Source organism: Cricetulus griseus (genome assembly GCF_003668045.3).
Source record: "Cricetulus griseus strain 17A/GY chromosome 1 unlocalized genomic scaffold, alternate assembly CriGri-PICRH-1.0 chr1_1, whole genome shotgun sequence".
Taxonomy (NCBI): domain Eukaryota; kingdom Metazoa; phylum Chordata; class Mammalia; order Rodentia; family Cricetidae; genus Cricetulus; species Cricetulus griseus.
In genome coordinates, this window is record NW_023276807.1 from 235,327,477 (window position 1) to 235,399,565 (window position 72,089).

Genomic DNA, 72,089 nt, shown 5'->3' on the forward strand with positions numbered 1-72,089 from the left:
CCCAATCAGGCTTGAGTTTCCTCTTTTGAAAATTTTCTGTTTAGATCTATCTGTACTCCATTTTTGAATAGGATTAGTTGTTTTCATTTCCTCTAGAGTTTTTGTTTTTTGCATTCTTTGTATTTTGGAATTTTCCCTCCATGATACATGTAGTTCATAAAAATCTCTTCCCATTCTGTAGGCTACCATTTTGATTGAATTACCATGTCCTTTGCCATACGGAAGCTTTTCAGTTTTGTGAGATACATTTATTAATTGTTGATATTAATGTCTGTGCTAACATTGTTCTGTTCTGGAGGTCATTTGTTGTGCTGGTGTCTTCAAGAATATTCCCCACTGTCTCTTCTATCAGGTTCCACATACCTAGTTTTGTGTTGAAGTCTTTGATGAATTTCAAGTTTTATTTTGTGCAGGGTTAGAAATGTAAATCTATTCAAATTCTTCTACATGCAGTCACCAGTTCAACCAGCACTACTGTTAAAGATGCTCTTTCTTTCAGTCTATATTTCATGTTTTTTTTTACAAAAATAAAAATCAAAAAAAAACAGGAGTTCCATAGGTATATGGATTTATTTCTGAGTTTTCAACTTGACTCCATTGGTCAGCATATTTGTTTTTGCTCAATACCATGCTGTGTTTACTACTATAGCTTACTAGCACAACTTGAAATTGTAATGAGGTCTCCAAAAAATCTTTTGTTATCTAAAACTGTGTTGGAATTTTGATAGGGATTTCAGTGAATCTGTATGTAGTTTTTTTGGTAGGATGACCATTTTTTAAAAGCATTAATCCTACAGACGCATGAGCATGGGAGATCTTTCCATCTTCTGATATCTTCTTCATGTTCTTCCTCCCATGCCTTCAAGTTTTATTCATTTTTCTTTTCAATCATACAAGTCTTTTTCTTGCTTGGTTAGACTCACCTCAACATGTTTTAAACTAAGGCTTTTTGTGAAAGGTACTGTTTCCCAGATTTCTTTCTTGGTTCTTTTGTCATTTGTATATAGGAGGGCTACTGGCTTTTGTAAGTTAATGTTGTATCACACTACTTTAATGAAAGTGTTTATCAACTGTAGAAGTTCCCTGGTTGAATCTTTGGGGTCACTTATGTATACTATCATATCATCTACAAACAAAGATACTTTGACTTCTTCCTTTCCAACTTGTATGACCTTGAACTCCTTCAGTTGTCTTATTGCTCCAGCTAAGAGTGCAATTGGATAGGTGTATAGAGAGGAGAATCTTATCTCCTTCTGATTTGGAAATACTGTGAGATTTTCTTCATTTAATTTGATGCTGGCTATAGCTTTACTTTAGACTACATTTTTTATATTTTTGGCATTGCATATTTCCTTATGTTTTTGATAAAAATAGATTTTTTAAAAGAATATATTCTCATTATTATTTCTTCTCCCTGAACTCCCCCAAGATCCTCTCTACCTCCTCAAATTACCCAAATTTATATTTTTTCTCTCATTAGCAAATATAGGCATTTAAAATAATAATAAATAAAATAAGTTAAAATAAAAATAAGCCATTATTTTATTTTATGAATTTTTCCACTTCTTTTTTCTAAATTAGGTCCTTAATTATTATAGAGACTAAAGCAAATTATTTTCTGTTGCTTGCATAAGTAACATATTTATTCAAAATTAGGAAATAACAAGTTGAACTTTGTTATAGTTATGTTGGTATTGTTGAAAGACACCCAATCCAGGTCTCAGCATAGATACGGCTGTATTGCGTGAGGTAGGGGATCTCTGTACTTGCTGAAGTTGTTTAACTGAAAGTAAATGCATAAAACCCCTTGAAATTTCTACATTATAGGTATTGTATCACTCTTTGCATGCATATACATTGAAATATATATATATATATATATGTATGTATGTATGTGTGGGTGTGGGTGTGGGTGTGTGGGTGTGGGTGTGATGTAGATATAAATATAGATAACAGAAAGGAGGGAGAATTTGACAACAATATAATTTTGGATACTATAAGTGAAGATAATTTATGGATAAGTTGGATGGGGACTAGAAATGGGGCTTTGGGAAGCAAGCTTGTTTACAGTGTAGAATGCAGGATAGGAGAAATATCTGAAGCATAAGTGTTATATAAAATATGGAGTACCTCTAGAGCATTGATAGGAGAATTATTTAGAAACCAATCATGAAAGCATATGGTGCAATTAATGTATATATTGAAACAAACATAAACATATTTATTGGAATCTGTGCTATAGAAAAAACATTCTGTGTAATAATGAAAAAATTCATATGCCAAGAAAAGCAAGACATTTTAAGAACAGAGCAACCACACATATTGAAACTGAAGTTCCAAACACAAACATAACTCCATTAATGGATAAGGTAAAGGGATCTGTATTTGAGGAAGAAGAGTTAGAAAAAAGGTCGTAACCCACGATTTAGAGAGTACAAAGCCAAAAAATACTACTTAAAAAAAAACCAAGAAACACCCCAACAATTGTGTTATGTTAGAAACATAAAGTCCTTATCTGAAGAATCTTCCTCTCAAGGAAATGAATACTATTCTTCAGTTGACAGACATCTATGTTGTTTCCTGTTTTCTGCTATGAACATAGTTGAGCAAGTATCCTGGTGAAAAGATGGCATGTCCTTTGGGTATATTCCTAGGAGTGGTTTAGCTGGGTCTTGAAGTAGATATATTCCCACTTATCTGAGAAACCATCATATTGGTTTTCAAAGTGGCTGTACTAGTTTGCACTCTGACCAGCAGTGGAGGAGTGTTATACGTGTTCTTCATCCTATCCAGTAAGAGCTGTCATTTGTGTGTTTGATCTTAGCCATTCTGACAGATCTATGATAGAATCTCAAAGTAGTTTTGATTTTCATTTTGCTTAAGGCTAATGTTGCTTAACATTTCTTTAAGTATTTCTTGGCCATTTGAATTTCCTCTGTTTAGAATTCTCTGTTTATAGCTGTGTATCTCATTTTAATTGGATTATTTACTTGTTTATGTCTAGTTTCTTGAGTTCTTTATGTATTTTGAATATTAGTGCTCTGTCAGATTTGGAGTTGGTGAAAACATTTTCCTATTCTGTGGGCTGCTTTTTTGTATTATTGACAGTGTCCTTAGCCTTCCAGAAGCTTTTCAGTTTTCATAAGGTCCATTTATTAATTGTTGATCTCAGGGTCTGCACTATTGTTTGTCTGTTCAGAAAGCTTTCTTCTGTGTCAATGCATACAAGACTATTCCCCACCTTTTCTTCTGTCAGGTTCAGTGTATCTGGTTTTATGTTGAGGTCTCTGATCCACTAGGACTTGAGTTATACGAAGGGTGAAAGATGTGAATCTATTTGCATTCTCCTACATACTGATAACCATTAGTTGAAGATGAATATTTCTTTGTTCTTTATCAAATTCAAGTGTCCATAGGTGTGTGGATTTATGTTTGGGTCTTGTATTTAATATCAATGATATTTTTGTATACATTTTATTGTCTCTCTTTGCTTGGGATTTGAAAAACTTATGGTCATATTGGTCTTTTTCTTGTATATTTTTGGTTTCTGTTGTTCTGTTGTGATTTTTTGTGTGTGTGTTTCTTGATTTTTGTTTGATTGTTTGTTTGTTTTCTTTTTTGTTCTTCGAGACAAGGTTTCTGTATGTAGCTTTGGAGCCTATTATCCTTTCACTCTCTCTGAAGACCGGGCTGGCCTCAAACTCACAGAGATCTGCCTGCCTCTGCCTCCTGAGTGCTGGGAATAAAGGCATGTGCCGCCACCAACGCCTGGCTGTTTTCATTTTTTGAGAGGAGGTTTCTCTGTGTAACAGCCCTGGCTGTCCTGGAACCCAGTTTTTCGACCATCCTGTCATCAGACTCACAGAGATCTGCCTGCCTCTGTCTCCCCATTGCTGGGATTAAAGGTGTATGCCACCATGCCCAACTTGTTTTTTGTTTTATTTTTTGTTGAGGGAAAACAAAGTTGAGTAGGTAGGTAGGTGGGGAGTGTTTGGGAGGAATTTAAGGAGGGGAAATACATAATTAAAAGTTATTGCATGAATTTTATTTTTCAAAGAGTAATAATGTTCCTAGAAGGATCTAAAATCTAGAAAAGACCCAATGTTCTTAAAGTTTTATCAATGAGAACATGAGTATAAATTCAAAAGTTTAATATTTTCTTATTCAAATTCTAAACATTTGTATCTTCATGTTTTATTGCTTTTTTAATTAAACATCATGGAAATTATTTTTGCTGAAAATGAGGTACCTGGTATCAAAAATTTCATATACTAGTATTCAACTAGCTCTGTATAAAACATTTAGACTTTGAAAGCAAAGAGAATGAAAGGAATTGGTTAAAATATTTGTTTTCTTTCTTTTTTTTTTTTTGAGACAAGGTTTCTCTGTGGCTTTGGAGGCTGTCCTGGAACTTGCTCTTGTAGACCAGCCTGGTCTTGAACTCACAGAGATCACCCTGCCTCTGCCTCCCGAGTGGTGGGATTAAAGGTGTGCAAAACCACCGCCTGGCAATTAAAACTGTTTTTAAACAATAAAACACTGTCTTTTCAGTTAGATAGAATCTTACGTTTCCACTTGATACATTTGTAAATGATGTCCACTTAATGTGTTTCCAAAGAAGTGCTGGGAAAGAAATAGAAAAACAGAGTGTGTGTGAGTACTATTAGTGAGTGATTAGCCTAACTTTATAGCAGATTAAGTTAAACCCTAACTTCTGTTCATTACACAGCTTTTGGGATGTCATTACATACTTTGCACTGAGAATTTTTACATATATGATAAGTTTCAACTGCCAAAATAGTTTTGCAGTCACACATTATTATACCTGTTTAACAGATGCAGCACATCTAAAGGAAGTTCTTCAGATCTGTTATGTTTCCCTCATTGGCCCATGTCTTTTCCACAATCCTCTTAATAACTCCTGATTCCATTCCATGGGCCCAGAGTCAGGCAGTTTGTTCTGTAGTTAACAAGGATTTGCAAAACTCATGACATTGCCAACAGTTTCTTTCTACCACATTTTGTCAAAACAATGACAAACATCCCAGTGAAGAAGAAATTTAATTAGGCTGCTTTCCTGCAAGGGGCCAAACATCAGGACATTTTTAACTAACTGGATGACTAAATGCTTTTTTTATGTTTTCTTAAAATATGAAAAGGGAGTTTACAGTGACAAATATATATGTATGTATTTTATATACATAGAATTATAACAAGAAAAATACTGCCAAAATGAACTGAGTTGCAAGCATAATATTCTAGATGACAGCAATGTAAAAGATCATATATTGAAGACCCAATAAATAACATCAGCCAGAATATTTACTATGTAAAAGCCCACATGTACTTATTAAGCAAAATTATAATTAGTAACAAATTGCTAATTCTAACTCCGAAGTCCTTTGTCTATAATATAATTTGTATCAGCAAAAATGAAGACCCCTGTTTAAGGACTGGGGCACAAGGATAGAGAGGAATAAACAAGGGAAATAACCAGCCATCAGAAAGTAATCCTGCCTTGTTCTCTCAAGGATTGTTTTCTCATTTTACTTTAATGACTACTTAATCAAGATGTATTAATTTCTCCCTGAAATGGTACAAAAAGTCAAGATTGAAATTAAAGCAATTTTAGAGCAACTGGAGAATATTTTAAGGGTAGGAAATCTTAATAAATATGATTGATGGAATGACAGACTCCGCAGTAGTTGAGGTAGAGCTGGGTATGAGAACAATTTAAACAAAATATGCACTTAGGGCTTTCAAAGCGCAAACCACACACACATGCTGAACTGTATAATAGTCACCACTGTGTTTATGAGGCCGCTCACCATGACTCCAGGGAGCACTAAGTTTTCCCAAGGAATGCAATGAAACTCTCCAAGCATTCTTAAGATAGAGCTAATGTTAATAAATACATATGTCAAAATAATATGAAATCATAAAACAAAGAAAGCGTTAGTGGTAGAGTACACATTTTATTACTTGGCACAGAACTGGGTATGTCACAGCTGTCAGCCTAAATAATTATTGATGAAGATGATGTTGAAATGTATAAAACCTCTTGGGTGCATCTACCAAATCAAAAATGTTATGTTCTATTTCATTTAATATTTATAGAAAAAGTGTATTGTATATGTAAAAAATTTCTTACTACATTTGGCTCTTTTCTTAATTCAGGAGACACAGGCCCTGAGAGTTCTAAAATACCAGGACATAAAAGGTCCAATGGACATCAAAGTTGGACAGAGTGAACCAGCAGGAAATACCTGATAGAAGCCTTGAGCACTGATACTGCAATTATAGCCTGAAATTTTCATATATACTTACAGATAATAATTATGTAAAATACATAAATATGTCTAAAACATATATGTGTGTCTATACATAAATAATTGCATACATTTTTTTATCTCAAAACATATTTGGTGACAAAATCTCGTCTAATCTTAATGTGTTTATAGCTATCTGTAATCTATTTCATGCCAATACTCCTTTACTGGTGTGTTTAATTGCAGGCATAACCAGAATATATTGGAGGTATTTTATATCATAAAACTATAAACTCTATTGGCTTTCTTAAAGTTGAGCCATTGCCATCTGTGAAACACAATGATAGATAAGGTCTGTGATGAAATCCTTTGAGGCTGTCTTTTCTCTGTGTGCTTTTATTGGGGACACAATTATCTTGGATATTCAGTCCTTATGTTACCAGTGTCACCATCATGGTATAATGATGCTATTCAGATGTCATGGGAGTTCTTAAGTTCAAGTCAAACAGTGCCGGAAACACCATGTATCTCCATCATGTGAGAACCCTGAAACACCATGTATCTCCATCATGTGAGAACCCTGAAACACCATGTATCTCCATCATGTGATAACCCTGAAACACCATGTATCCCTGTCATGTGATAAGCTTGAAACACTCTGTATCCCCATTGTATGATAACACTGAAACACTGTGCATCTCCATCATGTGGATGAGTCCATTTTCTGGATGTTAGAAACTATGGAACCAGGACTACTACTTTTCCACCACATATGAACATTTCCTTTATTCTGCCAAATTGCATTTCTTGAAATCCTGAGATGTTTGGGGGTAAAATGGCCATGCAATCTGACAGAAAACTGAAGCATACTCCCATGTCTTCAGAGTGCATGGAGAAGATGTATTTTACTAAGTGATTTGGGAGCTGAGAAACAAGGTCTTAGAGGCTTGATATAAGCTGAGTTGTGAAAAAGCATGGGAGGGAAAGGCCAACGACAGTCAAGAAAATCACCTCCTTTCTCAAGAATTGACCAGATATCATCAGTACTACTGAGACTGAAGAAAAAGCATGCCATTTCTGGTTTTCTGAGGTTGACTATAGGAAACCCCTCATTCCTGGACAAATGGAATGGCTACACTTCTTACAAGGTGAAACAGTCAGGATGAGAGTCACAGCAAGCATCATCCAGATAAATATCTATGCTTTACTTCCATGATGAAATATGAGAGCACTGTCAATATCTTTCTGAAAGCATCACAGTTGGGAATCTGAAAGAATGCTGTAAAAACAAAAAGAGGGCCAGGTGTATAATAGGAAAAAGTTCGGCTGACTATAGACCAAACCTGAGGGGATTGAAGTTATGCATTCCCTCAAGCAAAGAAGAGAACATCTGAAATATAAGTGAAGAAAAACATTACCAGTCACAACTCAGTCACATCCCTGCACTCCTTGTCTATAATGAAAGGTTTTAAGATGACAGATTTTTTTTGTTCAGTAGCTACTGTGAATTGAATACATGGCTTGACATAGTCTAATTTTTTTCTAAGAAGAAAATTAGATTTCTGACACTATGTAGAAATCAGAACAGTATTTAGAAATATGAGATGATATTGTCAGGATACGGAAATAAGCCACATATTCCATGACCTGATAACTAAGACATATATATATATATATATATATATATATATATATATTTGATATATAACAAATGCTGATATATAACAAATGAGGTAGAGGTAGATATATAACAAATGCTGCTGTATAGGAGAAGATTCCATATCTAATGACAAAGCCAATGATGAACCTCCACAGATTTCTGGAAATGTTTGTGTAAAATATCATTTGTTTTGTTGTTGGCATTAACTCAGGAATTTCATATAGCCAATGCCATTAGGTAGACTACATAGTAGAAAATATTATTGTTGAACACTATGCTCATTTGGGGAGGGCCTTAGATGAAAGAGGAGAGAAGAAAGATTTCAGAAATACTTTGGTTTGCTTCTCTTCCTTTACTAGAGGAAAATTCTGCTTTTCCATAATATTCAGTTGAAATAATTCTTTAATTATATGCTTCAAAATGATTTTCAGGAATGTATTTGGTACTAACTTCATGCACAAACTATTCAAAAAATAAGCAAGCAAACAAAACAAATGTTAAAACACAAGGAAATAAAGGAAGCAAGTTGAGTTGACATGATTATTGGAACTAATAAGAAACACTGTGGCCAAATTACTAAGGACAATTTAGCAAACTAAGGTATATGGATTTTCTCATCTAAAATCGGAAATCAACTAAGGATTTAAAGCAAGCAAGACCATAATGATCATCTGAGTTAGGGGCAGTGGTAGGGCAAAGCTAAAAGGAAATGATTAATTTGAAAGACATTAGAAAAAATAGTGGAATCAATAGACAGGAGGACAGTCTCCATGTGTAAATAAAACTATGGGGACTTCATTCATGAACACATTTTTTTTACATATCCACGAAGGATAATGATTTTTCAAAGGGACTATTGATGAATCATAGATGTGCAGAAATAGTGTGAAAAATGGAGGACCCTGTGTCTTTGTATCAGATATAATTTAGACATAATTGTGAAGGTATAGAAATTTGCATTAAAACAAAACAAAATAGCAAAATCTCCCAATGATTCTGATATTCAGCCAGGTATGCAAAATACAATGAAAAAGCCTCTGCCTTTGGCAACACATCACAAAATGTTAGAGGAACTCTTTTTGGGAAACCATGCTGAATGATGAAAATTACCACAAAGCTGTGGGAATATGTAAAGCCTCAAGATAAGAACACAATTATGAGTGAAAATAAATAGATTTTTCTTAACACAGAGTTCTAATTTAATTTAACTTAAATTATTTTTTAATGTTTTATTTTGGAAGAGAATCTATTATTCCCTCCATTTCTTTTTGTAGTCTTAACTACTTGCTCAGTAAACAGGCTCAGATATTTTATTCAAGGTTCTGCAGCATTGCTGGAGGTGATCTTTCTTCCTTTTTTTTCCTTTCTGCCCTGTAAAGGTGCCAGTTTATTAAACTGTCACTTTGTTATGAACTATTGCTTGATATTTATTAAGCACAAACAATGAATTAGGTGTTAACATACTATGTTAATTTCTCTGCAGGCATTGTATTCTCCTTTCCTTTCCTGGGTGCGCCAATCTCCAGGTCCTCCTTGCTTAGGTGAAAGTCTCCCTAGTCTTTCTGTTTCCATTTGTGACTTCAGGCTTTATATTCAAATTTGTCACAAAGAAAATGGTTCCAGTTAAAATATATAAAGGTAGAATAGGAGAATTTCCTCTGTTCTGGGTGCATGAGAGAAACAATTGGAAGAACAATTGGAAGAGGACTGGGGACTAAACTCTATTCATTAATCACCTTGGAGTTATTCCAAATGGTTACATCTGTTAGGATAAATCAATATGATAGTTATCCAAGAATGAGGGAAAGCAAGATGAGTTCAATGGAAAAGGTAACTTCTGAAGCATGACTACATGAATAAAAAGGCTTAGATGGACATTTATTTGTATAACCCAGTGGCGTGTCCACTGAGATACCCACCTTCACCAACATCATTTGCTCTGTAAAGGAACCAGTCTCCTAGGCACCACCAGCAGGGCCAGCACCTAATGCACAGGAGTTGATGGAGAGAACTGAAAGGCTCCCAGTGTTCGGCAGAAACTCTGACAGCATTGTGATATGACAACTTAAATGCATGAAAGTGGAAAATGACCCATACTCACCTCAGAGCTATTTCAAGCTCTCTGAGTATACATCCCCAAACACATCTGTTGATTCCTGTTTCAATGACAGAAGAAACTGGTCTTTATGAACTCTTTTAAATGTCTGGAGTAACTGTAAACAACATCTTCTCAACAAAAATTCTTTTAGAATAGAATTCCTAAGATGTATAGTAGGTTGCTTCCCCTCTGATAATATGGACAAGCAGATAGCTTCTGCATTACATAGTTGCCACTGCCATTAATTTTCCCAGTCAGGATGACCAAGTGGCTGGCCCATACTGAAGTCCAGGTCACCATCAAGTCTAAATTTAGCATTCCTTATGACTTCCCTATTAACTTCAGGTCTGTAAGTTAACCCACACTAGAGTGCTCCAGCTGAGTGGACAAAATAAAAACCACAGCAACTCCCAGACATGCTAAAGGCTATTGTGTGTATGTGTGTGTAAAGGTCGAGTACCCAGAATTGAAATAAGAGAAGAGAATAGTAGGAGGTCACTTGTTATACTAGAGGGAAAGGTATCACATCCTATGGAGAAGAAAGGACAGAAGTTCAAGTTGATAGAACAATTTTATGGTAGTATGACAACATCAGGAGATGAGAGGAGAAAGCAAGAGGTGGGAGGGAGGAAGAGGGGGAAGTGGACAAGGAGAGCATTTTTTCAGTTCTGCAAAGCCTGTGTCTGTGCTTTCAGCAGCACTGGTACATGTGAGCACTCTGATGTCATGCTTGCCCATATTATCTGTCAGTATAATAGCAATAAAATGAGTTTTAAATGGGCATTTTATTTCTTAGTAATTCTATATAGACAGAACTGCTCAGTGGCAGTACAGAGTTCCTGTACACCTTGACCCTAACATGCATTTGGAATGGAAAAATCGTACATCTATGGTTGTTAAAATAATGACACTAACATAGATACATAAATACCAAGCACAATTCAGACCACTCAGATATAATCAGTTTTCCTTGAATCCCTTTTGTCATTCTATATTCAATCTTTACATTACAGAATCATGTATTAATTTCATATCCTGAACTTAAAAAATGAGGAAGACATATTCTCTAACTCCAAAGATATTGTGAGAAAATAGACAATAGTTTGCAGGGTTGGAGCAATATTTGGCTATTAGGAGTGGGTACTGCTCTTACAGAAGATCTAAGTTTGGTTCCCATCAACCATGTGAAGCAATTTATAACTCTAGTTCCAGGAAACCCACATTCCCATATATGTACACCCCCACAAACAGTTAAAAAGAAATAGTTTTAAAATTAAATAAGCAGTAAAAGGTAATCATTATAGTAACATGTAATAAATGTTATTGTGGGAGCAGACAGACTGGATTGTGAGAGAAAATTCATGTAGCCTACCTAAGGAGGTAATTATTGCTTGAAATCTTTAAAGTGGACAGTTAGAGCTAAGAAATGACTGACTAAAGTAAAGAAACTGTTCCAGTCAATGAAAAAGTATTTTAGATGAAGAAGATTAAAAGGAAACTCATTAAATTCCATTCACAACATTTAAATCTCTGACCTGGTTCAGTTTCTCAGGAATAAATACTTTGTCTTCTATATATAAGAAGTCTTCTCTCATTAAAAATGGTAGAACTGGTGGTTGGTTACTCACTCATGGACATTCTCTTCTCTAATATCTCCAAGACATTCATGTGATTTCAGAATCCTCTGGTGTTTGATGTGTTTATATATCCTTCAAATGTTAATTCCATCCCAAAAATTTTAAAGAGTAATTGTAGAAAATGTGTGGGTATTTATCTATTGTATTCCTGCAAGTGACTGATTACATTCCATATATTAGTGATCCTTCATGAGCACGTTTTACATGGCTAGTCCTCCCTGAGCCCCATGCATATTTGTATGTAGTTGAGAAGAGAGAAAAAGTGGGGTAAGGAAGATAAAATGCAAAGAAGTAGCAGAAAGCTTTGTATTCTATTTTCCTTTGTTCTTTATTTTTTAAATAAAAAACCTACAATACAGAATGAATCAAAAGACAGAATGTGAGTTCCTGGAAATATAATTGAATTTGTTAAATAGAACCATGGAATCTTTACTTTAATAAGGCAACAGACTAACAAGATCTTAATTTCTTTCAACTTTCCATTAAAGTCAATGAAGCTACCTGTGTAAAGCTTATGAAGCCATAAGCCAATTGCTACTAGAATGATGCTATAGTTAAAACACACACACACACACACACACACACACACACACACACTGGACATAGGTGCTTCTATATTCTAAAATAACACTTTTCACACACATTGATAGGTCTATTCAGTCAATAGACATTAACATTTCTCATTCCTCTTTCCCTTTGTCTTCATATACATAACTGTTATACCTTCTTAAAGAAATAAAGTATCAATAAGTCTAAAACATGTAATAGTTTACTTTAGTTATTAGCTGAGAACTTAGTCACAGGAGTCAAAGATGCTTGTGGAAGATGTGAGTATCAGCATCAGAGATAAAGAAGATTGTTAGAGAAGCAAAAATAGCTAGAGTGTCAACGTCACCAAGCATATTTCCCAACATGAAAAACACAAAGAATGGAAGTCAAGACACAAATCTGTTGATGGGATCACTAGGAAAGTAAAAACATTAACCTAGAGAACAAAATTTTTTAATGTGTACATGTTCTTTTCTATGGCTAGAGACGTTCTTTTTATTGCACTTGACATGAAGAACTACCCCAACTCCTGATTCTGAAGAATACTTCACACCTATCAAGGCTAATTTTTGTCTACATAGTTATTCAGAGATGGTTTCAGAGCAAAAGTATGCATAACTCACAAGAAATTCAAAGGCATAAGGCCCAAGGGGAATTGCCATCCTATAAGAATCTTTGCCTGATGCCTCTCTTTATTCTCAAAGGCAGAAACTCAGCATTCTCTCTGGAAAGGCCATAACCCCACAATCAATAAAAGAAATGGGAAGGGATCAAAATATGTGTCCGATTGGTAGTGTATGTATGAGAGATATAGGGGGTGGGGAGATATTCTCTAAGTACTCATAAATCACAGTTTTCACATAGAAGACAAAGTCAAACTTTCAGCAGTGTTGAATTGTTTCTATTCAAAATTTGGTAATAAATTTTATTTGTGATAGTTTTCAAAACTATCTCTTAAAATTTTATTTTAGGAAACCACACCTTTATATGCTAGAAGACAAAAATAAAATGTAGTAGCATTAAAACTATCAGTTCCACTCCACTGTTCACCTCTGACTCTGAAGCCTAGAAAATATATCAGGAGTTATACGAAAGAAATGGCCCAGCTGTCACCACCCTAGTACTGTGATCTGAGAGGTAAGGCTTTATCAGACTCACAAACTAAATGCTAAAATCTGGTACTTATATATAATTGAGCTGTGTTGTCTGTCAGTGCCATTGCATATAAATACATTGAAAACATCACACAGTCATCACTGCAACCTCAAAGATAGAAGGAAACAGTATGTTTAGAACCACATATGTCCAGATGAATAAGCTGACAATTACTAAGCTTTTTAATTTTATTATTAGTTTTTATCTAAAAACTCAAAAACATGGTGACTTTTGCTCCTAGAAAGTAAATATAAAATATCTTTGTAAAAGGTAATATAGTATTTGTGATACATGCTATTCTTTAAGAGAACAACCACATGTCAGTAAAAGAGAAACAAGGTATTTCAATTTAAATATAAGTGCTGGTTTCTCAGTAATTTGGAAATCATATTTCTTAATTTACCTCAAACTGTTTAAGGTTACTTTTAATCATACAGAACATTATACTCAATAAAAATACTTTCACCCTGCTTGAACAAATAACCCCAGACTCAAAGTTGCTTCAGCTATTTGCCAAGCTACTTGCATACACTATAAATTAAATTAAAAATAGAACTGCCATCTGATACAGCTAAACTACTTGTGGATATATAACTACGGAATGTATGATGTAATCACACCACAGAGATACCATTCAAAATACTTTTCTTGCCTCATTCCATTCTAGTTTTCTAGTTTTTGTTTTATCTTATTTTGTTGCTCTAATGAAACGAGGAATAGAGGGTGTGTATTTGGGTGAGTGAGGAGTCTAAGAATATCTGGGAAGGGAAACAGTAATTAGAACATGTTATCTGAAAAAAATGCATTTTTAAAAATCAAAAGAAAGCCCAATTGTGGAATCCACCTAGGTGATTGCAGCATTAAAGACACAGTCAAATTGAATATGCCATGTTTTGTTAATACTCATCGGAAACGTGCCCTCTCCTATATAGAAATGGAGGAGGAGTGGGTTTAGGTGAGTGGAACAGAGGGCAGGCAGAGGAAACTGTAGCCAGGATGAAAAAAAAAAACAGATTTATAAAAGGAAAGAAAAGAAATAGCCAACTTAATGTTATCTAAAATAACTGGGAAGACAGGTGACAGCTGGAATGCTTACAGAAGATTATGTTGATTACATTAGTTGAGATGGAAAAACCCATTTAAAAAAAAAAGTAGGCAGCCTAACTAATTCCATAGGGTCCCATAGTGCACTGAATAAAAAAGAAAATGTAAATGAAAGACAAAGAGTTTTTTTCATTTTCCTCGTTTGTGGCTATAGAGGCAATGTGTTCACTACCCCACACTCCTGCTCTTGGGTCTTACCTCCTACCACAATGGACTGTAGCCTCAAGTTGTACACCAAAATAAATCTTTTCTCCCTCTGATTGCTTTTCTCAGTGTTTTTAATCATAGCAATGATAAAAACCAACCACAACAGCGTTAATCATCAAACCAAATATTATATACACAATGGACCTTTATACAGCTGTAGGAACTGCAAAGAATGTCCACAAAAAAACTAGAAAGACATTTTATTGTTGTTTTCTTTATTTGTAATTTCTCTATTATATTTTGCTTACTAATACCATTGGTCTTTCATTCTGACAAATATATTTCAGAAAAACGGCAAAACACAATGACAAGGTGTAATGATTGCGTGATATTTCTGTAGGGTACATACAATGTAATGAACTGAATTATCTATTCATGTTATGCGTGTTAAAAATATTTTTTCTCCATTGATCATACATTGTTGCAAAACTAAGGCCAAACAGAATCTACATAACAACTTGCATAGCATAAATGTCATAATGAGCGCTAAGAGTGTAAGTAATGGTCAGCTCACAGTAGAGAATAATAAGGCTTTTTTTGCCTTTGAGAATAACTTGAGGAAAATGCTACTTATGAAATGAAAGAAATACAAAGAACACTATGTACACTGAGTTCTGGGAGTTACAATCTTTCATGTTTTGTACTATGAACACAAAAGGGATAGAGTCTGCCTAAGCTACAATTGCTCACTGCAGGAAAAACAGGATTAAGTAAATGTATGGGAAGTCCATGCATTTACCTACCTAAAAGGAGGTAGCTACTAAGCAAATATATCAATTCTTAGGAAAGATAATCTTTAAGACTACAGAGAAAGAGAGAGGGAAGAAGAGAGAGACAAAGAGATGTTACGTGTCTGGAGATGTGGCTCATTGGAGAAGCACATGCCAAGCATATATGTAAATCTTGGGTTCAATCTTATCAGTAAGAAAGAATTTTATAATATATATATAGATATATAGATATATAGATATAGACAAAAACAGGTAGGTAGATAGATTCATACACACACATAGATAAATTGATATAGATAAATTATAGTTGATAGATAACTATAGATAGATAGATGGATAGATGATAGATCTGTAAATATAAGTGCTGAATGGAATGTAAAATTTATACAGAATTTTAGAAATATTTTATGTATGGTCTGGCAAAATGGCTGAGTGAGCAAAGGCCTTACCTCTGAACCTGAGCACCTGCAAGATCTGTAAAATTCATGTGGTGGTAAAGAGCCCAATGCTGCAAAATGTTCTCTACTCTCCATTCGTATGTAATTACATGTATGCATCAATGGATATACATAAAGAAGGAACAAAAGTAATTTCTTCTGTGCTTGTGTGTGTGCCTCTGTGTGTGTGTGTGTGTGTGTGTGTGTGTGTGTGTGTGTGTGTGTGTGTGGGTGTGTGAAAAAGAGCAAGTACTCTGAAGTAGAGACATTTCTTTTTACAGTTAATAGAATTACTTAGGACATCATTGTAGGAATGTAGTGGGGGTGTTATATAGAATGAATAGTCATTAAAAAATTTAAACACAGGACTGAAGAGATGGCTTCGCCAGCCATTTAGTGTTTTGAATGCTCTTTCTGAGGGACCTGAACTCAATTCCATTCACAATTGTTTGAACTAGATCCAAGGGATCTGATGTCCTCACACAGACTTATGTGCAAGCAAAATACCAATTCACATAAAATAAAATAACCGAATCATTAAAAAAAGAAGCAAAAACTTAAAAAAAGTCTAAATAAAAACAAATAGTATAGAAAGTGAAAGAATAAGAGCTAAAACCCACAATGAAACAATCTTCACAGGAGATCAGATGTTGCAGGGAGATTGAGCACACACAGCTAGAGCAGAGCAGAAACAATGCAAACAATCACCAATGACACAGCACAAAGGGTGCCTTTGAGAAACTGAAAAAGAGCTTTGATTTTGTATTATAAAACTTTTTAATCTGATTGAGTCAAGGAATCACATGGTCAGAACATTGCCTTATAAAATTTAAAAATTAAAAATTATCTTTGGGAGCCCATTCCACATAGAGGGATACCCTTTCAGCCTAGATACATTGGGGGGGGGCTAGGGTGCTCCAAATGATATGAAAGATTCTAATGATCCCCATGGAAGACCTCACCCTCCCTGGGGAGTAGAAAGGGGATGGGATAGGGAGTGGGGTGGCAGAGGAGGAGGGGAGGGAGAGAACTGGGGTTGACATGCAAAACAAGCTTGTTTCTAAATTAAATTAAAAAAGGAAAAAGAACTATCAGAATAGACAAATAAATAGAAAATGTGAATCAATAGAGAGGGTCTAAAGTAAAAGTTGTTTAAAAATAAAATTTGCCCTATAATTATTGTTTATAATGTTAAATTTTTAAATTTTCTTTTGTTTTTTATTACACTATTTTTATTAAATAAATTTAAAACAATCTTGTTTAACATACCAATCCCTGTACCCTCTCCCTCCAATCGTCCCAAGCTCCCCACCAATCCCCTTTCCCATGGCCTCATCTGCTCCCCAGGGATGGTGAGACATCCCATGGGGGATCATCAATGTCTGTCACTACATTTGGAGCATGACCTACGCACTCCTCCATTATCTAGGCTGAGAATGTGACCCTCCGTAGGGAATGGGCTCTCAAATTCCATGCACTAGGATAAATACTGGTTCTACTGCCACAGATTGCCCTAGCCTCCCAACTGACACCCATAATTAAAGGGCCTAGTTTGGTCCTATCCTGGTTCCCCAGCCACCATCCTGGGGTCTGTCTCTGTGCTCCCACTTACTCAGGTCAGCTCTTTCTGTGGGTTTCTCCAGCATGGTCTTGACCCCTTTGCTCATCACTCCTATGTTCAATTTTTAAAAAGAAAATATTGTGCCTATGATTTGCTTTACAGTATTTTTTCATAGAGCTTCTAAAATACTTTCCATATAAATAGTACAAGCCAATCTTAGTAATTTGTACCATGCACCAAGGAAAAAAGTGTAAAGTTACTCCCTTCCAACATGAAGGGAAGTATGTATCTGACATGAAGGGAAGCAGTATTCCCTGTGAATGTTTCAATAAATCACACAAACCTAACTACTAGATGATTGGATAGAAGGAAGGAGAAAATGAAGAGAGAGAAGATGGAAAAGGAAAGTAGAATGGATGGATGAATGATAAGATTGATAGATGTGTATGTGTGAATGGATGGATGATGGATGGATGGACGGATGGACGGACGGACAAGAAAAGGGCTACACATAAACAAGGCTTTGCCATATGCTTCCATAGCATTTATTCGTTAAAGCAACTACTTAAACACTGACAAGTGATTTCAGTTTATATTATTTTGTATGCATTGTTAAATGCCTTGTAAAATAAACTAATAAATATGCTATAAATTTGTTTCACTGTATTAAATGGTACAAAGTATATCATTCATTTAACAGTTACAAGTTTCATGATAACAGAACACTTGAATCAAATGTTATAACCTAAAAGGTCACATCTGCCCAGAATACTAACACTTCTGGTGGAAACCAAAAAAAACTTCAATATGTAAAGTGCAAATATTACAAAAATTCTGGAGAATATCACTCATCTCCCAAGTCTACAATAAGAAGCAAGAACTGTTGCATCATGAACACAATAACAAAAGGGTTACATGTAAACATCTAAAATTAGTAGTGTAAAAGGACAAAGGTTTACATGGAAAAATCTTTAATGTTAAAAATATAGCCCTCAATATCGGCTTATTTTATTTACTAAAAGAATTGTTTCATAATGTGAAACTGTAATTTAAATTAATAAAACACTTATCTTCTCAACAAATAATTGTTTAAAAAGGTATTAGCAATGTAAGATTAATAATTTTTTATCTCACAAGTTCATACCATACAAGAAGATACTACATAGAGTTAAAATTCAAATATTACAATAAAGATATTTCTATAAAAGTAAATATTATCCAACAATGAGAGCTCAGGTATTTGAAGTTCCCATGGCAGGCAGAAACCAGTTAATTTACAGAAAGGCTGATAGGAACACCTGAAGATGGGGATGCAAAAGATGCATGAGTTTTGAATGCCACCTGGCACTAGAAAGATACGGTGGGGATTGCTTTGCTCTATGTAATTTAGCTTCTGCGCAAAATGTTAATGAAAGTTTAATGCAAAATGAATGTATTTTCCATGATAGAATCAGTTTACAGCTTACAGAAATGTTTCGACTGAGTTTTGATTCAATAATTGGGGAAATCAAGGTAAAGTAATGTCAAAGAGCCTAGGTAAAATGTCACAGTGGTGGGTGTTATTGTCGTGGGAGAGGATCTGGTCAAGTTTGGGAAGAGTGGTAAAAATATGGGAAAAACAAATTTTAAATAATTCACATTGAATTAATTAAAATCACTATTTAAAAAAAGAGAAATAAATTATTGGCCAAGATGATACAGGCACACTTTGTACTTGTAATAAAAGAAATATAGTCATTAAAAAAATCCTCAATCCCCACACACACTGCCTGGTGTCCAAAAGGCTGCATATGCCAGTACTACCACAATGAACAGGAACAGCATAAACGAAAGCTTACTTTTTTTGTAGCAATTCATAATTTATTTAATACCTGTTGCAAAGCATGCATAGCTAGTGGAATATCATTGGTTTTCTAGAATTTTTATTTTAATTAATTTATTTATCCTAAATTTTCCTTCACTTCTTTCACTTTTTCTTTGTTATTGAGAATTTTATACACATATAAAATGAAATAGAATCATACTCCCAGTTTTCCCTCTAGTGCCCATATGTTCTTCTCAAAGTATATCAATACCAAATTTATATTCTTTTCAAAATCATCCCCTAAGTCCAAAAGGCAAGCTTACTTAACTATCACCCAAATCAAAAAACAAACAAGTTGCTTTTAGATATTCCTCCTGCCCCTCAAGTAACTCTACATGCTACCCCACTGTTCTACTGTAGGCTATTCTCTTAGCTTCTAGAAATTTATTACTGGAGTCCAAGTATTTATTTGAACCAGCTTGAAGAACTATTTGAGAAACCACAGACAATCAAACTACAATTCATATTGTTACCATTCTCAAACTTAAAACCCTGAAACCCTCAGACGGCTCAGCAAGCTACTTGGCCAACACTTTCTTTGGATAAGTGTTAGAGCACCCGAATATCAAAATGTCTACAGTTCTATTTTTTGGACATCTGGGCATGCTTTTGTGTCTTTCCATTCATACTCAACACCAAACAACCTTTTAAAATGTGTCATTGTAGTGCTTATGAGTAAGCAATCAGCACATTTACAACACCTTCAACATCGAGCAACTTGGTCTAGGATGACCCTACACAGTCACTGAAAAGAAATGTTTATGTGATATGGAGACATTGTCCATTAAACAGAGTCATTATACAAGAAATTCCATGATCAAACAAAGGCTAGGAACAGATAACCTCTAATGTCCCTTTCAATTCACTGATTATATGATAAGCTATCTGTCTTGTAGAACAATAAGAATTTTACCCTTGGGCACACTTGAAAATACATCTACATATATCACTGCCATAATTTTACAGGGAGTAGCAATGGCACAAGCTGTGACCAACTCAACATGCCAAGGGAATTAATGTGATATATGACCAGACTCATTGGACTGGACTGCTTTATTGCATTCCCCAGTACCAGCATGGCTGCCTGTCAAGTGCTGACACTGTGTTGAAGCTATTTTAAGCAAAAAAGCAGGAAGAATAACAAATACAGTAAAAACTATTAAAGCCCAGTTTCCCTATTTCTTCATGGTCTACACACCCCAGTGTACCTTACCATTAAAGCTTACTCATTTCTCCTTAATGTGGCTACAAACTAACCCTTCTTTAATTTGGTTGTAAAGACTTCCTTACTACTTGGAAGGCTATCCTTTCTTTCTTGTACTCATTTATACTTACATTGTTCAGAAAAGAAAAACAAATATTATTAATATCTTGCAGTAAATTACAGGTTCTCCCATTTAAAATGTGTTACATTTACACAATGGAGTATTACTGAGCTGATAAAAACAATGACATCATGAAATTTGAAGGCAAATACATGAAACTTGAAAATAACTATCCTGATTGGGATAACCCAGATCCAGAAAGACAAATATGGGATGTACTCACTTTATAAATAGATATTTGCTTAACGTAAAAGATAATCATGCTATGGTCCACCCAACCAGAGAAGCTAAGTAATGAGGAGGGTTTAAGGGAGGATACAAGGATGTCTGCATCTGTTTTTGAAGGCTATATGATGACAGTTAAGGTAGTCATAAATATGATTACAGGGGGAGGGTAGTTAAGGCACCCTCTCCACTATTGCTTTGATTCTTAGCTGGGGTGTTCCTTGTGGGTTCTTGAGAATTTCCATAGTGCCTGGTTTCTCGATAACCCCATAATGACTCTCTCTATCAAAGTAACTCTTTCCTTGCTCTCCCTCTCTGTCCTTCCGCCAACTCGACCATCCTGTTCCCTCATGTTCTCCTTCCCCCATCTCGCTTCCTCTCTCCCCTCTCACCCTTCCCTTCCCCCATAATCTCCCAATTTATTCAAGGGATCTTCCTATTTGAGGAGGTCCATGTATGTTCCTCTTCATGTACTACTTGTTTTCTGGCTTCTCTGGGGTTGTAGCCTGTAGGCTGGTTATCATTTGCATTATGAATAAAATCATGCTTATCTTTCTGAGATCAGGTTACCTAACTAGGGATTTTTTTTTTTTTTTATGCAGAGACCCACAGCTAAGCACTGGCTGAAATCCTGGAGTCCAGCTGTAGGGAGGGAAGAGAAATAATATGAGCAAAATGGTCATGACCACAATGGGGAAACCCACAGAAACAGCTGACCCAAAGAAGTGGGAGCTCACTGACTATGTACTGACAGCTGGGGAACTTGCATAAAACCAAACTAGGCCCTCTGCATGTAGGTTACAGTTCAGTGGCTTGGGTAGTTTGTGGGGCCACTGGCAGTGGAAACAGTATTTATCCCTAGTAAAGAAAATGACTTTTTTTTTAAACAGGATTGTTTTACATGTCAATACCAGTTCCCTCCCCCTCTCTTCCTCCCCTGCCTCCCAGTAACACCCTACCTATCCCTTCTCCTCTCTTCTCCATGGAGCTGCCATGTGATCCACTGGCAAGAGGGGACACATACAGCTGGCATCATCAATAAGATAAGTCTTATAAAATATATAGATTAATGATTAGGGTTGTTAATTAAGACTGACCTTGAAGTTAAGAAATCCTAGTCATTGGCCAGCAGAATTGTATGTAATAAAAGTCTGTGTATGTTATTTTGGTCACCCACTTGGTGGCGAGGCTCAGGCGGCTTGGCGGAAAGACTTATCATTACTTTGTTCTTTCAAGGTCTGTGAAGAATTGTGTTGGGATTTTGATGGGGATTGCATTGAATCTACAGATTGCTTTTTGCAAGATTTCCATTTTTACTATGTTGATCCTACCTATCCAAGAGCATGGGAGATCTTTCCATTTTCTGGTATCTTCTTTAATTTCTTTCTTTAAAGACTCAAAGTTCTGCTGTACAGCTCTTTCATTTGTTTGGTTAGTGTTACCCCAAATATTTTATGTTGTTTGTGGCTATTATAAAGGGTCATGTTTCTCTGATTTCTTTCTCAGCCCATTTATCGTCTTTATAAAGTAGGGTTACTGATTTTTTTGTTTGTTTTTTTAGTTAATCTTGTATCCTGCCACTTTGCTGAAGGTATTTATCAGCTGTAGGAGTTCCCTGGTAGAGTTTTTCAGGTTACTTATGTAAACTATCATATCATCAGCAAACAGTGAAAGTTTGACTGCTTCCTTTCCAATTTGTATCCCCTTGATCTCCTTTAACAATAGCTCTAGCTAGACCTCCACGTACAATATTGAGGCGATATGGAGAGTGGACAGCCTTGTCTTGTTCCTGATGTTAGAGGAATGGCATTGAGTTTCTCTCCATTTAGTTTGATGTTGGCTGTTGGTTTACTGTACATTGTTTTTAGTATGTTCAGGTATATTCCTGTTATTCCTGACCTCTCCAGGACCTTTATCATGAAGGGGTGTTGGATTTTGTCAAAAGATTTTTCAGCATCTAGTGAGATGATCATGTGGTTTTTCTTTTGAAGTTTGTTCATATGGTGGATTTCATTGATAGATATTCATATGTTAAACCATCTATTTATTATTTATTCAGGAATTATAAGTAAAAAAGTCAACCATATGTATTATAATGTCATTTTCTCCAAGTCAATTCTGTCTGTTGTTGCCTGAATCCATAGGCATAGAGCTAATAGACATGGAAGGCAAATTGCATAGTTTACCTCAAATTCCCTTGTAACAACATGAAAATTTGATCCACTCTCCATTGACTTAGTTCCTGCATTGCAGATTTTTATTTGATAGCTAGCCACACAAATCAGTAAACAATAAGTCCTTTTTGGATGAAGTAACAGAAAAGACACAGAACAACTATATCTACCATTGCCATTAGCTCTGATAATGTTTTCCTATGTAGGTACTGGTAGAATTAACAGATATTTATGGTTCTTGCCCACTAGCTTACATAGAGTTTTCTTCCCAAAACAATTTCAGTTTTGATTTAGCTGACTGTTCTAAAAATGTTTTCTTTTTCTCCAAGATATTTTGCAAATTGAAAGAGTTTCTTATTTTATTTAATGCAGTAAGATTTTCCTTTGGGCCACCAGCTCAAAAAAACATGACACTGATTTTTATTATTATTTAGAAAAGCTCTATCTACAGTTTAGGCTTGTTCCAGTATCATAAATTAACCGATTCCTATTCATCTATGTGTTGCTTTGTAGCTTGAAGATTTTAACCTCTCTTCCTGCATGTCCTGTTCCCTCAGCATCTGGTTGGCAATTCTGTCTTTCTTCTTCCCAGAGCATTCTTTGTCCAGAAGACCCTGCTATGCCTCCTGTGTGTCTATTGGCCTTTCACTTTTTTATTAAACTAATCACAGTGACATTTCCTTAAACAGTATAATCAAATACCTTGCAACAATTTAAGGCATCCTTTTCTGTATAAATACCTACACTTGGTTTATGTTGCTGGAAAACAAAATACTTAATCTAACATATAAATGATGTTGTGCAGCATCTCCTAAATGTTTTGTGCTATTTGGACATTCCCTACTAGTGAGAGTTATATTTACTTTTCTACTTGTAATCCTCACTTACCTAAGCTTTCTTTATTTCCTCAGCCTAGTTTAGAGTTGATGTATGTACTCACATGTTTTGTTATTTTCCTTGTGATGCAATTGAAAGTGAATTATCAGAACCTCCTTCACTTTTATGAAAATGGCTCAACTGCCCAGCCTTTGCTTCAGGTGGACTGAGAAGATGTTAAATTTGAATTAAATATGTATTAAGTACATTGAATAGCATATGAAAGAGAGCAATTGTTTAAAACAAATATTTAAGGTGAGCTTCCCATGCTTTTTGTCTTTTCTGTTGACCTTGAAAGGTGACCTTGAACACCTCTTACTAAAATTGGTCAAATGATCATTAAATGTTTTCCCTAGATGACTCTTGACTGAGGCCTTTTCTCCTTAATTTGATTAAACTTTAGCCAGAACTCTTCTTGGCTTTAAGCCCCTGACCTCCTTTCTAATACAGTGTTTACTTTAGAAAACTATAATTATGAATTATTTTACTGCCCCTTTGGGATGTCAATCTTTTCAGAATCTTATTACCAGCTCTGTATTAAAAGAATAGCTCAGATCGAGGCCAGAACAACAAGGCTGGATGACCCCAGTTTCTTTAGGATGGTTGATGTCTTAAGTCTAACTTTTCAAACAAATTCCCTGGGTACCTGGCTCCAAGTTGTAAGCCTACTTCTTGTCATAAATATAAGGGAAACTTTACTCATCCTTGGAAGCCAAAATAGCCTTTGAACTGCTTATCACCACAGGATCAGAATATTGCTCCTTTCACAAGAGTTCAGTGTCTCTTGCTGCAAATGGATATGAGTCACTCTCAGTGCTTCCCTGGATTGTTGAGTGAGAAAGAGTTTTCCTATGCATAAGACACTGATATTTAGGAATTAAAGAAACCTGAACTTGCAAGCCTTAGATATTGGAATTATACTGAGAATATGATTTAGTGATTTTTAAAATGTGAAAATATTAATTGCCTTGGAATAGTGGTCATATAGTGGGCTGTAAATAAGTTGTGTGTGTGTGTGTGTGTGTGTGTGTGTGTGTGTGTGTGTGTGTGTGTGTGTAGGCAGAAGTGAAGATGAAGATTTGTTTCATGCCCAAATTCAGGCTATCTCAAGTTAGCTGTGATAAGAACAAGTGAAACAGAATGAGGGAGAACAATGTAATGTGAAATAAAGTAGGATGAATTCAAGGAATTTTTCTGGTTGCCAGTACAGGGTCATTATCTTGAATACCTCAGGAGTCAAACTGTACTACTGCCAATCATCAAGTGCTCTTATTTCCTTTTTTTAAATGACAATGTTAACAACTCTATGCTTCCTCCTTTTGAGTAATATGTGTTGAACTTTGAAGGAACAAGAGACCTACAGCTTTTGAGGGGTTGGAATTTGCAAGACCATGAGCAGATATAATGGGGGAGGATATGAAGTCATCCAGAGTCTCTCAGCTCTTACATGGATTGTATTTGTCTCTTTGGAAAAAGACATGCTAAGTGTTTTCTCTTTTTTCATAAAATTTTATTTAAATTAGAAACAACATTGTTTTACATATCAATCTTAATTCCCTGTCCCTCCCATCCTCCCATGACACCCGCCAACCACCCCCATCCCATCCTCCATCTACTCCCCAGGAAGGGAGGGTGAGGCCTTCCATGGGGAATAATCAAAGTCTGTCACATCATTTGGGGCAGGGACTAGGCCCTCCCCCATGTATCTAGGTTGAATGTTTCCCTCCATAGGGAATGTGCTCCCAAAATCCATTCATGCACTAGGGATAAATACTGGTTCCACTGCCAGAGACCCCATAGACTGCCCAGACCTCACAACTGACAACCATATTCAGGGGGCTTGGTTCTGTCAGTCCTATGCTGGTTCCCCAGCTGTCAGACTGGGGTTCCACGATCTCCCACTTTCTCAAGTCAGCTCCTCTCTCATTACAAATGGATTTCAGTGCTTAGCTGAGGATCTCTGTTTCTGGTTCCATCAGCTACTGGGTAAAGTCTCTAGGATGGCATTGAAGGTAGCCCCTCCACTATTGCGTAGATTCTTAGTTGGATTTATCTTTAGTTGGATCCCTGGACATTTCCCTAGTGACAGATTTCTCTTTAAACCTATAGTGACTCACTCTATTATGGTTTCTCTTTTCTTGCTCTCCTTTTCTATTCTTCCCCTGACTCAATCTTCCTGATCCTTCATATTCCCCTCTCCCTTCCCCTTCTCCCCTCCTCTTTCATAACCCCCCATGCTCCCAATATGCTCAGGATATCTTGTTCCTTTTCCCTTCTCCAGGGGACCATGTATGCCTCTCTTTGGGTCCTCCTCATTTCCTAGTGTCTCTGGGATTGTATGTCTAATATCTCCTTGAAGAAACCATCTTGAGTGAGGTAAGCAAGACACAGAAAGGCAAACATGGTATGTACTCACTCATAAGTCAAATATTTTTTATAGGAGAAGAGTTGTACATAGGATGTGTGGACTGGAAGGATTGCCATTGCAAGGATCATAGAAAATCGAGAGATCTAACATTCCTTAGACATGTGTAGACACATTGGTGTGTGTGTAATGTGTTGAATTTTACAGTGGAAAAGAATTACCTACACCCCAAAGATACCCTTACAATGACTATCAATCTGCTTTTTGTCTGTTTTGATTGTGTTCCATATTGATGCCTAAGTTTGCTGATTAAACAGGAGTTGAATACTATAGAGCTGTCATGAGTGTATTTCCCAGCACTCACCTCAACCCCTACTGTTGCCAGCTATAGAACTAAGCAAAGAATTGATATGTGAAACTACAATATTTAGACTGTACATTCTTCAGCAGTTCTTGTTAACCATCCTACCAATAATGACTTTTATTTCTACTCACTGAATGATTTCCACAGACATTAAGTTACTTTTTTCTTTATACTGAAAACACTTTACTCACATTTTCCTAATCCTCACAGCAAGCCTAAGAGATAAAGATATCTATTTATACCACGAATACACTGAGACTGAAAGAGCTTTTACTGCAGAAGCACAATATGGAAGGCACAGAAGTAAATTCAGAGCTCAGAAGACATAGTGTTATATCTGAATGCTTGTGGGTTGGATTCGGGTGGAGGGAATCAAACAGAATGTGATAATACTTCTTGTTACTTTTCTTGCAAAAATATCAATGTAGACAACCATCATATTCCATGGTAATATGCCTCTTACTTTTACTAATGACCTTTTTTTTTTCTGTACTTTTCACTTTCCTAGTTTCTATTAAGATGACATGTAAATTTTAAATAATTAAGCAAATTGGTAACCAGAGCCATTTGTAGTCCCTCCCACCACACCACACCTCCCCGTGATCCTATCTGAGGGCAGTGCTACTTTTACAGAGAAGTCTATGGTGGCCAAACTGCCAGCTAGTTCATCAAATGAGAATGCTTAACAAAAGCAAAATCAGTCCATGCATTTTTCCACTGTGACTATTTAAGAGATGCCTGTATAAAAAAGCACATGATATGACATCCTTTGTGTGTGAAAGGCATCTGTTGGCCGGAGGCCATGTCTACTCAAGCATTCTCCTAGTGTGCTGTTCAGTCAAAGGTTGTGATTAGACCTCATTGAAATCTCACCCTATGGATTTGGCTTTTCAGGAACGGCTACATTTTAACTCCCAAGGCTCCATTTTAATTAAAGCTAAACTTCCTTTCTCCCAGTACTCCTCTGCTCTTCATCTTGAATTCACCATTTTATGGAACCCATTTAATTGTATTCTGTGCTTTGCTTACCCAGTTTGAGTTCTTTTTGAATGATTTCAGAGGCAAAGTTCATAACCAGACATTTTCAATTCTTTCACATTCAGGCAGGAGATTTCCGAAGTGCCCAAAACAGCTAAAATGGGCTAAGTATAGTTAGATTTAGTTTGATTTATAATGTGCAGGTATTTTATCTACAGAATATATTTTAAAAATACTGTTCAAGTGAGCCAATCCTATGTTCACAGCCTCTAGAAGTTTTCCAACATAATATATTGTCTTATGAACCAAAAATACTAATTTTAAAAGGAAAATAGAACAAGTTAATTATATATAAAACATGAAAATCCTTTGAAAAATATTCTAAAAGTTTTTAGGACATTTCAGTGTTACTACTCCTAGTCTTCCATTATAAAATTCAAATCAGTGTATTTCCCATGCTATTCTATTTACACAAAAATGTAGTATGGTAGCAAAGACACTTGTGGTTTTGCCTTGTAATAATAATGACCAGATCAAACTAGCTAATACTTCAATTATGGTTTATGTAGGACTGAAAAGTCTATGAGTTCCTTGGGTTTATGAGAGCTCTCACCTTGAATTCTCTAGACTTTTTTTTCTTCAGTGAATTCTTCATCTTTGCACAGGCTCTTTGTAATGTCTTCAAGCAACAGCTATAGACTCTCACTTTCTTAGCCACCTGGGGACAAATAGACAGTGAGATCGGGTACATCGAGATACAATGATTGGCTTCATGAAGATACTACTCTCCCTAAATATATATTTGCAGTAGTCAGATATGTCATATGTGTGTTGACTTATGTTATAGTACCAGTCACTGTGGCCAAAGTGTAGTGATCACCAGTTTTAGTTTAGAGTAGTGTTTTGAGCCCCTTTTCTCTGGGCCCCAGAGAAAGTATGGCTTCTGACCTTGGGTGAAGAATGGATAGCTTCTTACTGGTAAAGATCTCAAACTCAGAAAATTCTAGTAGATTTCTGGGCATTAAGTTTCAGGATTGGAACATAAAGCCAACTCTAAAGACTACACTATTAATCAACTCATTTTTAATTTACTTTTCTCTAACTTCATTCATTAGAAAATAAATAGGATACATTAAATATAATGTAGTTTTTTTTAAATTATCTCATTTTAATTTTCCCTGTATTTTTGTGCTACTTTGAAAAGTAAAATTATATCTGGGTCAATATTATGTGAGTAGAGTGTTCAGTTCTTAATCATGTGTGCTATAATTCATTTTTAATGATAAATTATTCTGCTTTTTGCCTAGTGGGGTTTTTCTGATTGCATAATGTTTTAAAAATTGATAACAATGGTTGTAAAAGTAATGCCAAACTATTTCATATAATTCAGTATTCCACCAATGTTGCTTGTTATGTTTTGCACATAGTAGGGCATTTACTATTGTCATAATGCTATGAAGTGGTATGCTTTTGTGGTACAAACCTATACTAAAGACTAAAAGAAAGAGCAAAATTATAATGCCTTAGAGAACATAGATATTTATTTTCCTAGTGTTGGGGCAGTTCATACAGGGATATGATCTCTGGTCTGTGTTAACCATCTAGGTCCCAGACACGCATGGGCTCCATCACCCTCAGCTGCCAGTTTCTACCACTGCATCCCAGGGAGCTGCGTCAGTGTTTTCTGATGGTGAGCGTTGATTGGTAAATGATGAACAGTCCAGCCACCTATATTTCACTGGAGACTTAGAAACAGTGCAAGTATACGTCTTAAATGCTGTTGAAATGAATTCCCCCACGTAATACCTGGTTATTATGATTAGGAATTAAATTCTAAAGGAAAATCCATGGGTCCCATTAGAATTCACAGGTCATAGTACTAAAAGGAACAAGGAAAAAATATCTCCTGTAAAGGAGTGTTTATCACATTTTACAGGTGAAGAAATCATCCCACTGCCAGCTCTAATAGTGCCAGGGTCACTCCAGGTAGTCTCAGTATCAGCGATTCTAATTACCACACAGTGTTGACTGTCATGAAGGTGTAGTGCATTCTATAACAGGGGGAAATCACCCCGAATCTCTTTTCCTAAAAGTTCTGATTGCTTCAATTAGTGGACAGAAAAGTTTTCCTGTAATCTTAAGAAACGTGTTGTATATGTTTTTTATTTTGAAAGTCTAATTTTTAAAAGAAGTGTATGGCAACTTCATTATAGTTTTAAATACTCAATGAACATTCTTCCATGGATTACAGAATTCTAAAGATTATTCTGGAACTGATAAATACTCTCTCAGCCTAGACACACAGAGGAGGGCCTAAGCCCTGCTCCAAATGATATGACAGACTTTGAAGATCCTTCATGGAAGGCCTCATGCTCCCTAGGAAGAAGAAAAAGGATGAGATAGGGAGTCAGTGGGATACAGGGGAGGAGGGGAAGGAGAGAGAACTGGGATTGACCTGTAAAACAATATTGTTTCTACTTTAAAGAAAAAAGAAAAATCATTACAAAAACTAGTTATGATTGAGATTAAACTGTGCAAATTATATTGCAGAATCTCACCTTCACAAAATACAGTTAATTAGTTTTGCTGAGCAGTGGTGGCACATGCCTATAATCCCAGCACTCAAAAGACACAGGCAGGAGGATCTCGGTGAGTTCGAGGCCAGCCTGGTCTACAGAGTGAGTCCTAGGACAGGCTCCGAAGCTACACAGAGAAACCCTTTCTCAAGGAAATCATATATATATATATATATATATATATATTATATATATATATTCAATTAGTGACAGTAAAACAAGATATTTCTGATTTCAAATAAAGTCTCAGTCAGACATTTCAAACCTTAAAGGTCATCTAACAGTCCTTTTTAAAGTTGAAATGCTTTTTTATGTATATTTAATTTCAATTAATTTCTGTTATGTACAAATATTGCTATTATGTACAATATTTTATTGGTACTAATAAAATTATATATATACCTATATCAGTATCTGTCTGTATTTCTCTATAATGTCTGTATCTTTAAGATTACTTATAGATATAATATCTCATATATATCTTACAGTAACTTAGATTTTCTTTTTTCTGTATTTTTTCCTATAATCTTATCATGCAATATATTCTGATCACAGTTTCCCCGCCCTCATCTACTCTGAGATACTCCCTAACTCCCCACCATCCAATTCCAGCCCTTCTTTCTTTAGTAAAAAATGAAGAAGAAAAAAGACAACAAAGAAAAAACACAAGGAACCTGTATACACAGAAACACACATACAAACAAAACCCACAACATCAGAAACCATAATATACAATCAAAAGACCAGGAAGATTAAAAAAAAAAAGCCCACAAAACAATATGAGACAAAAAAATCTACACAATTAACATTGAGTTCATTTCATGTTGATCCTTTACTACTGGGAATAGGGCATGCCCTTAAGTATGGTTAATGTACTGACTGAGAATTCACTGGAGAAAAATAAAATTTCTTTTGCAAATAGTCATTGATTGGAAATAGCTTCTGGGTTAGAGATGGGTACTGTGTCCACACCCTTCTCTAGTTCTGGGATCCTGTCTGGGTTGGCATTGTGCAGGCCCTCTAAATACTGACACAGTTTCTGTGAGTTCAGATATGCACCAGTTTTGTTGGGTTTCAAAGACCATTTTTTTTATTCTATTAAAGTTCCTCCATGTAAAAGAAATACCTTGAAATTCTTTATCCTTTCAGATGCTTTAGTTTTCAAATTGCATTGGTAAAAGATGTTTAACAAATGTGCACTAGACATTAGACAATTAAAAGAATGGAATAATTCTATATAATTTGTCTTCATGAGTAAACAGCTTTCTCATAAATTGGTTAATTTACAAATAACAAAATCACCTTGTGTAACAAAAATTCTCTACCTTATTTGTCACCCCCAAATTAAGGTACTAATGACCAAGGAAACATCATGATTCAAAAGAATAGCCATATTGTTGCCCTCATGAAGCTTGATGATGGGGTCATCAGATATTTGTGTAACAAGACAATCAGAGAGATGCCAAACTAATCATAGCTAATTCTGTGGCATTAAACTCTAGATGATGATACATGTTAAAGATAAATGCTTGAGCATGGAGACCAAAGCAGTTACTAAATATAATTATCATAAAATTCAGCTTCTTGAATAGATTACAAGAGATCTGAAATCTTACTTTGTAGGATTTTTGGTGATGCTGTGTGCCAGAGAAGAAAATTTAGGGAGGAAGTTTGTGGACATTAAATGAAGATTCTCAACAAGAGCAATAAAAGAGAAGGAAGAAGAAATTTATCTTGGAGAGTGTGGGAGTGAAAAGGCTAGAATGGGCCTTTGCTATCGAGCAGGAAGTCACATCCTTAATTAAGGAGTTTTCAGGAGGGTCTAGAGTTGAGAAAGAGCTGGGTAACATATATTTACTATCACCCTAAAAAATATCATCTTTGAATATGTATTGAAAGTAAAGCTGAGAGTTTATATGTAATCCCAGCTCTAGTGAATTTCTTTTTATCATGCTACATTATTGCTGTTTATATAATATGTGAAATTCAGTAGAAGATTTAATGAACATTTGTTCATGGCTTTTAGTTTCTTATTATAGGAGAGTCCATATTGATTTCTCCTTCATTGAATACTAAGCATTCTTTAAATGAGTGAGAAAATACTTATTTAGCATTGTAATTTTATATATGTCAATTCAGGACTTTGTGCATAGAAAGAGCCACCAGGCCTGTGTTCCTTTGTCCGATGACCTTTCATGATTTCTCTGTACATTAAATTTTACTGGTGCTTCATCTGTCAGCTTGCCTTCATTTGGGGCAAATTGTGAATGATGTTAGTGCAAAGCTGTGCACAGCTCAGCAACATGATTACACAGGCTGCACAAAGCCCTGAGTTCAAATTCTAGCATTAAGGAAACAATACTGTTTCATGTATGTCATTTGTGTATATCTTTTGTTTGGGTATACAACTCCATTTTCTTTGGTATATATCACAGTTATTTTTCTATTGCTGTAAGAGACACCATGACTGAGGCAATGTATAGAAGAAAGCCCTTAAGAGGGCCTTTCTTACAGTTTCATGGGGTGTGTGCATTAACATAATTGTAGGGATTGTAGCATAAAGTAGGCAGGCAAGGTTCTGGAGCAGTATCTGAGAGCTTAAATCTGATCCATAGGCAAGGCAAACACAAAACACACAGACATAGACACAGACACAGACACAGACACACACACACACACACACACACACACACACACACACACACACACACACAGAGAGAGAGAGAGAGAGAGAGAGAGAGAGAGAGAGAGAGAGAGATTGGACCATTTGAAATCTCAAAGCTCACAACCTGTACATACTTCCTCCCACAAGGCCATGACTCCTAATCCTTCCCAAACAGTTCCACTAACTAGGAATCAAGCATTCAAATACATGAACCTATAGGGTTGGGGGTGGGGTTCCCATTCAAATCACCACAGTATGGATCTTAGTGTGGAGTTTCTGTCATATATATGTTTCTATGTTTGATGTTTAGTTTTCCAGTATGGATACTTTGTCTCAAAATTTTAACATGTATGCAATAGAGTTCACCAAACTGGTCATTATAGGTTTTTCATTTGACTAATTTCCTTTTTGTATGCAAAAACAAAGAGCCTTTATTCAAGTTCAAGTTTAGACCCTCTCTGTAGTTTTCTCAAGGCCATTAAAGATTTCACTACAATGGTCCTGGATAACAATGCCTATGAACATCTCTATGATTTTTTTTCACATCCATAGCTTTATGGTTCTATATTTCACCTGTTAAGTAAAGGCAAGAGCAAAAGTCAGTGATATTCCAAATAATAAAAAGAAAAGGAAATGACAAAAACCTACATTTCAATCTTTCAGGTGACACTTGTCCTCCCATTTGCAATAGAACTTTTAAAAATTAAGCTAATACTTATAAAAATAGCTTTAAGTATCTCTATTTAAAAATCCCACTCCTCCCGAAAACAGTATGATCTCTGATGGTATAGACCATATTTCTGGAATTTCAAAATTCAGTACATGAAGAAGAGTGAACATGCAATTTTAAATGGAAAGGTTTTTCAACTAGAAAATAAAATTTGATAAATATTCAGAAAGCTAGAATAATGCAAAATTCACATATGAACTCATAATATCCACCAAACTTAAGTAAGCGGTTTAATTCTGATATTTAAAAATAATTTGTAATTTTCTTTAGTGACAAAGTTTTACCTTTTCCAGTAATATTTCCAGCTATCATAATAAGTCCCAGCTTATATTTTGGAATTTAGAGCCAGATGTTATAACCTATGTGTTAAAATATTTACCCAGAAAACAATTATAGGAAGCTCCCAAATCTAATGTACCAATATTGAAAACCTTGGTGAATGAATAATGACTTTTATTCACACATATGAAATGTGTGACTGTGGACAGATTTTACACATTTTTTTTCCTGTGTAATTCAATTAGAAAGCCAAATCAGCCACTTGGATACAAGCTTGATGCATGAATTTCTCCCACAGCCAGCACACTGGTATTCGAAAACAAGAGTGTTTGAGTCAACAACTATAATTTGGAAAAAAAAAGGCCAGCCACACCCCATTAAGTGGTAGTCAGAGGCCCAAGCCCTTCACCACAAAAGCAGCTTAGAGACTGAGTGCCTGGGCAACAGTCTGCATTGTGCGGCCCTTGGAAATGTAGAAATGGAAACAAAAGCTGCCATTGGATATAGCCAAAGCCATCACTAGTGTGGCTGCTAAGCTTCCCATCTGTGTTCTGTAATTTTCCATTCCAATCTGAACAAATAGGAGGCAGAAGCAAAGCTCTAACCCCTTGGAAGGACAGCATCTATTTCTGTCACCTAAAGTTGTATTTCCTTGTCAAGTGACTTTTTATACTTGCTTTCAGTCAGTCAAGTTGCAGTCATTTTCTATTTAAACTTTTGGTTTTCACGATTTCATTACCTGTACACAAAGCTTTAAAAACAATAACGGAATTTCTTGTGGTCAGATGACTTAGCCTGGATCATGACAAAATTAAGCAGGCAGTGTAAGTATACTATTGTGTAGCAAATCTTTAACTCATGCTGCGTCACTGATAATATGTAGCTATTGTTTAGTAACTGCTAATTTCTGAAACACACACACACACACACACACACACACACACACACACACACACAGTGCATTCATCAGTGGCAGGCAAGCTACATCCTGCTTTGTGAATTTGGCTCTTGTTAATACCTCCTATAAGCAGACTCACATGGTATTGTCTTTATGGGACTAGCTTATTTTTTAAACTATTAACTTAAAGTTTTATCCTTATTCTTTCATAATTTCTTTGTTGTTGCAGAGTACTCCACTACATTTATATAACACAGATGGCAGAATACAGAATATACATTCACATGGTTTTTTTTGGGGGGGGGGAGTTGTTTGTTTGGTTTTTGGTTTTTCAAGACAGGGTTTCTCTGTATTGTTTTGGAGGCTGTCTTGGAACTCACAGAGATCTGCCCTCCTCTGCCTCAGGAGGGCTTGGATTAAAGGTATGTGCCACCAATGCTTGGCCATTCTTTTTTTCCTGTCACCTGGGCATTACAAATATTGCTACAAATAAATGATTGGAATGTTTGAGGCGGTTTAAGTTTAAAATATCATTTGCTATTTATTCCTGTATGTGTGTGTGCATTTGTGCATTGTGTGTGTGTGTGTGTGTGTGTGTGTGTGTGTGTGTGTGTGTGTGTGTGTGTGTGTGAACATGTTGCATATGTGGGCATATATTCCAAATTTGTATGTGATAAGAATATAAATTTGTAAGGAGTTGCTTGTCTCCTCCCAACTTTACATGAGTCTAAGAACCAAATTCAGGTCTTTGGGCCTGTGCAACAAGCAGCTTTACTCACTGAACCTTCTCATTGAATCACATATAATAAAGCAAAAAATAAACTACAAAAGCTAAAAGAAACTAGCAAGACAAATCAGTGGGGATGCTGTCAAACCTGATGACCAGGGCTCACACCTGTAACCATTTGGTGGAAGAAAACACCTGACAGTTGTCCTCTGCTATCCACAAACGTGCCTAGACATGTACTTTCATGTCCCATAATTTTAAAATATGTAAAAATAAATAAATAAATAAATAAACTGCAGAAATTTTAATAGGTGCCAGAGCAATGCCTCAACAATTAAGGGCATAAGATCTGCTCCTAGCACCCACATCAGATAGTTCACAACATCTGTAATTCCACCTCCAGGGAATTCAAAGCCTTTGGCCTCTTTAGGCACTTTGCATCAGTTTTATGTGTCTTGCATGCAGACACACACACCTACAGATTGTGGAATATTTGTTTAACTAAGCAAAGACATTTGCTTGTGCTTCATTTGTGTAACTATGTAAAGATGTATTGCATTTACATTAATTACATAAAATTAACCTGAGCTCTGCTCTGAGAGGTGGTGATTAGCAACTAGTTGATGGGAAGTAGCAAGGAGGAGCATAGGTGGCTTTATGAGTAGGACTGTGTGGAAGGAAAGAGGCTTCCAGACATTAGCAAGGAGAGAAAGTTAGCCAGTTGCTACTCCAACTCTCTGAGGTTGCAGGATTCCACCCTAGTCTTTGAATCTTGAGTTTTGTTAAAAAGATAGAGATTTAGTTAAAGCTAACTTAGATGCAGCAACAGAGCCATTGTCTGAAGGAACAAAATTCCCCCGGGCTATGGTCTGAATAGCCTGCTTGTAGAAGTTTAAATTGCAGCTACTGAGGACAGCACATACAGAGAATTATTTTTGAAGAAAAGAAATTAAAAAAAAAAATAAGAAAGAATAACATGATTTTGTGGTGTCCCAAAGTCAGTGAACTACCATGTCAGTTTTGAGGGGGAGAAAAATGAATAAAGACAGAGACCTCAAATTTCTCAATCCTAAAATAATATTTAAAAGTTCTAAGAATGAAAACTCTAGGATAGATATAGATCAATTCAAATGGATTAAAGATCATATATATTTGCTTTTCTATGCAAAGCAAAATTATGCTTTATAATTATTTGTAAATAATAAAAGACATTGATGATTTTGTTAATTTATAAATCTGTCTTTTCTAAACTTCTACTTTTAAAAAAACAGGAATTTGAGATACCATGCATAAATTTTAAAAACCATGGTGAGTTTGTTACATTTGTTATGCACCTTTTCTTTGTTTTTGCACCTGCTATTCCACAAAGATGAGATTGTGAAGTAATTGAGAAAATTGTCTGGCCCCCATAAAAAAAAATGAAATAACCAACATTAAGCTTAGACCATTGAAACAACCTTGCAGAAAGGTGAGATAAAGCAAGTAGCTGAGGAAATTTCAGTAGCAGATTTCACACTTTTTCAATGGCAAATCCAATGGAATGACTTAGAGTCTGTATTTTCAGTTTCTAAAGCAAATATGTGCCATGGTGGTCTTACATAATAATTGGATTTACTTCAGAACAAATGACTGTGGGTCCATGTTAGTTATTTTTAATGCTATAATTTGATGATATTGATAAACCCTAGGCTTTTGAACACAGAGTGGTGCCTTATTTGGATAAAATTTGCATAGGTCAGGGTAGACTACCAAATGTTTTCATTTAAAGCTAGAAAATAACAACAATATACAGGAATCCAACTGAAGCCAGTATGTGGGACAATTATGGCAATTTTGTGTTTTTAGAAAAAATAAATGTAAAATTTCTTATTTCTTCACATTTGTGAAAACAGGTACTAGTACAGATTTCCATTTTGGCTAGAAATTGAAGTTGCTGATGACAATAGTTATACTGTGTCTCTGTGTTGTTTCTAATTTGATAACTTTTCTAAAATCAAGAAATGAATATACCACCAATTCATTCAGTTCTTTATATATCTCCTTGATTGTATTTTATGTTGCTAAGATGATTATTCTAGTGTGTATGGAAATTTAATTCTATTTTAGTGAATACTTTTTATGTACACAAAGATAAAGCAGAGATAGGTCTTAAAAGAAAAGAAAATGGAGCATAATTCACATCTTAACATAAAGACTGCAGTAAAAATGAAACAGTCACCTTTCTAATGACAGATTCAACCATTAATAGGTTGGAACAAGTATTAGCTGATCATGTAGTACTTTTCTTTGGTGTATTGATGAAGGTTGACATTTTTGACATTAAGGGTTAATTAGTTGCCACTCAGAATGAGGTCACAAATGGCTAATTGCACCTTCAGCTAGGTAATTACTGTCATGTATCAAATTCTCATTCCATGTAATTATACGGGAATCAGGTGCTCTGACTGCTCACCTAGGGACATGCTTGCCTTCCAAGTCCTCTCTGTGGGAATTCCAAAGTTTTACCTGGGAGGTAAATTTACTTGCAATTTGGCTTGATGACTGATTGGATATTTGGAAGATTCCATGCCACCCTTTCAGATCTTGACCCTAAGGATGTCATCCAGGGACATGTTCACGTTCCTGTCGTCTCTGATTCTGTAATTTTGCTGCTGTCAGCTCCCATATTCCTACTAGAAGTTTAGATATTCATTAAATTCATCTGGCCTATTCCAAACCTTCATCTTCTTTACCCAAAATAACTGCTGAAGCTTAGCTTATCATCAACATTTATACAGAATTTCTGGGGCCTCAGAAATGAAGAATCTGAAGCCAGTTCCAGGTATATGAAATAAAGATTTCTTCTGAAGTAGCTCTCTAAGCTTTGGAGCTGACCAATGCCCTTAGGTTTGCACCATTGCCCAGATAAAAATTATGTAGCTCAGGCATTTTACCAGGAGGAAGATATAATACTTCTGAATTTATGCTTCTGCTCACAACCCTAGAATATACTGCTGGGATAGTCTGGTAAGCATGTTTCTTGCTTCTCTGTGGAAATGGTGTAGGTGATTAATTTAACTGTTTTTATATCCTCCAATTCAAAGCAGCAGTCAATATTATTAGTTAGAAGCATTAGGCTGTGTGCTAATAGGTGTTATTCCTTCATTAACCAGGGAGTTTAAATATCACATGGGGAATTGAAATCTAAAGTTTGTAGTTATGCCAATAAGCACTCTATCTGTGGCTTGAAGTAAAAACATATTACTTCAGTTCTTATCAGATATATCTAAATGAATATAAGCTGAGAAGCAGAGTCAGCTATGAATGTACGCATATATTTTAGTGTGTCATATACAAACTTCATTTACATTTTGAAATTAAAATATTTAACTTTGTATTGATGGAGATGTATAAAATGGAAAGTCAAGCACACTTCTTGTATACACATGGGACTAGGAAATATAAATTATTTTTTCTAAGTCTAATAATGTATATTTTCAATTTTTCATTTAATATATTATGAATCATTTGAAATTTGTCTTTGGTTCTTATGTTAACAGCACTCCCTAGAAGATGTAGACAGTTTATGAACTATGTTCCAAATCTAAGTACACTGAAGACCTAAATTAGAATCAATTTCTCTCTCTTTCTCTGATTCACAAATAACTGATGAACATGCATTTATTAAGAAAATATAAATGTATCATTCAATTTAATTCCTATTTATTAACCCACAATAACCAAAACATGATATGATACAGATGGAAGATTGCATTAAGCTGCCAAATTTCATGTCCAAACCCATGATTTAAAAACAACACTAATAATAATAATAATAATAATAATAATAATAATAATAGTAATAATTTTCATCTATAATCATTGTTGAATATTTTGAAAATTTTTGTGTCTATTTTAACTGTATTTTCTGTTATTTTAATTAATTAATTATATTTTCACAGCCTAATCACAGTTTCTCCTCCCTCTTCTCTCAGTTCCTCCCTCTACCTCCCCCACCTCTCTCCTCTCCCCCCATATCTTCCTCCTCCTTTCCTTCAGCAAAGGACAGACCTCCCATGTATATCACCATCCTCCCCACTTTACCTCCCCCACCATACCCCTAATTTACCCAGGAGATCTCATCTATTTCCCCTTCCTCAGGCCTTTGCTGGTAGCTCATGGACCTTAGACCTACAGCTGGAGAGTCTTCTTGGGACCAAACTGAATGAGGACTCTGCATGTGGGTAAGAGTTGGGTAGCCTGGTCTGCTTGTGGAACCATGATCCCTTGGGCATGAGGTGGCTTTTTAGAATCCATTTATTATGATCAGATGTCTTACTCAGCCTTGATTCAGGGAAGGGGCTTGGTCCTTCCTCAACTTAATGTGCCAGGCTTGGTTGAATCTCCATGGCAGGCCTAACTCTTTTTGAGGAGTGCATGAGGGAGGGTGGCTTGAGGGGGATGGGGAACTGTGGTTGGTGTGTAAAATGAATGAAAAACTTAAAAAAAGGAAACGCACTCATAGCACAGGTGCCACGACCCTACATTTAAACAGAAACTCCACACAAGAAAGATAACCCTGAACTCAAACACTTGAGGACAAAATGCTTTCTAACTAATCTCTACTTTAAAGGAAATCCTCTCATCAACTTCTCTCCAGCCAATAGTGCCTCTAAATTACACAGGAAAGGAAACATGGAAGTTGTTCTTAAGATCCCTGAAGCGCACATTTTAGTAGGAGAAACAGACATTAGACAATAAATTATTCAATTAATTATTTAAGCACACTTGAAAAAGCACTCCAGAGGAAAGACAAGTGGTAATAAGAGATCACATAGCAGAGACAAGAGATTAGCCTGGAAAATGTCACTAAGAAAGTAACACCTCACCTGAGAGCTGAAGGACAGCTGGAGGAAGGTGGTATGATCAAAGAGGGGCTGGAACCTCCTACTACAGAAGGGGCAGAAAGGGCAATGATGGAGGCACAGAGTCAAGCAATTAGTGGTCACAAAGGAGAGGGAATCCCAATGATCTCATCAGATTAACTCAAGGTATTTCTATAATTTTGTATTTTATTGAAAACTTAGTTGAAGGACTTGGTTCATGTTAGTAGAGGGAAAAGAACCATCTCCATTTTTTTTTAATGGTGGCAATAGGGTTGGAGAGATGTCACAGTGGGTAAGAGTAAATGCTGAGCAGGTATCAGGATCTTGTTTAAAATACTCCTTTAACTTCAATTCTGAGTGGCATGGGGAGAGACAAGAGAATCACAAGAGATTGCAGGATGCCAACCTAGCTCTAGTTAGAGAGACTCTGAAAAGAGGAGAGTTATAGATGGGCATAAAAAATTCTCCATTGCTCACTGAAGGCAGTTATGCACACCTGAAAAAGTGCATGCACGTGCACACCCCCATCCCCCCCAAACAAACACACACACACACACACACACACACACACACACACACAATATACAAATAAGCATAGAGCACACACATTGAATAATAAATAAGTAATGAATAAATCCAGTACATCCTGGAAAATAAATTGAGTGAGACCTTGTTTTGAGGCTGCCACTTTAATCCAGATACAAGATGATGGGGAACTGAACAAAGAAAGTTAACAATGGGAGCATGTAGGACTGCCAGGTGAAAGGTACATTTTACAGGACACAGTGATAGGTTGGACACAGCAGAGTGAATGTGCGACACAATCCTGTGAGGTCACACAAGGTCTGAACAGAGCAACTAGATTAATCATGGAGTTATTTGTGAACAATGATAGAGTTGGGGAGGACCCATTCCAAAGTGTTAGGTTTAGAAAGGAGAATTCTCAAGTCACGGGGCACACAGGTCAAGGTGACTAAATAGATGCAAATATAAGATTGGTATTCAATTTTGTGATGATTTTAATCTTGCTGTTATTGGTTAGTAATGATGAAATTCCTCAGATGATAGCAAGAAATGTCAAGACTTGTGAAAAACAAGATTGTTAAAATCCTATGTTAGACCCAAAAGCAATTCAGCTGACCGATATGATGTGAAAACAAATTAGTGTCCTTTTAATTTTTTTAAATTAGCATATAACTTAAAATGTAAAGCAACAATAAAATTTCAATCCTTAAAATACATGAACTGATCAAAGAATTGTAAAATCAAAAGTAAATGATCAAACCACAGTTAAAAGATGCAACTTAATTTCCATTGAGCACATGTGATGTATTTTTACTTAGTTTTGTTTTCAGTTCTTGAATATGCATTAGATTTCTGATTATAATTTCTATTTCTTTATTAAAATCCCACAATTATTGTAGTAATTACATTTTAATACATAATTGGGACATAATTCTCTTTATTCCTTACTGTATTTATTGCAGACACTTTGAAAATATTAATTGCTTAATCAAATATCACATTTAAGAGACTTCTTCATTGATGGTTGTTATTTTACAGAGTACATATCACAGTTTTCTTATATTTGCCTTCCTATACATTTTTTAACCTGAAGAACAGAAGTTGGTGTTATTCAATCTCTGGATTCTAAATTTTTCCTCCACTTCAATGTTAAATGTACTTGGTTTGTTATTTGGACAAAGGGGCAGCCTACAGAATGGGAAAAGTGTTTACCAACTACACATCTAAATAATGAAAAGAAAAACAACTATATATCAATAAAACTAATGATCCAATTAGAAATGTGCCACAAAAAATCAGGATTCTCAAAAGAGGAAATTCAAATAGCTGAGAAAAACATGACATCCATATGTCAATGTGTGGCATTCATAACAGTCATGGGAATGCAAATCAAAACTACTTTGTGAGTTCATCTTATTCATGTCAAAATGGATAAGATCAATAAAACAAATAACAGCTCATGCTGCCAAAGATGTGTTGAGAGGGCAAACTTGTAAAGCCATGATAGGGATTAGTGTGGCAGTCATTAGGAAGGTGAGATTCAATCTACTATACCAGCTATACCACCCTTGGGCAGTTTATCCAAAGTTCATATTACCATAGAGACTCTTCCTAAACCATGTTCATTGCTGCTCTGTTTTTAGTATTCTGAAAAAAATTATATATATATATATATATATATATATATATATATATATTCACTTGTGTATTAGTCAGGTAGCTCAAATCCAGAATGATTAGATGTTTAATTTAGTCTATAATAGTTTTGTAACATGTCCTAATCTAGTCTTGAACTTTTGATGTAATCCATCAGCAGAAAGCTTGAATGTTAGAGGACAAACACCTACAAGGCCTTAGCTTAAACTTCTGGGCTTTGCCCTGAACTCAAGAGAGTGAAGAAGAAGCCTACTATCTTGGAAAAGTTCTGTCTTTATTAGCTAACCATAACCCCTCTACCTATCTGTCTGCCTACCAGGGAGACTATATAACAAATAGTCTCTCAAAAAACTTTTGTTTTGTACAAATATGACACAGAAATACCAAAGGAGTTTACTGAAAAAATTCTATTTAAATTAATCTAAAGTTTCAAATCTACTTATAAAATTTGAAGCTTAAAAGTTTGAGTATAGGACTTCCACTTGCCCTCTTTGGGATCTCCTGGCATTGGGACTTCAGGATTGTCAACTAGCCCTGGCAAACTAAACAACTCAGAGTCTGCATACATTGTGCAGGTCCCCCACACACACTAAGGGGAGAAGTGAGCCAAGGCCCCTGTCTCAGGCCAACATCCACTTGCACTCTAAGATATCTCCTGGCCTGGGGACTGCTAGCCCGCAGAAGACCAAGCAATCCAGACTCTGCTGACATCCCTGTGCTAGTCCAGCCCCCACTCAGGGGAAAGGGAGAGTCTCAGACCCACCTGCACCCATCCTGAGACCCATTGGAGTATTAGATCTGCTTGCACCCACTTGAAGCACCAGGAGAGAAGAGGCCCCATCTGCACCCACTGGAAGAAGGGATGGAAAGACAACATAAAACATTCATCAACAGAAAAACCAATATTATGCAACCAGAGTCTAGAGACTATACCAGCAAGACCCGAATATCCCAACACAGATGAAGCAGAAGAGAACAACCTTAAAAACAACATCATGAAGATGATAGAGAACCTAAAAGAGGAAATGAGAATGTACTTTAAAGAAATGGAACAAAAAACAAAAAAAAAATCAAGAAATAGAGGAAAATACAAACCAAAGATTTCAAGAAACAAACAGTGCAAGGTTTGAAAGCTGAAATAGAGACATAAAATAAACAAAAAAAAAAAGCAGTTTGAGAGAATGCTGGAATTAGAAAAGCTAGGTAAATGATCAGGAACTACAGATGCAAGCATAACCAACAGAATACAAAGATGGAAGAGAGAATTGCAGGTGTTGAAGATACACAAGGAGAAATAGATTCATTGACCAAAGAAAATGTTAAGTCAAACAAATCCCTAACACAAAATATCCAGGAAATATGGGACATGGTGAAAAGGCCAAACCTAAGAATAATAGGTAGAGAAAAAGGTGAAGAAACCTAACTTGAAGATATAGAAAACATATTCAACAAAATCATAGAAGAAAACTTTCCCAATCTAAAGAAAGACATGCCATTAAAATTACAAGAAACTTATAGAACACCAAATAGCATTGACCACAAAAAATCCCCTCGTTGCATAATAATCAAACCCCCAAACATACAGAATAAAGAAAGAATATTCAGAGCAGCAAAGGAAAAAGACCAAGTAAAAAATAATGGCAGACCTCTCAGAAATACCTGTGACATCTCTGTGGAAAGACTGAAAGCCAGTCACGGATAGGTGTTCTACAAACACTAAGAGACATGGATGAAAGTACAGACTACTATACCCAGCAAAGCTTTCAATCAATATAGATGGGGAAAACAAGATAGTCAATGACAAAACTAGATTACACAATACATGTCCACAAATCCAGCCCTACAACAAATTCTGGAAATGAAAACTCCAACCCAAGGAGGTCAGCTACATTCAAAAAAAAAAAAAAAAAAACATAAGCAATAGGTAATCTCCCTATACCAAAAGCCAGAAATAGGGGAAAGCTCACACACAATACCACCACTGAAACCAAATCCAAAGCAAACAAGAATCAAAATTCGGTGTTCATTAATATCCCCCAATATCAATGGTTTTAGCTCACCTATTAAAAAAACAGGCTAAAAGAATGAAAGACAGAATCCATCTTTCTGCTACATACAAGAAACACACCTCACCTTCAAACACAGACATTACCTCAGAGTTAAGGGTTGGAAAAACTTTCCAATCAAATGGACATAAGAAGCAAGCTGGTGTATCTACCCTAATATCTAACAAATTAGATTTCAAACTAAAATTAATCAAAAGACATGAAGAAGGTCATTTCATATCAGTCACAGGAAAACTCAATCAAGATGGAAGTCTCAATTATGAACACCTATGCACTAAATACAAAGGCACCCACATTCATAAAGGAAACATTAATAAAACTCAAATCACACATTAAACCCCACACACTTATACTAGGAGACTTTAAGACCCCACTCTCATCACTGGACAGGACTAGCAGATGGAAACTTAACTAAGAAACAAAAGAACTAACAGAAGTTATGACCGAATTGGGTTTAACAGACATCTATAGAACATTCCATCCAAACAAAAAGAATATAAGACCCTGATATTAACCAACACACCTATGAACACCAGTTCTTTGACAAAGAAGCTAAAACTATACAATGGAAAAAAAGAAAGCATCTTCAACCAATGGTGCTGGCATAACTGGATGCAGACACATGGAAGATTGCAGATAGATCCTACATATCACCATGCACAAAACTTAAGTCCAAGTGGCTCAAAGATGTCAACATATATCTAGCCACACTGAACTTCTTAGAAGATAAAGTGAAAGGTACCCTTGAATGATTTGACAAAGGAGAACACTTTCTGAACACAATCTCAGTAGCACAGACATTGAGATTGACAATTAATGAATGGGACCTCCTGAAACTGACAGGCTTCTGTAAGCCAAAGGACACAGTCAAGAAGACAAAAAGGCAGCCCACAAAATGGGAAAAGATATTCACCAACCTCACATCAGACAGAGAGCTGATTTCCAAAATATATAAAGAACTCAAAAAGCTAGTCACCAAAACACCAAATAATTAAACTAAAAAGTGGGGTACAGAACTAAACAGAGAATTCTCAATAGAGGAATATAAAATGACTGAAAGACAGTTAAGCAAGTGCTCAACATCCTTACAAATCAAAACAACTCTGAGATACCAACTTACTCCTGTCAGAATGGGTAAAATAAAAAAACACCAAGGACAGTCTATGCTGTAGAGGATGGGGAGAAAGGGGAATACTTATCCATTGCTAGTGGGAGTACAAAATTTACAGCCACTTTGGAAATCAGTATGGCAATTTCTCTGGAAAATGTGAACCAATCTACCTCAAGATTCAGCAATTCCACTATTGGGCATATACCCAAAGGATGCACATTCATAAAACAAGGATATCTGTTCAACTATGTTCATAGCACTATTATTTGTAATATCCAGAAACTGGAAGCTACATAGATACCCCTCAACCAAAGAATGGATACAGAAAATGTGATACATTTACACATAGAGTAGTACTCAGTGTACAAAAAACAATGGAACTTTGAACTTTGGAGGCATGATGGGGAATGTACTGTGAATGTTTATCTTATTGATTGTTAAATAAAATACTGTTTGGCCAATGAGACTGCAAGTTAGATGGGACTAGGAGTCAAAGAGGATTCTGGGAAATGTAGTAGAGAAGTGGTGATCCAGGCAGGAAGTGACAGAGCAAGGAGACTCATATTTAAGCGAAGGAGAAACAGGAAGGGTCCCTTTTTCCCCTTGCTCTTCTAGCAGCACAATGTGAGCCACTGGCAAGGAGGGACGCCAATAAGGCGTCCGATAAGATAAGTCTTATAAAATATATAGGTTTATGATAATTGAGACTGAGCTAACAAAGGCCGGGTGTTGGTGGCACATGCCTTTAATCCCAGCACTAGGGAGGCAGAGGCAGGTGGATCTCTGAGAGTTCGAGACCAGCTAGCTCTACAAGAGCTAGTTCCAGGGCAGCCTCCAAAGCCACAGAGAAACCCTGTCTCGAAAAAACAAAAGACAAAAAACAAAAACAAAACAACAACAACAAAAAAAAGACTGAGCTAACAGATGAGGAATCCTAGTCATTGGCCAAGCAGCTTTGAACCAAATACAAGTTTCTGTTTATTCATTTGGGCCTAACTCGGGCAGGTGGCTGGCATAAAGCTCACACGTGGCACTGGGGCTCAGGCGGCTTTTGGCAGAAAGATTTATCGTAACAGAATAGTGTCAGTGAGCAGGATGACCCCAGGCCCCAAGGTTCCCAGAGAAAGAGGGAAACCTGCTGCCATAGCCTGCCTTGTCGGGCCACTGAGAGGCATCGGAGCAGCTTCCACATGCTTGCGCAATCCCTGCACTTTTGGGGTTTGGACTCAGGCACCCCTGAGATGGCCTACAGCCCTTGAGGGTTCTAGGGTTAGGATTCTGAGCTCTCACTACCACAAGCTGACTTTCTGCCTTCCACACACTAGTCAAACAGCAGCAGAAGCCGGGCAGCTGGAGGTAGTGTTACGAACTTCCATGTAAACTTTACAAAAGCTTAAAAAGGGATTTTAGCAGCAAAAGATGAGAGACAAGCATGACTTCTTGTTAGCAGCATTTTCTTGGGTGATCTCTATTTTGCTAGAGACAAGCAGAAACTTACTTTAAGAGAGATTCCTGACTCAACAAAAGCAGAAAAAATCAAAGACAGCACTAAGAAAGCCACTACATTAATTTTGGCGGTGTTGTTTAACAGTTAAAAGACTGGTGGCCAAAAAAAGGTAAAGGTTTACAGTAAAGACAGATCCAGAAAAAAAAAAAAAAACCTCTAAAAGTTTACAGTACGTTTAAAAATATATGTAGGCTTGTGAGAGAAAAAGTAACAGGAGAAAATAGAGTAGCTGGTTGTGGTGGCCTATGCCGGTAGGATTTGCTAAAGGAAGCAGAGACAGGCGGATTTCCACAGAGGAACTCGGTCTTGGGAAAAAAAAAAAAGAAACAAAAGAAAGTAAAAATAAAGTAATAAAAAAGCCACATAAAGATGAAAAATACACAGAGAATCTGGATACTATATGCCATATTTTTGTCTTTAAATTTTTGATTCTGGAGGAATTACTGCTGATAAAATACATTTGATTATAAATGCTGCTAAATTAATCCAACTAATACATTTTAAAAATGCTCTAACTTCAAAATTTTCATTTAAGGACAGGCTACTTAGCAATAAAGGTTTTGCTTGTATTTCCACAGAGAATGGAAAGCTGTGGATTCCTTCCAGACTAATATGGTTTGATCAAGCAAGACCCCCTGAAGCTGAGACGATACAGGTTTCCAGACTACAAAAACAAGAACTTAGTCAGGTTTCTATGTTTTATCATGATCCCCATGGTATGAACATCACCCCCAATCAGCAGGAAGCAGTTTAGAAGGAACGACACCCGAATCCCCAAATATTGTTTATAAATGTTTGTTTTCATTTAAAAGGGGCTAGTTATAAATGATAATGAGCATAGTCAATCTCTTTTTAAAGAAAACAAAGGGGAATAAGATAGAGGAATAAATACTTTGCATTGGTATAGATTTTCATTTATTGATACAACGTTAAAGTCAATTTTGTGATATGTATATATCTCCTCTTGTTTAGGTATTGTGTTTATACAGATCTTTTACCTATAATAGTCAGAACTTACAATTAGGTTAGTTAGGTTTTCTAGATATACAGAGATGTATTTGAGATTATTTGAGATGGATAGGTATTCTTCATACCTTTCAAAGACGTACAGAAATATGGCATTTAAGTGGTTTAGGGTTTTTCTTGGCAGTAAGACACAACTACTCCTGGCACACCAAGTACATCAGAAAGGAGGATGGGCATTGAAGAAATTCGTTATGGAGTTTGCTTTCAACATGGCAAGATTAGCCATTTGGGCAAGAAACTGCTCTTGCCTGTACTGTTTGTTGCTGTATAAACTGGACATACAGGGCCCATAAGAATGTCACTGCTGAACTTACAAAACAAGACAATACTGAAGGTTTCCTGTTGAAATGGAGAAGTGTGCCAGACACACTACGGCCTTTGGGCTGAAGATGGATGCCCCAACATTACAGAGGAACTTTGGGTGACTGTCCAGGTAGCAAATGTCTCTGTCAATTCTATATTTTATATATTATCCTTCTGTGGTCTTGGATAGAATTAAAGACAAACAGTTATGGTTATAGTTTTCTTCAGTTATTATAAAAGATAAGTTATCCTTCTTTTATTTAGACAGAAAAGAGGAGATGATGGGGAATGTACTGTGTATGTTTATCTTATTGATTGTTAAATAAAATACTGTTTGGCCAATGAGACTGCAAGTTAGACAGAACTAGGAGTCAAAGAGGATTCTGGGAAATTTAGTAGAGAAGTGGTGATCCAGGAAGGAAGTGACATAGCAAGGAGACTCATATTTAACCGAAGGAGAAACAGGAAGGGTCCCCTTTTCCCCTTGCTACTACAGAAGCACAATGTGATCCACTGGCAGGGAGGAATGCCAATAAGGCGTCCAATAAGATAAGTCTTATACAATATATAGATTTATGATAATTAAGACTGAGCTAACAGATGAGAAATCCTAGTCATTGGCCAAGCAGCTTTGAACCTAATACAAGTTTCTGTGTGTTCATTTGGGCCTAACTTGGGCGGGCGGCTGGCATAAAGCTCACACGTGGTGGTGGGGCTCAGGCGGCTTTTGGCAGAAAGATTTAGGCAAATGAAAGGAAGGAGAATAAACCATACTAAGTGAGGTAACCCAGTCACAGAAAGACAAGCATAGTATGTACTCATTTATATATGGATATTAGACATAGAGAAAAGGATTACCCATCTACAATCCACACCTCCAGGGCAGCTAGGAAATAAGGAGGACCCTAAGGGAGACATATGCCATACCCAAGAGAAGTGAACAGGGACTAGAGTCCCAGAACAAATTGAAAGCATGGGTGGAGAGGTAGGAAAGTAGGAGAAAGAGGAGGGGCGAAAAGGACAGTGGAGGAGCCCATGAGGGATCAGCAAAATTGAGTGTGGAGAGGAATAGAGGAGAGCAAGAAAAGAGAGACATCAATAAAGGGAGCCACTATAGGATTAAAGAGAAATGTGGCACTAGGTAATTGCACAGAGATCCACAAGGATAACCCAGACTAGGAACCTAAGCAATATTGGAGAAGGTACCTTAAATGCCCTTCCCCTATAATGAGAATGATGATTACTTTAAATGCCATCCTGGAGCCTTCATCAAGTAGCTGATTGAAGGAGAGGCAGAGATCCATAGCCAAACACTGGGTCAAACTCCTGGAATCCAGTTTCAGAGAGAGGGGAGTGATGAACAAAGGGGTCAAGACTGTTAGGTTTTTGCTTATATTAGAAAGAAAAAAGGAAGGGGCACAAGATGAAACATGAGACTAAGAGAATACATTAACCAGTTTATTATATCACAGAGAATGAGTAAGAGAGAAATAGAAGAGATGAGGAGAAGAGTCAGAGAGAGAGGCAGAAAGAGAAGAGAAGTGAAGAGAAGAGAGCATAAGTGGACAGGGGTCTGTCTTTTAAAGGATCCTCTATACCTGAATGCAGACTTAGTTCCCATGGAACCCTGGGCTGACCAGGGCACTACCTGAGTGGATTCTGCCAGGAAACAGGGGCAGGTCAGCATAATGCCTGAACCTTTCAATCCCAACTTTACTTATTAAAAAGGTGGGGTGTTAGACATGGCAGATTAAGGAAAAAGGGTGTTGAATTCTCAAGACTGCTCTCAGCTGATGTGGGGGGCATTGACCATCTTTGGGGCATCTGAGACAGCTGGGATGCTGCCAAGTCATGGGATGTCTGGTTGTTCCATTGAAGGCCAGGCTGTATGGAACTCCCTGGCACCTCTTTGGCCTAGCAAAATGTTGGCAGAGTAGAGGACAAGGTTAAGTTTAGAAAAAGAATTTTTTTTCCTTTGGTCCTGACCCTTGAGGGGAAAATTGTAAGATGAGGCAAGGGTTCCTGAGGGCTCCCAACATTAGGGAAGGGATTCCTGGGACCAGGGAAAGATAGAATAACTGGAGTGAATCTGAACTGTTTGTTTGGATCCAAGTCAGCTCCCTGGAACTTACAAGAATCCTTAGAGGTTGTGGAAACATAAGTATTAGACATATTTAGCAGCATATACATGTTAGAAGCAACTTGGCTGAAAGCATTAACATTTTAAAATTGACAGATATTTTTTAAGACAATGAAAAGCATCTTAATCTTGACCTTGTAGTTATGATTGTATAGTGATAATATAGAACATTACTGTCTATAAGCAGTAGCATGAAAAATAGAGAAATCCGGAACATATTTTATTCTTTTGAATGTAAACCTTAAAATACCTGTTCCTGAAATCTATTTTGCTTTAAGCTGGCAAAACTACCAGCTTAAAGCATCAGAGTTCTTGAGAAGGATAATATTTTACCTGAATTAATGATTGAAGAATTACAGAGACTTGCCAGCAGAATGTATGGACAGCCACCCCCAAGGTCCTTCATCTTTGTCTGTGGGCTTCAGGACACCTGCCTTCTTGATGATAGCATGGGACCTGTGAATTGGGAATTTGCCTACAGTTGACCTAAGCATTGCGGGGAATGTTGATTCCACTGTCTTTTTGTTCATGGTCTGGAGTAGTTTGTAACAGTTGAGGTGAAGGGCAGGGTTGCTCAGTGGCCAGTGTTGCCAGTTGCCTTGACTTGAAATGAAGTTTCTTCAGTGCCCAATAGTCTTCTTGGAGGAAATGGGTTGGGGCGATCAGCTGGCCTGTCTCTCTGTTATAAAAAGCTATTTAACAAAGCATGTTAAATGTTCTCTAGATCTCTGAGCATTTGAGGCTGTCGGTCTGTTTAGTATCTCAGCAGTCAAAAATTTGCCTTTAGTTAGAGAAAAAATCCCCCTTTGTAATAAAAAGTTGTACCTTTGTAAACAGCTTACAGGATTGACTGTGTAGTATAAATATTTTGTTAACTTGAAATAGACCTTTATGATTTTAACTGTTAATTATCATTTAAAGATACATAACAATTTAAAAATATGAGACTTAGCACAGTTTAATTTAAGTTGCATATAGAGTTAGCTAAGTATAAAGTGGAATTTAAATCAGATATACAGAGACAAGCAGACATATCAGGAGATTTAATGAAACAGTAAAAACTGCCAGTGACAAGGCAGGTCCACAGTAGGAAAAAACAGGGGACCCTGGAAAGGCATAGGATTCCATAAACAAGCCATACGAAACAGGACCAGTGAAAGAAGAAATTAGAGACAAAAATAAAAAGCCAAAAGTCCAGCAGCCAGGTTTGCTGGCACAGGCATTTAGAGTGGGTGTGCCTACAGTTAGGTGACATGGTCAAGATGGCAGCCCCCTGGTTAGCCCACATGGCCAAGATGGCAGCAACCATAGGCACATTTCTGACTGCTGGCAGGAGTAACAAACTGAGTGAGGGACATTCTCAGGTGAAAGAAAATTCCTACAGAGAGGTAGAAGAAAGCTTGGATAGTACATAAGAGTTTTAGGAAAACAAGACATTCTCAGGTGAAAGGAGGTTCCCACAGAGAGGTAGAACTCCTCCCATTTACCTCTTAACTGGCAGTAACTGGAAAAGGTCCCATAAATGTATTTCCCATGAGTGAGGCAAGTGAAAAAACTAACAAAAAGCCCCTCTTCGGAAGCCTGTCGGCCCAGGGGTTTTGCCAAGGGCCTGGCCCTGAGGGGAGTCAGCTGTCCCAAAACAGAAAAGGACCAGCGGTCTGAACTGAAAAGCCAAAAAGCACCACTCTTGGAGAGGGATTCAAACCTGAACCATGGGGAGTTTAAGGAGTATCTTACCAGAATGCAGTGAACAGGCAGATGAGTGGGTTCAAATATCCTTAGTTTAAAAAGCGATGGGTTGAAGTGTACAGAGTTCCAGCATCTCAGGCTGCCACAGGCAGGAGGAAAGGCCAGGAAAACCAAGAGATGGAAAGTAGGTCATGAGTTCACATTCTAGGACCCCTGAAATTTCCCACCCCCCTGGGTGAGAGGTTGCAGAGAAAGCCTATCCCACCAGCGAGCATTGGCCTAAAATCCTGTTGAGTATCAAAACATTAGGTTTTTGCTTAAATTAGAAGGAAAGAAGGAAGGGGCACAAAATGAGACATGAGACTAAGAGAATACATTAACCTGTTTATTATATTACAGAGAGTGAGAGAGAGAAATAGAAGAGAGGAGAAGAGGCAAAGAGAGAGGCAGAGAGAGAAGAGAAGCAAAGAGAGAGAAGAGAGCATAAGTGGGCCGGGGATCTGTCTTTTAAAGGGTCCTTTACACCTACGTGCAGACTTAGTTCCCATGGAACCCTGGGCTGACCAGGGCACTGCCTGAGTGGATTCTGCCAGGTAACAGAGGCAGGCCAGCATAATGCCTGAACCTCTCAAAGACTATGCTGGTAAAAACCAGAGAAACAGTTGACCTGAGCAAGTGGGAACTCATGGGCCCCAGTCTAACTGCTGGGGAACCTACACAGGACCAAACAAGGCCGGCTGAATGTAGGTGCCAGCTAGGAGCACTGGGCAATCTATGGGGCCTCTGGAAGTGGAACCAGGATGATTCTTAGTGCAGGAACAGACTTCAGGAGCCCATTTCCCTTAGAGAGATACTCTTTAAGCCTAGATACTCAGAGAAGGGCCTACACCCTGCCACAAATGACTTAACAGATTTTGATAATCCCTCATCGAAGGCCTCCCCTCTGTGGGGAGTAAATGGGGGATGGTGGAATCGGTGGGGTTTATGGGAGGATGAGAGGGAGAGGGAACTGGGATTGTTATGCAAAATATGATTGTTTCTAATTTAAATAAAATCTATAAAAATCTGTAAAAAAGTGTAACATTACTGCATCCACCTTGAGTGATAGCCACCATGGCTGCCACACTGAGCAACCATGGCCTCTGTTCTCTACACAGGTTTACAATACCCTTAAAATAAATGAGACCAGGAAATGCTTCCTTGAAGTTTTATTATCAGACCCCAGAACTGTCAGAGTTATACCATAGAATCTACATTCTTGAGGGACCATCTTAGCAGGGTGCAAAGTCACTTTTTTTCTGAACACTGTATAGTCCTCCCTCCCATGACTCTAGTCACCTACTCTGATATTACAACCACCTGGACCTCACTTATTTATGTTGATAAAAAGCTGCACACTTTGTACTGAGACTACCTCCTTTGTCTTCATCCACATGGCTCCCCCATATACAGTAACTGCTTCATTTGTGCTGGATTTGCTCAAAACCATTACTAACTAGAGGGAACTTGAGTTTTATTCGGTTTTTGTAGATGTTACACAAAAAGCTGTTAGTAAATGGGTAGTTCATTTAATTTATATTTTGCTATTACAATATCACATAATGGGTAACTAACAAATAATGAACGTTTATAGGGCTCATATATCTGGGGGCTGGCTAGGTCAAGATCAAAGGGTCACGTCTTGTGACACATTTCTTGCTTCATCACATGGTAAAACGTTTCACGTGCAAGAAGGTTGTAAGGGACTCAAACTATCCCCTGTACAATTCCTACAGTTCTGATAATAGTAATGTTACTGAAGTGCCCATGCATAGCACTTAGTCACCTTTGAACAATGCATTTCTAAACACTGTTGTTATACATGATAAGTTACCAGGATAAAGAATGTTAGAAGATGTATGCAAATCACAGCAGTGGGTCTAGTCACTATTGGGAGAACATCTTAGGTACCTATGAGACCAGATCACTCAACATTCCACAGTGTTGCTTGTGTGATACTCTCTTTAGGTTTGAGCATGTTGCCCATCTTTGAGAACTATGATATCAAAACCAGCAATCTTCAAGGGAGCTATAAAAGGTACACACATATTTTCTCATGAAAGAAAGAAGTACATTAATGTATTATTAAATATCCATTAACATTGTTCTTATTTTCCTGTCAATCTGGAACAGATGAAACAAATTTCCAATGTGGTCATTAGTTTTCATATCTCTTTTTTCTCTCTTTTTTCCTTTTTAGGATTATCAACATTGCATGTAGTAGAGATCAATGTTTTTAATGAACACACACATGTGTTTACATATATATATACACTGGACTGTTTTAAGACAGAGTATGAAACATTGTGGCTGTCACTGTATTTCCTTTTCAGTCTTAAACTCCCTAGCAGGAATATGAACATTATTTTCATTGTACAAAAGAGGAAGTTGAGTTGCAAAAAAGCAATCATTATTTTTATGATATCAGTATAGAAAGTAGAAAATATCTGAAGGAAATTTATAATGTAATTTATATTCAGTCATTGCTCTTTAGCTGCTGCAACACTTGAGTGAAAGTTTCCCTAAAGCCCTATTTTTCTTCAAGGGGTGAAATGAAACACTCTACAATGTTGAGATGGATTTATATTTATTTCCCAGATGGAAAGTGAGAACAATGTCTAACAAGGATATTTAGTTTGTGAAACAAAGACAAAAAGCAAATAATTCATGCTACACAGAAGAAAATGAAAATCAAACTAATAATAGAAATATTTACTGTTGTGAAATTCTGAAATCTTGTGAAAATCAGAGAGCTAAAATTCAGTGAATAGCTACAAGGAAAATAATGTAAATGTGTATGCAAAAATTAATTTCAAATTTTAATTAACTGAAAGTTAATTATAGGAAATATAGTAAAACTTTTTCCCATTTTTTAATTTAGATTAGAAACAAGCTTGCTTTACATGTCAATCCCAGTTTGCTCTCAATCCCCTCCTCCCCTGCCCCCAACCAACCCCTTATCCTATTCCCTTTCTTTTCCCCAGGGAGGGTGAGGCATTCCATGGAGGATCTTCAAAGTCTGTCATGTCGTTTGGATCAGAGCCTAGACCCTATCCTCTGTGTCTAGACAGAGAGAGCATCCCTCTATGTGGAATGGACTCACAAAGTCCATTCGTATACTAGGGATACATGCCTTAAAACAACCACAAGAAATACAGCAACAAGACAATTATGATCATAATACTAACATTTCTAGAAAGAATATGAGTTTATTTTTTTCCCACTTGTCATATCCTCAGTGGGTTTTTTTTGGCACTATGTTATCTCACTTTGCTGACACAGAGTAGTATATAAACATATGACAGGTAAGCTAAAACTTCTGAGCTCTACAATCTCCCTAATAGATGGATGGCTAATGCTTTAGTCACACAGTTTACAGAATGAAACTGTAATTCATTTGTGAATGAATTTATAGTGAATTCACATTATATGAAATTATAAAGTAGGCAGCTCCTCAAGGTTAGAGAGTTTACAATAGTCACAAAGCTCTTATGGGAGAATGCTTAGAAGTGCTGAGCACTGCCTTTTCATTCACCCTCACATTTGACTGTGAATGCCCCGTGTTCTTTGGATGTCTTCTGTGCTAGACACTGTCCCTGCTAGTGTTTATAAATCATGAAAGTTATAGTAAAGCTGTTATATTTTTAGCTCTTGTTAAGAAATAATATTTTTTCTTGGACTTCTGATGCAGTTCACAGCAGTACACTCTGACAGTCACAAACCATAACATATTTTTCTTGTGAATTATAAGCTCCTATTCAAGAAAAATAAAAGAGATTCCATTATAAAAAAATGTAAAAAAGTAAAAGGGAAAATTTACCTACACAAAATCACAATACCCCTCACTATTGCTCTTAAGTAATTTTATAATAAAAGTTTAGAATCTTCTTGATCTTTTTTATTGTAGAATCAGGGTAAAATTAATAATTTTCTCCAATATAGTTCTAATGATCAAAACCACAGCTCCAGATAACAAACTAAAATGTGTGATTCAGAAGGGCAAAAACAACCCCTGGAGGGAGTAACTACTGTGGTCAATATGGATTCCTTCTGGCCATATTCATGTGCAGGGAAAGTTCAGTTCATTATCTTACTGGGGAAGGTTACTGTAATCATGACATGGTCAAGTGACAATAATATCAGTTCCCTGGAGAATTAATTTTTCAGAAGCCCTTAGAGGTAAGACTTAAAAAAAACTGGTGTGGGTTGCTGACCCCTTCGTAGGGTATATTTCTCATACATTTGGCCTACTTTGTATAGATTCTCATTTTGGAGCCCAGAAGTTTTAATAAAATCCTCTAAGACAATGGAGAGGAGTCCTGAATAAATAAATACACCATCTGTTTTTATATTTTCCCTTTTTTAAAAAAAATATTTACTCTAAGTATATTGGAGTGAAGTTTACTTCTGTGTGTTTGTTTTCATGGTGAAAGTTTTCTTTACACATGCAAAGTGCCCTCCTACTGCATTCTTGTAGTTTATTAATCTTCAAAGCAGCCAAGCTTCTATGCACTGTGACAGAAGAGTCTGGAAGAGATACTTTCAAGTTTGTTGAGTGGAACTGTTTTTTACCTTCTCTTATCCTGCACAGAAAGGTATTACTCACTTTTGACAATGGCAATTAAAATTAAAAAAAAAACACAAACATAAACAAATGTTATCTGAATTAGCCACCCAAGGAAAAATGTATGTCCATGTCTCCCTCATAGTTTTATTGCATCCCAGATAATAAAAATCACCAAACTTACTGCCCCCTACTCTGTTAGCTACCTCTGATGACTGCTGCGCTAAAAATCAATGCAAAAAATTATCTCATTCTCCAGAATTGCTGCATCTCCTTGGATCAAACAGGAACTTTCTCACAGATTTTCCTGTCGGTTCCCACCTGGAGGTAGGACTTAAGGAGCTTCATACCTTAGCCCACTGACATACAGTGATTCTCTCCTTGTATTGTCTCCCCTTCCTCAATTCTGGCATTGAAAAATAGCACACACAGCTCCTACTGAGGATTCTTTGCTGTATCAGCCCCCAGAAAGCTGTCTTTAGGCACTTTCATTATTTAAAATCCTGATAAGTTGGCTCAGCAAGGACTCACAGTATTTCCTTGTTAAGCAGCCTTCTAGCGTGCTGTCGAGCAATTTGGCAGTTACCTTCTCTCAGACTCATTAGTTGTTCCTCTAGGTCACTCATTTGCAGATTTGAGTTTCTCAGGGTGAAAAATAGCTTCCACATTATGTTTGAGAAAGGCCAATATTCCTTTGAACTGTTGCTTCAAAGGGTCTCCACAAATGGTTATCATAGCATATGCTCAATTCATGCTCAGTGTAGATTTCCAAAACAAAATTTAATATGACTGAATGACTGTTGATCTATTAAAACAGAGTTTCCTTTGTAAGATAGTTAAGGGTTGTGTAAAAGCAGAACCAGGAAAGAGAGAGTGATCAGTCACTTCTGTTTACCTAACACTTAAAGTTCTTTCAAATTGGCTTTTATTGCTAAAATTGTAGGTAGTCCTGGGCAAACATGAGTTGTGTATCTTACCTTTTGGCTTTCCTTGGAATTAGTTTTCCTTATTATCCATTTCCACACTAGTAGGAAACTACTATACTATTAGTACCCATTTATAGAAAAGTTTAGCAACTAAAATGTTGTAAGTAAAATATTTTCTTTCTACTAATTACATTATTTAACCAATATTGTTATTACAACCATTTCAAATTCTACGTAGTCTCCAAAAACAATATTATCAAAAGTTGGAGACGCAGGCAGCTTATTTGTTAAAGGAGATTGATGCTTTACCAAAAAGGCCAGAGTTCAAACCTCTGCATCCATATAATAAACTCAGTCTGTGGGAGCTGGAGATACAAGAGTTACTGAGGCTTGTTGGCTGCCACTTTAGAAAAAAATCCCATGTTCAAGGAGAGATCTTGTTCAAAGGGGTAAGACAGAGAATGGTGGAGACACCTTATGCCTTTCCTAGCCAGCATAAATGTGTGCAGCAGTGCACATACCCGATATACCCACATAAATCTGTAAATGAATCACACACACATAGACCACACACACACACACACACACACACACACACACACACACACAATTTCTAAGCATGAAAAAGACAGTGTTATCGTCTGACTTTGACATGACTTTCAGTACCACATTTAAAAAAAATGTATTCCCTGGCTAGTGACTCTATTTCTGTTGACATGGAAGTGGGGCCATTATGAAATAAGGCTTGCATGATCAACATAGGTTACCAGGAATTAGGCTTAAGGCCATACCTGTCCCTGGTTTCAGCCATGCTCTTTCCTTTGTCATCTACCATCATATGAATAACTGCTGCCATATGTTCCCACCAGGATAGTCTGAGCCAAAAGTGTTTCCTCCTATAAGTTGTTTCTGTCAGGCATACTGCCATGGCAACAAAACTGAAGTTTATTTATTTATTTATTTATTTATTTTTTAAAGATTTTATTTATTTATTATGTATACATCATTCTGCTTCCATGTATATCTGCACACCAGAAGAAGGCACCAAGTCTCATAATGGATGGTTGTGAGCCACCATGTGGTTGCTGGGAATTGAACTCAGGACCTCTGGAATAGCAGCTGGTGTCCTTAACCTCTGAGCCATCTCTCCAGCCCAAAGTTTATTTATTTTTAAGATTTTAATTTTTGTTTTATGTACTTCGGTGTCTAACTTGCATATATGTGTGAATGAGAGTGCCAGATCCCCTGGAACTGGAGTTGCAGATAGTTGTGAGCTGCCAAGTGGGTGCTGGGAATTGAACCCGTATCCCCTGGAAGTGCAGCCAGTGCTCTTAACAACTGAGCCATCTCTCCATCCCTGCAAATGTAGTTAATACACATGTGTTAGTCAACAGTACATTTTAACCATTCCACGTACTTGGGTATATACATGCATTGCACTACAGATTGACTTATCAAATATTAATTATCTGTTAAATGTGTCAACTTCGAAACTCATGGTAGAAAAGACAAGGACTTGTTTGAATATCACTTCAAGAAAAAATCAGTCAGTTAATAAAAAAGTGGATCTTTTATTGGGTATAAGTTTTGTCAATATAAAGCAAACATTTAACTCACCCCACTGCTAGTGCCTCAGGGTATACTTGTGCATAATAAATAGAAATAGATTCTACAGGTCAAGCTTAAGCAATAAAAAGAAGGCAACATCTGTGTCAAAGGAAACACGAAGAAAGTTAAACCTGCATTGTTTGACCTGAAAACTATCACAGCTTGTTGAATTACACTGCCACCTGTCACAACTGTGCTTGTGATTCTCTTAAAACAGTAGGAGTATGTCACAGAAATGGGACGTGCCGGACTTAAATTATTGCAGAAGATGAGGCCACCACCAATGAATGTAAAATTTTTCAAAACAGAAATGACAGGGCATGTGTTTTCTAAAGTCAAGTAATATTTCCTGTGGGTAGCTGCCTAGAACTTCCACAGTGTGATGCAGCATTTAAACAACATTATCGTCATTGCCCTTAGTGCAAGGTGACCAGTATGAACTACCAAGATGGAATTCACAAACAATCACTCTGTACAAGCCATTTATTTAGTAATAGTGCGAAAGATTACTAAGTCAATTATCAGGGTGGGTATAATATTTGATCAACTGTAAATACAATAGAAGGGGTTGTATTGTTAGAGAGAGCAACCATCTAACCAAAAGGGATTTTGTTGTTGTTGAAACCTTATTCATCCTCTCAATCTTGAAAATGCTTGATTTTCAAAGTCAATTCAATCTCTTCCTTCTGGACAATTCACTACCGTATCTTCCCATGTGGATTCCTGACTCCGATCTCTCCCTACTGGAAAGCTTCCTCTCCTGCAGTCCTCAGTGCAGTGCCTCCACCTCAGTGCCTAACTCTACACTAAAATACAAGTTGATCTTCCTGACTTGGTCTATCCTCTGAAATGCTGTTTTCTTTATTTATGCCCAAAGCCATTTTTCTGTTTCACAAAGAGTTAAGTTTCATCTGTTAAAGACAAAGCCCTTCCAACAACTTCTTAACTTTTCATTACATTTATTTCAGCATCTCTCACTTAAAAAAATACTTTTAATTGATGACATTGGAAAATCCAAGAAATTGTATGTAATATTATACATATAAGTATGTGGAGATACATTCTGAAATTGCTTATAAATTCATGACACAAAAAAAACTGTTTTTATTTATGTCACATCATCCTGGCATATGTGTGACTTTTCCTTTATTCTCTTCAGCAGGCATTATCCAGGATGATTGCAACACTACTGTCAACACTCAATTTAAGCCATCTGTGTTTTGAGATGCCTTTCAGCTTACCAAAATTGGAACTAAAAGGAGACTGGCCATAAAGAACTCAGCCCACTTTTTTCACAGATGAACAGACTGAGGATGAGAAGTATATTCCTTTAATCTAGATACATGTCTTGTATTACTTAGACTTCATGTGAATTAAAGGAAAGTGTGTTCAGTTGCATGGATTGCATATTACCCAGGAAAGCCTTTATTGAATGTGCACCAAGGCTGGGGTCTGTGTCATCTTCAGAAAGAGATAGAAAGCACTGTCCAGTTAAATAGGCAATTATAGAGCATGAGGTGTGCTGCAGATGGGGAGAATTACTGTATGTGGGAAGAGTGTTCTTTTTCATTTAACTGTTAAGACTCAGTGGTCTAATCTAGATGTGATAATCCTGGTGAATCATTACCCTTCATGATTGTTTTCTGTAAGGACACTTAACTTCCTTCTACCTAGCACATGTTGGCAAATAGCCTCATTTAGAATCTGCTTCATAATTTCAAGGTTATCTCTTACAGATATCACAAAAAGCATCCCCACTTCAACCCATGTTTCATCATCATAGTCCAAGTCTGGAGAGTGGATGAGACAGTGAGTAATGGATTGGATGTGTTATGTAAAGCATGCACAGTTGGAGAGCAGATCTGACAGCATAGCGAGTCATATGAGGATCAAGCTTGGTGACATCACATTCCTGTTACCAAATAATTTGAAGAAATAGGCAGGGGAGCCACCTTTCTTTCCTCCAAACTTCAACTGTAGATACTATGTGATCCTAATGTGTATGGAACATAGATATCACATTCTTGAAAGTTACCTTTCCTCTTTTGAAGGGATGTGAACTCAAACATTAAAAAGAAAAATCAGATGTATTTTGCTACTATGAAAAAAAATGATATATCCATGAATGTCATATGCTGCATATTCTCAAAAGAGCTGAAATACTTTATGGAATACTTTAAAATTATTCTTGATAGGTAATAAAAGCCCAGAGAATTAATTATGTAGAAAAACAGAAAATCATTGCTCATCCAAACAACAAACTCTTCAGTAGATAATACGAGATATTAGTTACTTCATATTTCCTTCTTTGGGACTTGTATGATTTAGGAAGGTTGTCAGGTAATTTCCAATATTCACTTTCTTAGTTTTGAACCATGTGACATGACAGTTTATTAAAAAATAATTGAAAGTTAGAATGAAAGATGCTTTCTTATTAATCTCGAGCATCATATTCTTATCTAGCTATTTCCAATTCCTCTTCTTGAGTTCCTGGTAACTCAATGGCATTTGCTTTTGAAGCTTTCTAAAACTCTGTGTTCTGTAATTGTTCCTCCTAAGAAAATGTCACATTTCATCACACTGAATCTCAAGAGGCTGGATATAATTCAAGGATTAAAGGTGTATCAGTAATTCATTTCACATTCCTACTATTTATTTACATTTGTTAGCCAAATATATTATGAGCTAATTCCTCTTATGAGGATACAGATTCTTCATAGACCTTGAACCTGATTTATTTTATTTTTAGAAGGATCCACTTCTATATCTTAAAATCTATGTTCTTGATGGTAGAGAAAAATATAAAGTTTCTGGAATATAAAGAAAGAATAAGGAAGTCAACAAGATGAGTATGGTGGAGGAAAATGACTGACTCTTTTCCTGGTAGGACCTTTTGGAAGTCTGGCTTTTGTTTGTTTTCTAATCAATTAACTAAGGAATTGAAAAATAAAGTGGCATCTATAAAAATGTGTTAATTTATTTCTGGACTATAGATAATTATTTTAAACTTTCTTTAACCAACGTTCTGTAAAGTATAGTACAAAAAACAAGATCTTTCTGTCCTATGAAATATGAGAAAATTTCCACTTGTTTTTTCTCACCCCCATGAAAGTATTTGAAATTGAATATTTTAATTGGAATATATAAATGATATATATTTACAACCTAAGACTGTATCCTATCATTGTTGGGCTGTGTCCCACAACACTGTATACTTTAATGATAAGAATTAACATATGCTAATTAGGAAAGTTAATTTTGTACATCAGAAAAAGTATCGCCAAAGGTACAGTGCTCAAAATTTGCAAAGATCTTAGACTTTTCTTCATCTGATGAAACCATGTATGAGGTTGATATAACTATGAGAAATAAGTCAAGGAGCAATTACTAAGTAGATAATTTGTTAGTTAATTTCCATTTATAAAATCCCCACAAAGTCTAATAAATCATTATATTTATTATTATTCTTCCACTTTAAAGATTTAAAAATTATAACAATAACCTAAGGTACAATTATATTTTTTTTTGGGGGGGGAGGCAGTTTTACTTGTTCTTTAGCCAGTCACTGATAAAGATTCCTGTAGCTGGAATTTTCTGGCCCACCTGTCAGTTGCCAAATAACCACACTGAGACTTCTTATTCATTATGAAAGTTCAGCTGATGGATTAGACTTGTTCATAACTAGCTCTTATAACTGAAATTAACCCATATTTTTATTAATATACCTTCTACCATTTGGCTTTTACCTATATCCCATTTTGTGTGTCTGAGTCATTCCAGGTCTGTTTGGCTTCCCTGCCGTTCTTCCCAGCATTCTCTCTGCCCCCAAATTCCGGCCTAATTTTTTTGCCAGCTGTTTAAATTTTATTTGACCAACTTGATTCGCAAATCTTCACAGTATACAAAAAGATTATTCCATAATTCCCTCTTTTTGTCTCAACAAAAAGGAAAGTTTTTAATTCTAATGTAATAAAACTACAAACAATAAGAACAATTGGCAGGTAAGAATTACATTTACTATATTCATTTTATATTTGGCATATTTGGAGAAAATAATCTGTTGTTTACCTTGATGAGTTCAAAGCTCTGTACCTAATTTACATTCTATTACAATTAAGGAAAACCATAAGTATAACTATCTAATTTTCAACTCCATCAAAGACCTAAGAAGCATATAATATTACTTGAGTAAACAGGAAGTACAGAGCAAACAAATTCCAAAACTATAGAAATGACTGAAACAGCTGGCTGTCTAGTCACCCAAAGTTCCTTTGTAATGTTGCGGTATCTATTTTCAGCCTACAAACCTGGAGTATGTGACAGATATTTTGTGAAGCAGGAAATGAAGAAGTGTCCCACCTTGTTTGGCAAGGTTCAGCAGTCACTTTCTTTTGTGTCCTGATTTTCCAGTTTGTACAGCAAACTGACAGCAGTCATGGCAAGAGCAGCATCCTACCCAAGTGGCTAGTTTTTGGTGTAAAGAAAGCACATTCCATGTGGAGGTTCTTCGATGCCCATCATCATCTTTTATTAGTGCTGCCATGAGCAGATTGTCTCTTTGTCATAAAAAAGCCTCATTAAAAATATTTTAGCCAGGTGTTGGTGGTGCACGCCTTTAATCCCAGCACTTGGGAGGCAGTGGCAGGCAGATCTCTGTGAGTTCAAGGCCAGCCTGGTCTCCAGAGCGAGTGCCAGGATAGGTTCCAAAGCTACACAGAGAAACCCTCTCTCGAAAAACCAAAAAAGAAAAAAAAATGTTAAACACCATATTCTGTAGGTCTTTGAAGGGTTTGTAATACTTAAAATATATCTGTTTAATCTTGAAAACTTACCTAGTGTAAGTACAAGTTTGATTGTTATAGATGACTAAATACTAACATGCATTTCTTAAATACACCTTACATTTTCAAATGAGCTGTATAAGCACAATACTCCACACAAAAGTAGAAACACACTTTCAGTATAACAAAAATAACCTTAAATTTATATTAATAGTCCAAAGCCAATACCAATATAAAGTACTTGATGTTAATAATTGTCCTTTAACTCTATATTCCTATATCCCCCCAAATGATGACAAATGTCTGTAACACACAGAATGACCAAAAACAACTCACCCCACATCTTCAAGAATATGAAGATTGCATTCTACAAGCTCCTTTTTGTTTTCTGGGAACACTGGAATCATTGGGATACCCTGAGAATATTAGAATAATGTTTAAGCTGTGGCTCAAATAGTCTGTGATGTTCGACCATCTCAGCCAGAAGTCTTGAAGCTGCTCTGGATGAAGGACTCTGAGAAAACTTTATCAGAGACTCTCTGAGAGGCTGGATCACCTGGGCCACCTGTTTTCTTCAGTGTCTGCTTCTGCTGTTCTGAAAACAAATAAACTTTCGAAAGTAACATACATATGTGCATTAACTCAGCATGGAAAGTGCCTTATACACAGCCAAATATGATTTTTTTTTGTTTAATGTTTGAGCAGATAAAATATATGTCACCTGTCTTGTAGGTTTTCTAGATTCATTTTTTTATGTCTACAGCAAGTATTTTCAGGGTGTCTCCCCTGATCAAACCTGTTCCTCTTTAACCTTGAATGAATTCACAGTCTTATTTTTTCTTATAACCTCTTCTCCAATGCAACACATATTTTGAGTTCCATTTTTGAAGTTAGGACATTATAAATATATATAGGTCCATGAGAGACAAGGTTTATAACCCATAGGCCTGGTCAAGAGCCATGTTTTTAACTAGGACCTGCACTCAATGCCCCCAGGTCTGAGATGTTGGTGCCTGCGGCAGGCATTCTTTTTTAGATTGCTATTTCTACTTAGCTACTAGCCTCAAATATTCACTGTACAACAGAATCTCTTAAAGAAGCAAATGCCTTGTCCTCTTTTTTTGTACCTTTTTCAGGCCCTAGACAGAAAACAGGCCCCATGTTTGAACACCATTTGTAGGTGGATTTTTCTGCCCCACCTGTCAAATGCCAAATAACTGTGCAGAGACTTATTAATTTCAAAAGCTCAGCCAATAGCTTAGACTTGTTCTCAACTAGCTATTGTTATAACATAAATTATACTTTTATTAATATATATTCTACTACTTGGCTTTTACTTCTTTCCCAATATATCCAAATTGTTCCACTCTTTCTCACCATTCTTACCCATCCAAGCATTCTCTCCACCCCAAAAAATACTGCTTAGATATTGGATATTCAGCTTTTTATTAAACCAATCTGAGTGACAAAATCCTCACAGTATACAAAAGTTATTCCACAAGAGATTTTCCCTGCTCTCATTCAGTTAACTACCGGGAATTGAGAACATAGGAACAGGGCCTGTTTTATTCCCAAATTACAGCAGTTTTGCTGGGAATGCGACTTTCAGAACTGGCAAAGAGAGTGTTCTTGGGAGATGTTAGAAAGTGTTTCTGCTGGATAGTGTTGGAATCAAGGCTTTCTCTTTTAGATTCACCACCAAATGTAAATGTTATCACAAATACATGGAAACTTAGCTTTGAAGAAGGGATGACTATGAATTCTTTGCTATGTAGAAAATAAAAGCTCAGACTGAAAGAGTAAGGTTAAAAACAGCACATGCTTCAAAATGAAGACCATAGTAAATAATGAAGCTAGTAAACACGGCATCCAATCAGTGTCTGTTGAATTAATTCAGACAATAAATCGTATGGTAAGGGGGAATAAAATTTCCTTTGAAGTAAAAATATTGAAGAAATCACCTAGGAAATAGTAGAAGTTCCTGAGGGCTGTGAGTGGTTCATACTACCCATTCTGAGAGGAAGTAATATCAACAATGGGAGTTGTAGTTGGATCTCAAAGAAGAAATGTCAACAGCATTCCGAGGCATCAGTTAAACATTTATTTTTCAGTTAGTGTGGGAATTGAAATGTAGGGCTGCAGACAAGGCAGGAAAATCACTCAGGAAGTTGTCATCATTAATGCAGAGCTGGTGGGGTATAGTGAATGCAGTCACAGAAGTAAGGAAGGGGATGGTATAACTATCACAGCAGAGTTGATGAAACTTAAAAGCTCAAATCTCCAGACACAAAAATACCCAAACTAAATAATGCTCTATTCTGTTCATTCTTAGATGGGGAAAGTTATTCATTAATCCCCCTTTCAGAGGTTTGAATGAAAATGGCCCCCATACACTCATATGTTTGAGTACTTGGTTCCTAGTTAGCAGAACTATCAGGGAATAATGAGGTATGAACTCCTTTGAGGAGGTGTGGTCTTATTGAGAGGAAGTACTTCACTATGGGTGGGCTTTGAAGTTTCAAATGTACATTCCAGGCCAAGTCTCTCCCTCTTCACCTGCTGCATTTGGATCAAGATATAAAGCTCTGGACAACTGCTTTAGAGCTATATGTGCTGCTATGCTCCCAACCTTGATTATAAGGGATTAACCTCTGAGAAGATAAGCAAGTTCCCAGTTAAATGTTTTTTTTTTTTTTTTTTTTAAATAAAAGTAGCCATTGTCATGGTGTCCTCTTCACAGTAATAGAACAGAAACTAAGACATCCTTTAATAGAATGTAATCCCTGATGTCACAAATGAATTGTCATTTATAAAAGACTAACACTGGCCTTTGAAGGAGAGATTTGGGGTTTTGTATATCTGAAATTTATTTCTTCCTGAGTAAAATTATTACACTTAAGGTATAAATTCTAATCTATTGTAAGAGTGATAGGTTATTATTTCTTTGTTCTCTTTAATACTAATTGAAATCTATATTCATATCGATTCATGCCAAGAGTAAATTTTTCTGAGTTCATTTTTGAAAACACTTAAGAAAGTCAGCTCATTTTGTTCCTTTTTGTTCCGAGTGATAGGTTTTAAAAGTGGATCTTTTTCCCAAGGTTTTTTTGAAAGGAAAAAGTCTTTGCAGATCAAACCAAGCCTTCCTTTAGATTTCAGAGGAGCTATGGTGATGCATTGTGATGGAGGCAGAGCATATCCTAGGACTCTGTTGGACAGTCTTTCTTTTTCTAATTTGTTTATTTTATTTATCTATCTGTTAACGGGAAACTATTCCCACCCTCTGGGTTCCCTTAATATTAATGCTGTGTGTTTATCATCTTAGTTTTTCCTGATTGTTTTCTTATGGTAATCATGAGACAAGTGGTTGATACCCATTTTTCATTTAATTACAATTTTCTTTATCATGCAAATTTCAAGATTAATAATGGCACAAGCTGATAAAATGTCTCTTTAGAGTCTCAATACTTTTACTACATAATGACATATTGTTTATACTAAATCATTCTATTTTATAGACAGGTTTGAAATACTCAGAAAGAGTTGAATTATCTTTTCAGCTTAAACAATTCTGCAGGAACAAGCTTTAATACCCAAGAGGTAAGTAGCAGCAGAGTTTTGATTAAACTAGTCACAGTTAACATACAGAAATTTTCCACAGTGAATTAAGAGTTGTAATGTTTATATAGTTTGTTTGTTTTCTTCGTATGTCTCTGAAAACAGCATTTACTTTGTTTAAATATCAATCACAATAAATAACTGTAAAACTCAAATCCCCATTGGCCATTGCAGATATTAAAATCATAGCTCTTTAGAATAAACTGTGTACAGTAAGCCTTTTTCTTAAAAAACCCTACTTTTGTGTGTTTGAATTCAAATGTAATAATTTATATCAAGTTATAGATTGTTCACTGAGCTTTCTACTTTTTTTGACAGGTGGTAGTTGAGGACCAACTAGGAGACCAAGTGCTTTAAGAAAACCTGAGGCAGGAAGGATGAAAGTGAAATTTAGGTGTAAAATGAAAGGGCCTATGCAATTTGTGTACATGCCATATTCCTGGTGCAAGGTGCATGTTCTATAATTCATAGAGAGCTTCTTGATGCAGACAAATATAAAAATTCCATATAGGTACAATGCTATGTTGTATAAAGCACACTATTCTACCCTTATACTTCTACAATAAGAAATCACCAATGATTTCACTGTTAAAAATAGATCTTACATTTCTGTGAAAACCAAAAAGGCCTTGTTGCAATCAAATGAAGGCCTCAGCATGACTATAATTCTCTCTTCCAACTCCATGAACAGTGTCTTTCTTTGACATTCATAAATTCCAGGATATGTGTACATGCCTTAGCTTGTAGTCCCTTCCTCCAGTCATAGCCATCAATAGCAGAGTAAAATTTTCTCATTCAGCATTATTTTTGCTATTTCTGCAAACTTTTTCTTTTAAAGACTCTGAAATGGCCAAATCTAATTAGATAATCCAGAATGTTCTCACCACTTAATATCAGCTTATTTAGAATCTATGCCTCTTACTGTGTAGCTAATTCTATTAGCAGACATCAGACATTAGAAGATGGCATTTTTAGGGAGCCATTTTCTTCCAAATACAACATATATTTACCATTTGCAAAAGACATATATAATATATATATATATATTATATATATATAATCAATTTTGTAACTGCACAAAAACTATATAAAAACTTAATTTGCTTTTCAATGTACAAAGTATTCCCAAAATACGTGTTTCAGAATTAATAGAATTATATAGATTCATGAAATAGTGACATCAAAGAAGTATAATATTTTAAATTATATGTATTTATTTGTGTATATGTGTGAATGTGTGCTATGGCATGCATGTGGCAGTTAGAGAAAACTGTGTGGTAGTCTATCTCTCTTTGCACAATGTGGGACCTTGGGATCAAACTCATATCATCTAATAAACACCTTTATTCATGGAGCCATCTTTTCAATCAATATATAAGATATTTATATTCATTTAATTCATTTTTATTTTAGCAAATGGATATGGACTATGATATATTTAAAGACCTTTAATGGTGGTTTAAATCAAATCAGGATATAAAATGATAAAAAGTTGTCTATTAATATTTATCTACACAGAAATAAATATTTTTATTTGTAATATCTCATTTTTCACTCCATATGCCAAATGGAACTCCATAGAGCCTATGTTAAAAGTACTTTCTGCTTATTTCTTTTATAAATTTCTATGCTGCTCTAGAAACAATAAATAGCACAGTTAATGAAAAAGCTAGAGAAAGAAATTCATAGCTCAATTACAACAGCTTTTATTTAATTTGTGCTCCTCTAACCAAATTCCACAGACTGAGTAAGACTGACAATTGATACTTAATATCTCAAGGTCCTGAATCCTGCAAGGTTTAAAATAAAGGCTCCAGGGGCATTGGTGACTGGTGAGGTGTACTCTTCCCATCTGAGAGCCTCTGCCCTTGAGGTCTGATATGACAGGAAGGAAAGAGAGCCAATGAAGTTCCCATCAGCTTAACAGGTTTTCACAAGTATTCACCCTAATTTATTCACTTCCTCAAACCTAAACCTCTTAATATCTGTGTACTGGGAGTTCAGTTTCAACATGAATGTTTCAAGGGCATACCACAATTCTTGTCAAAGCAGGTGGAAGCAAAGGTGCTGAGAGGAAAAGTAATCACTTGGGGGAAACAAGCCATCAGTTAACAGTATCCACCCAGGACTTTATGCTTGTCAGCCTACATACTTGAGTAGTTAGGAGATGGAGATTTACAAGTACTCTTTAATTTTCAATATTCTTGATTTAATAGGTGACAGTTCATTGGATGACTATATATGCAGCTGAATAGACAGTAAGAAGGCAGTCCCTTTTATTTAAAATAACTGATAGTTAAAATGGTATTTTCATTAAATTGTTTATATTGAGGTATTATTGGTCATTGGGGCTGCTATTATTTACATCATCTCAAATTTAAGGAGAACTAGACAATGTAATTCTAGACAATACAGAACTAGACAACAGAAAACACGCTATAGTGCTAATGTTTTATGACTATCCTGAATGGTGAATGGTTTCCTTGAGGCATTTTTGGGTTGCTGGCCAGTAGATTCTAAATGAAAAGCCCTAAATTCTTTCCTTCAAAATATTGTCCATTTTTTACTTCTCAGAAGTCTGTGAGATTAAATTTCACAGATCTTCCATAATCCCACATTTTCTTCATTTGCCAGGCATCAGAATCCAAATCCAGTATTGCCTCTAGAAATATAATAAGACATGGTATAAGGATTTTTTTCTACCCAATATACTCATATTTGGAAAATTTAGTTGTTTCTTCTAAATTACATTGTTGTTTTTTCAAAGGCTAAAGTATGTCTCTATAAATCCTATTGGATTTTTTCCTTTTTATTGAAATAGATTTTCCCTCTCAACATATACTGATTCTGCTTTCCCCTCCTTTTATTTCTTCCTGTTTCTCCACAATGCCCTTCCTATTCAGATCCAACCCCTTTGTCTGTTATAAGAAAACAAACAGGATTTTAAGGGACAATAATAAGATAAAGTGCAATAATATGAAACAAATTCTAATATAGCTGCATAAGATAAAACTAACAGAAGGGATAAGATCTAAGAAAAATCTCATGAGACAGCTAGAGATGCAGAGAGACCCACTCATTCACCTAATCATAAAAACACTAAAATGGAATCCATAATATATACACAAAGAACCTACAGGGTAAAAAGAGAGAAAATCCACTATATAAATAAAATAAAATAAATAAAAATAATAATTTGTTAAAATCCCTGACACAGCATCATGGGATACGGAACTTCCACTGATGCCATTGAGTTTGTTCTGCTGACCATATACAAATAGGTGCAGCCCACAAAGTAGTGTGTTTTCTTAGTGAGATTTCCTTGTAGAAAACTAAAGTTTCATTTACAAGTGGTTATCAATTGCACATAGCTTCTGGGTTAGGGGTGAGGCATCTAACTACTTCTCCATTAATTTCATTTACTCAGAATTGATTAACATACATCTTTATATTTGTTTAATACTTCCTAGGAGATGTCTTTCAGAAGCTTGCCAATTATAATACTCCCTAGAATTTCAAAGTTTCAACACAATAAGATATGCAACTCATATTTTTCTCTTTGAATACATATTGAAGGAACCAAATTTTATGGCCTAATATGATTTTTCCATGCTCCGAGAGACACAATCACAGTCTCAAAGGAATTTCATCATGTTGAATTAGCTCAAACCAAGTGTATTAACTGTTGCGCATTGCAGAAGTCATGATTCAGAAAAAAAACACTACATTTTCAATAAAAGGATACAACTTCCCTGTCAAGTATGTTCACAGAGACAAATCATAGGCTTTTGGCATTATACCTTAAGGTCTTAAAGTCAAAATCTCTGTTCTCATTAAGTGATAGGTTTTAAAATGAAAGAAGATTTGAATTCTCAATGACAACTGTCTGGTGATGTTAAAGAGCCTTGAAAATTTAGAGATAGGAATCCATACCTGTCTTATAAAATAACCCAATTTGTGTCAAGTATAGTAACCCAGACTGTAGCTCAAGGCCTATGAACACTGTAACAATGATTTCCTTTTATACATTTTCACCCACAAAATACCCACGATATGGTAAATAGTAGGTACTATTTCTTTGTATGTCTGTGATATTAAAATAATAGGCAAAGCTGTTTGCAAGACAGAGAGACATCAAAGGAACAGACATCCCATAATGATGTCAGGGGAGAGAGACCAGGTGGATGCAGAAGAGATATCAGAGGTGGATA